The sequence below is a fragment of the Harpegnathos saltator genome, unplaced genomic scaffold (genome assembly GCF_003227715.2).
Source record: "Harpegnathos saltator strain DR-91 unplaced genomic scaffold, Hsal_v8.6 scaffold91, whole genome shotgun sequence".
NCBI lineage: Eukaryota > Metazoa > Arthropoda > Insecta > Hymenoptera > Formicidae > Harpegnathos > Harpegnathos saltator.
Window position 1 is genome coordinate 993,764 of NW_020230719.1, and position 72,089 is coordinate 1,065,852.

The 72,089-nt window shown below is 35.9% G+C and overlaps 7 protein-coding genes across 7 annotated transcripts; all 7 read left to right on the plus strand.

Annotated features, from left to right (window-relative positions):
• Positions 1-35,198: 35,198 nt before the first annotated feature.
• Positions 35,199-36,222, plus strand: LOC105184693 (uncharacterized). The gene is made up of 2 exons (XM_011143671.3): positions 35,199-35,408; positions 35,778-36,222. The coding sequence occupies exons 1-2, from the start codon at positions 35,214-35,216 to the stop codon at positions 36,186-36,188; spliced, it is 606 nt and encodes a 201-aa protein (XP_011141973.2). The 5' UTR covers positions 35,199-35,213; the 3' UTR covers positions 36,189-36,222.
• Positions 36,223-41,420: 5,198 nt separating this feature from the next.
• LOC105184760 (putative lipase ATG15) lies at positions 41,421-42,522 on the plus strand. The gene is made up of 2 exons (XM_011143802.3): positions 41,421-41,633; positions 42,010-42,522. Exons 1-2 carry the CDS (start codon positions 41,436-41,438, stop codon positions 42,472-42,474), a joined length of 663 nt encoding a protein of 220 aa, XP_011142104.2. The 5' UTR covers positions 41,421-41,435; the 3' UTR covers positions 42,475-42,522.
• A 635-nt stretch (positions 42,523-43,157) lies between these two features.
• Positions 43,158-44,498, plus strand: LOC105184826 (uncharacterized). Its single transcript, XM_011143930.2, has 2 exons — positions 43,158-43,364; positions 43,800-44,498. The coding sequence occupies exons 1-2, from the start codon at positions 43,173-43,175 to the stop codon at positions 44,028-44,030; spliced, it is 423 nt and encodes a 140-aa protein (XP_011142232.1). The 5' UTR covers positions 43,158-43,172; the 3' UTR covers positions 44,031-44,498.
• A 431-nt stretch (positions 44,499-44,929) lies between these two features.
• Positions 44,930-46,256, plus strand: LOC105186124 (uncharacterized). The gene is made up of 2 exons (XM_011146177.2): positions 44,930-45,512; positions 45,889-46,256. Exons 1-2 carry the CDS (start codon positions 45,426-45,428, stop codon positions 46,168-46,170), a joined length of 369 nt encoding a protein of 122 aa, XP_011144479.2. The 5' UTR covers positions 44,930-45,425; the 3' UTR covers positions 46,171-46,256.
• A 5,786-nt stretch (positions 46,257-52,042) lies between these two features.
• LOC105184897 (uncharacterized) lies at positions 52,043-54,618 on the plus strand. The gene is made up of 2 exons (XM_011144047.2): positions 52,043-52,249; positions 52,642-54,618. The coding sequence occupies exons 1-2, from the start codon at positions 52,052-52,054 to the stop codon at positions 52,894-52,896; spliced, it is 453 nt and encodes a 150-aa protein (XP_011142349.2). The 5' UTR covers positions 52,043-52,051; the 3' UTR covers positions 52,897-54,618.
• Positions 54,619-65,376: 10,758 nt separating this feature from the next.
• LOC105184971 (uncharacterized) lies at positions 65,377-66,300 on the plus strand. Its single transcript, XM_011144160.1, has 2 exons — positions 65,377-65,589; positions 65,970-66,300. The coding sequence occupies exons 1-2, from the start codon at positions 65,392-65,394 to the stop codon at positions 66,195-66,197; spliced, it is 426 nt and encodes a 141-aa protein (XP_011142462.1). The 5' UTR covers positions 65,377-65,391; the 3' UTR covers positions 66,198-66,300.
• A 3,971-nt stretch (positions 66,301-70,271) lies between these two features.
• On the plus strand, positions 70,272-71,235 carry LOC105185034 (uncharacterized). The gene is made up of 2 exons (XM_011144286.2): positions 70,272-70,454; positions 70,820-71,235. Exons 1-2 carry the CDS (start codon positions 70,332-70,334, stop codon positions 71,036-71,038), a joined length of 342 nt encoding a protein of 113 aa, XP_011142588.1. The 5' UTR covers positions 70,272-70,331; the 3' UTR covers positions 71,039-71,235.
• Positions 71,236-72,089: the final 854 nt, after the last annotated feature.

Below are 72,089 nucleotides of genomic sequence, written 5' to 3' on the forward strand. Positions count from 1 at the left end.
ACTTCGATTATTCACAGATCACCTTCTCCTAATAAAACTTCTGCGCGCGATTCGCTAACGACGATCGCGACGCAGGGGGCCGGATCGATAAAGAAAAGTGAACCCGGAGGCACCGGCGTTACAAACATATACAATAAGTATTGCACAAAGCATACCTAATGCTCAGAAAAATATACCCGTTAATAATAAGAAATTCACCTGTCTGTACACAACAAGCTACTAGTTTATAAAATGATAATGAGGCCAATAATAATGTGTGCATCCACGGTGTGGTGTAGTACGGCACTAATATCAAATCTCTCCAAGTTTTTCAAAACAAATGTCTTAGATAAATATTTTTACAAAGCAAATACGCAAAAATATGTGACATGCATAAAAAGACCGATCTACCAATGATATTAGACTATATAAAGAAACTAGAAGAAAAATTCTATCGTGGACAGCTAAACGACAATGTATACACCAAAAACATTACTAAAATTAGGAAACATAATGCACAGTTCCAAATTAAACATAAACTTCCCCATCAGGCACTGACAATTTTTAGAGAAACAAATTAAAAACAAAAGTACAATAATTACATAAATACAATAGGCGCAATATTGTACAATCAACAGTAAAAAATAGGTTTCTTCTTTTTCCAATTTTTTCCTATCCACAATACAACTACCAACAGAAGACACCATCTTCAACTAATGTAAAATAAAAACAAAACCGAAAATCGTAAAAATATTATTAGTATATATACATGTATTATAACATAATATTAGGTTAAGCTTATTTACTCAGTAAACAAAATGCTAGCAGAATGCGCGCAGATTGACGCCAATTTCGATTAGATCCCCACATCAAAACCATAGCCATCTGTGTCCTTATTAGGCTCGTGTTTTGTGGACAGAACCTGCGTGACAGGCCGTGCGAGCAGATTGTCGACAGAAACCGCGCAGGTTCTGCTGCCAAATTACGCGCAGAATCTGCGCGCAGAGTTTGCTCGGTTTCTACCGCCAATCTACCGTTAAATTACTGTTTTTTTGTGTTTTATATTTTCTTTATTTTCCTTGCCACCTTTTAAATTAAAAAATTTATACCGTTTAGCTATATTTTGAGACGTAGTTCTAATTGACGGCCTAAATAAGATTGATTCACATTTTTCTATGTTAACTTTTAATTTCCACGCATTATAATAATTGAATATCTTTATTAACGCTGTGTGTAATTTGTTTTGTGTGTCTGACGCTTTTTTATCTGCGTAATATATAATGAGATCATCTACATATGCAATAAGCGAACAATCAGTGTTTTGGGGTCCGAATAAGTTTATAACATCACTCGTAAAAATATTAAATAATATCGGTGAGTTGATCGTACTTTGTTGGAGACCATTCTTAATAATGTGAATTTTTGATGAAATTTCGTTTTCATGGTACGGTTGGAAGAATTTATTAACCGTCATGTTCTATATTAACTTTATTAAGAAAATCGGAAAATTTTTTTGTATTAACTTAAATATTAAGCCCTCAAACCAGACTGTGTCGAACGCTTTCTCTAAATCAACCAAGAAGGCTCCTACACATTTATCACCGTTGAGTGTCCAGTTGATATCTGAAGAAAGTTTATTAATAGTGTGTACCGTAGAATGAAATCTACGAAAACCGAATTGAGCATCTGGAATAATTTTGTTAGCGGAGAAAACACAAAAAATATCATGACCTAAATATACCTAAATATGGTTGGTGCAACAAAATAGTAATGTTATTTTTCGCTTATGCATATAAAATGGTTGTAAGAACCATAGTACTCTGGAAGTGATTTGCATGGTTGCCACAACCTTAGTGAGGAGATGATATACGGATATTACGTACGATATTAACAATACATATACAGGGTGCACGATTTATCTGAAGACATTGAAATATCTCGAGAACTATGTATTGGATAAAAAAAAGTGGTTAATGAAAGTTGTTAGCCTCGAAGGGGGACATCCAATGACACCAAACTTGACCTCCTACCCCATCCCCTGGGGATGGGGGTTGAGGGCAATTTTGAAATCTTAAATGGAAACCCCCATTTTTTATTGCAGATACGGATTCCACGCCACAAAATACGTAAATTTTGTCCGAAACTTTTTTTTTGATTCGTGATAGATTCGTGGCGCTGTAATCGCAAAAAATTATATTTTCCGCAATTCTCCAGAAATGATCATTGGATTGAGAAATAGAAAATACCTGTTCAATATTTTTAAAGAACATAATAAAAGTTATTCCCCCCCCATCCTCTCGGGGTAGAGTGGGTGATAACGTTCAAATCTCAAATGGGGACCCACATTTTTCATTGCAGAATTAGATTGTACGTGAAATTTTTATTGAAACAATTTTTTTCATTCGTGATAGATAGCGTTGAATTTTTCCGAGAAACTACTTTTAGCGTTACACAGGAACAACGACGAGGACGTAGTAGTTTTATGTTCCTTTCGGATGCTTTTTTAATGTGAGTCCCCTTGCCTCTCACAGATCAGGATGCTTTTTTAATGTGAGTCCCCTTGCCTCTCACTGTTCAATTAATTATAGAGTAAGTGTTCGAAATTTTTACCTTCAACTTCAATACACTTATTGATCCTTTTTTCAAATGGCTGTACACAGGATAGAAGCATATCTGCGGGAGTTTCAGCGCAAGCGTTTCTTATGCGTTCTACCATGTTTTCACGAGTTGTTGGCACTTGTTGATAAACCTTATCTTTTAGGTAACCCCACAGAAAGAAATCCGGCGATGTCAAATCAGGCGATAGCAGGCCAATTAATCGGGCCACCTCTGCCAATCCACCGACCATTGTAATTACCGCATTGCACTGCCTTTTATAATAAGCCGTAGTTCGTCATACACCCACAGTGGCGCGTCGAGCAGTTCCCTCTTCGATTCGGGTTCCCATTTGAGATTTGAACGTTACCACCCACCCTACCCTGAGAGGATGGGGGGGGGATAACTTTTATTATGTTCTTTAAAAATATTGAACAGGTATTTTTTATTTCTCAATCCAATGATCATTTCTGGAGAATTGCGGAAAATATAATTTTTTGCGATTACAGCGCCATCTATCACGAATCAAAAAAAAAGTTTCGGACAAAATTTACGTATTTTGTGGCGTAAAATCCGTATCTGCAATAAAAAATCGGGGTTTCTATTTAAGATTTCAAAGTTGCCCCCAACCCCATCCCCAGGGGGTGGGGTGGGAGGTCGAGTTTGGTATCATTGGATGTCCCCCTTCGAGACTAACAACTTTCATTAACCACTTTTTTTTATCCAATGCATAGTTCTCGAGATATTTCAATGTCTTCAGATAAATCGTGCACCCTGTATAGGAATTTGATAATATATCTATAAGAATTTGAACGTGCATCTGCATTAGATATTGATAAAATACATATTAATGCGAAAAAATCGACATTCTCTTCATCACTGACTTAAAAGAAAAGAGGAATAACAAAAATGTATCAAATAATTGATAAACTTTTTCTAATTAATATAAATATACATATGTAAATGTGTGTGTATGTGTGTGTGTGTGTGTGTATGTGTGTATGTGTGTCAGTGTTAAAGAAATATTTGTTGTATTCAGTTTTTTAAAAAAATAAGTTAAGATTTATTGAACATTTCATTGCGTAAATAAGTTGCAAAATACAAAAAAAATTAAGAATAATTACAATACGTGTCTTAAAGTAACATACAATTTATGTTGTTCAAGATCTTTCCCTAGAGAAGCAAGTATGGCCTATTGATTCTATTAACCCCTTGACTGTGGATGACGTGTATAGCCGCATGAAAAAGTCGTGCCACCAGTGTGGATGACGTGTATACACGCATCGAAGAAAAAAAATAGTAAAACTATTGTTTTTTGCATACAGATGGGTATCTATATGTTTTTGGAGTCGCTGAATCCGAATTTGATATCAAACTTTCGAAATTCAAAATGGCAGATCCAACATGGCGAGTCAAAATTATAAAAATAATCGGATTTTTATAAAAGTGGGTATCTATACGTTTTTGGGGTCGCTGAATCCAAATTTGATATCAAAATTTCGAAATTCAAAATGGCGGATCCAACATGGCGAGTCAAAATTATATCTTATAAATATTCTAAAACAGAAAAAAATACTTCTTTGAAATTACTTGAAAATAAATAGTTAATGATTTTTCACCATACACAGAAATGAAAATTTTATTTTGAGTTTTAAATATGTAAAAAAAGATAAAATATAGATAAATGCACGGTTCTGATTTCTAAAGTCAAAATTTCATTGCAAGTAGGTGGGAAATTATATATATAACTTTAATCTTACATTATCACTTGTATATGAATTGTACGAAGGTGAATATATATCTGTAGGAGTAGAATCTTCTTTCTGCTTTTCAATACAACTTATATATTTATCACTTGGAGAAACCAGAGAGATAATAGTTGTGTCATCAAGATCGTCAAAAGTATTTTGGTCTGCGCTAAGATCTTGAAGCTCCATAATAACAGGTAATAATTCATTACTAGTGGATGGAATAGATTAGGTAGATTCCACTTTTCTTCTTTTACAATCCAGTACTGAGCTATTCAAAACATCACTTTACAAGCAATTGTAAAATCGCTTTCTACTTCATTGTACTTGAGAATATTTATAAAGAAAGTTTCGATTATTAGACGTATCAAACTAAGAAGGAATTCACCTGTTTACTACAAAGGGAAAAATATAATTTTTCAAAATTCATTCGATCAATCGCCTTAGGCATTAGTTCTTTTAAATACTTTTCATTGTTTTCAAAGAAACATGATATGTCATTTTTTACGATACTATGTTCTAGAAATATTTTTTCAAAATATATTTAGAAACAATTTTATAAAAGAAACGTTTTTATTCAAAGGAAAATTTCGTATAGTCCCAGACAGCACAAATCTCCAAGGGACGTCCTAAAAACGTCTAGATGACGTTTTTATGTTTTCAAGGCATCCCTAGGATATTCTTAAGGTATCTCTTGGAATTTTGTGCCGCCTGGGGTTGTTAAAGTAACAAAGCTTAACATTTTAATTATAGAAAACATAACCTTAAATCACAGCCTTCTTAATCTGAAAGATCTTACTTTTGAAAATAGGAATATAATGCTCAAATTCATTGCTTTATAAAAATAACTCACAAGCTTCGTCCATATTTCACTGCGTTATCTCACATACACGTTATAAGATCACTACAAAATAGTCAGTGACCAATGCTTTGCACTGCTTATCCATACGTGCTTGCGCAAGAATTTTCATTTGTTAGTGTATCGCGCAACAAAACACTACGGATCTCTCAACCATAGTACTTGTTCTAAATACAACAATATCTCTTCGGTTGAAGCAACTATATATGAGGACATATTAACTAAACATTATGTATCATAAGAATTGTAGCTGTAAGAACTGTATAGATGAACATATAACAACAATAACTTTTAATGTCACATCTATTTAATTTGAAATCACATAAATTTTCCCTGTAACCATGGATTATGAGAATGCAACAACCATAAGAGTTTTCTCCGTGTTCTCATAACAGAATTGTATTATAATATCATTTATTATTCTTTCGTAAACTTTACCAATATTAGGCAATAAACTAATTGTAACTGTTAAGTTTTGATCTACCTTTATCTTTTTTGATATAGAAATTACCATGGCTTTTTTCCATTTATCTGGAAAATACATATGATTTAACATATTATTGAAAAGTATTGTGAAATAATATATTAATTTTTTGGGAATATTCTTAAGCGCTGTATTAGGAATATTATCGTAACCGGCAGATTTCTTATTATTTAAAGTATTACATTTATTTGCAAGTATAATTTTATTTGAGAAATATAACGGAATATTATCTACTTCTTTTGGGTTATTAGCAAGATTATTTTCATTAAAAACACAGACTGTAGACTCAACATTCTTATTTTGTAAAATATGGTTTTTTATTTTATTGCAATCGCTTTCTACAATATTATTTAATGGCCTATTCCCCAAATTTTGATTTTGAGTTGTTATTTGAAGCAAAATGCGAATCCATGATATCAAGTTTATGATTTAGGTTAGTTATTAAATAATTTTCTGCGGAATCTATGTTTTAGTCAAAATATCAATATTAATATTAGCTTCTTCAAATAAGTTTTTATTTTTTATCGGAATCTTTAAAGTGGGCAGAACAAAAGAATCTTTTTTTCTAAATAGTTTATTAATTTCTGGGAACATTTTCTTCGATTCCTTCAGGTTGATTTTATTGATTCTATTAAACCAGTATTTACTGACTGATTCTTCAATTTTACTTCTTAAGTCTATTCTGACTAACTTGATTTTTCTTTTAAGCAATTTTAAAGATTGCATGGTTTGTCTGTCTGTGTTGAATGATCTATTTAATTTGTGAACTTAAGAAAGTAACTTACATTTTTCTTTTTGTAATTGTCTCATTTCTTTATTAAGATATTTATCAGTGGAATTACTATTATTATTTTTTGGGATTGAGATTTCTAAAGCTTCAGAGATTTTGTTATTAATTTTTTCTAAGAAAATATCGATTTCAGATAACGTCAAGTTTCTATCGTTCAGAATACTAAAATCTAATTCGTCTAGTATTTTATTAAATTCTTCCCACTTTGCTTTGCTAAAATTTAATCTGCCAAAATCTGGAGAGCGTGTCAGCTAATATATCTTTGCTTTCCACATTAAAAAGCAATGCTTCGTGGCCACTTTCAAACGAGATATGTGTTCTGTGATGTATGGTATCTGTAAAATTAAATCTAGCATCCGCGAATACTAGATCTAGGTAAGATCCATTCTTAGGATATGACGGTTGTAGAGTATGATAAATATTTATACCATATTTAATTTTGTTATCCTCGAGCCAATTATTAAGTACAATTCCCCTTTCATTATTCGTTGAGTTAGACCAATTGCTATGGCGAGCATTAAAATCGCCAGCTGGGATATAATAATTCGAAGGAGAGTTGAGATTTAGCTCTTCATAGATTGCTTGAAATTCAGTTATAAATTTGTTGCTGTTTCTTTTACTCGCATATGCGGATATAATGTAAAGTTTCGCGTTATTTGTTAATTTAATTCCGATAATTGAATACTCTAATGATTCAAATGCCTTTTGTAGTTTAATTATTGTAAATTTTACATTCTTTTTAATTAGGATAGCGGTACCCCCTCCTCTTATTATTATTATCTCTATCGTTTCTGTGTTAAAATCTTTAAAATAAAGCACATGTTTTTCGTTCAATTTTGTTTCACATAAGGAAACTAAATCCGGGTTGTTATTGTCAATTAAATTGAGTAGAGCCATTCTTTTAAAGTTGCTAATCATGTAATTTACATTTACAGAAATACATCTGAAAGTTAATGTATTAATATTAATTACTTTATTATTATTATCCATTATCTGTTTGTTACTATTTTTTCTAACTGCCCCGCAATTATGTCAAGGCGAGAATATATATTTTCAATCGATTTTTCCAGGGATTCAATTCTATTTAAATTTTAAGTAATAAAGTATGAAAAGTTGGGCTCAGATCTATTACTTACGGATCCAGTAGCTATACTGAAATCCTTTATTTGTGTCTCGCTGGGAATAACCTTAAGAGATTAAAGTTGTCCGATGCTACGCTATTAGGTTTTCCTTTCTTGGTAGTCTCTGCATATGTCACGCCTGGTTTTACGTATGAAATGTTCTTGTTTGAAATCAAAACAGGACTACTCGCTTGTTTGTTTTTATTATTTAATCTAATCTTCATTTCTTTAATTTTTGAACAACCTCTATAAAATGCTGCATAACCAAAATTATTGCAGTTGGTACAGTAAACTTGTTTGACATCCAAACTCGATATTTTGCACTCTCCCGGAGAATGCTCGTTATTACATTTGTAACATCTATATTGCATGTTGCAGTTCACTGCTGCATGCTCCATTCTTTAACATCTCCTGCATTGTATGATTTCTCTCTTTTGCAACATTTCCCAGTTAATTACGTGGTGACTTAGATATTTGAATTCTTTTAGTTTTGATAGATTACTGTCTGCTGCCAGCTGAACCATAAAGATAGGTAGGATTTTGTTATTTTGATTTGAGTATTTTGTGGAGAATCCGTTAACTATAATAAATTTCAGGCCCTCAATATCGTGATCCTAAAGCTCTTTAATTACTCCATTTTCTGTGTAAGTGTATTTTAGTCTTTTTAGTAAAAATACTGGATTTTTTTCTGTTTCAGCAGTATAAGAATAAAAGTTTGTATTAGCTTTAGAAAGAAGCTCTTTTGCTCTTTTGAAATCATTCAATATGTGAAATTGTGCAACATGTTTACTGTTATTTAATCTTTTAATATGAAAATTGACAACTTCTAGTTCTTTTTCAAACAAGCATACTCTATCTTTAGGATCTTGGTATAATATGTTTATAGGTGGTTTAAACTTTATACCTTGACTAATAATATATTTCTCTTTACATGTCCTATTAGTCGGCTTGTTTTTTTCGATTGATTCCAATCTGGTTCTTGCCCCCTGAGATTCTATCTGAGCCATGAGCAAAGGGTTTTATATGTGGATTTAATTTTCTTTTTATTTTTCTTACTCAGCTGCTTAATAAAGGATTTCCCAGAATCTGAAAAATGTTCTCTTGAGTAAACGTCTCAGCTTTTCTGTCCTGATCTGAAATGTTTTATTGTTGAGAAAGCCTCTCAGTATTTTATTGTAGTGTTTCAATATTTTTTTTAGATCTGCTATATCTTCTTTTAAATCCTTGTTTTCCTTTATAATTTCGTTGTTACACGGTATTTGTTCGTATTCCATACTGTTCCTTGAAACAGATGTACTTGTTAACTCTAACCTGTTGTTTCTCTTTGTTTAACTATTTTGAGGTTTGGTATGGGCTCACTTTTCCTTTTGTGTGTATCTATTGTCCTATTTTGTTGCAAAAACGAAGCAATTTTTAAATGTGAAATAAGATTTTCAAGTAATTTCTGTAAGTTTTTACGTTGGCTATTCGTTTATTTCGAGTATTCTTGGTTCAATATTTAAGGTTAAGTCACTGTTATTAACGATTTACATAGCTGTGTCTGATCCAAAGATTGGATTTAAATCTAAATATCTATTATTGTCCTTTCCTGTCTGAGGCATTATGACTTAGACTCCTGACTACTTTACTAATACTTATAAATTAATACTTCTCAAACTTTACTAATTAGATCTATTTGCACTTTAAATCGTAGAAATACGCTGCACCCAACGGCGTTCAGTGCGACACTGGTTTGTTCAACGTGGTATGACCGTTGACACCCTCACTTCTCTTCTATTTAATGAAATATCTATTTGGAGACAACTGCACAGCAGAGAAATATTGGCCACGTGCATTCGATAAATGAAAGATTATTATACAAAAGCTATCTGAAAATTTTAAATAGGAAAAGGAAGAAAAAATTAGCAGTAATCATCTTTATCTTCTAATTACTTGATTAGTTATGTAGAAATGGATTAGAAAATTTAACTGTCACGTCGTTAAACAAGTACACGATGATTGTAAAGAACTCTCTAAGAAGGGCAAAAAAAGAAAGACAATACCAACAGTATACGATGTTCCCAAGCGGTCATTCATCCAAGTACTAACCATGCCCAATGTTGCTTGACCGCAGTGATCGGACGATAACTGGTGTTTTCAACGTGATACGACCGTTGGCACTCGTCCCCTCTCTTCAACTTACTGAAGTAGTCATTCGAAAAGAACTGAATAGCAGAGAAATATTGGCCATATGCATTAGGTAAACATAAGATGATTGTAAAATATCACTGAGACATTTTAAAGAAAAGAAAAAAGTTAGGAGTGTTAACAGTAATCCCGTTTATTATTCAATTACTTGATTAGCTATTTAAAAAATATAGGTTAAAAAATATAATGGCTATGTGCGATAAATATATGATAATTGTAAAAGACCCTTAAGTAATGACAAAAACAAAAATTATGTTAACTGTAGACAGTATTCCCAAGTGGTCATCTATCCAAATACTAATCGCGCTCAACGCTACTTAGCTTCAGTGATCAAACGAGAACTTTTAACATAATATACTAATGTTTGCCGATTCCTTTTTATTTGTAAAATATTTATTTAGAAAATATCGTATAAAAAAGAAATTTTGGTTAACAATTTTGTATCCCCTCCCCCCCCCGTTATAACACATACGATAAGCATGTTTGCGGATAGAACGAATAAAAATAAAGTGTCTTGTATTATACAGGGTGTCTCAAAACGCACGATTATCCTTTGGGGGTGTAAAAGAGAGTGAAATTCTGAGTTGAAAGTTCCTCTTCCATTTTTTCCTCCGACCATTAATAACAAAGTTATTAACGAGAAAAATCAACCAATGGCGTAGCGCGCACGACTATCGCGCAGTACCGTACACTGGCGCGGGGCTCTGCCCTGCGCTGACGTTGAAATTTGTTTTTATCTGATGATATCAAATAGCTCATTTATCATCCGTTAGATGAGCTTAAAAAATCGGAAAATACTTCACTTCTTCCTTTGTCTTCACAGTTCGTTGTTTATGTTTTGAATCTCGTTACGTTTAGGATTGAGCAACCATTACTAAAGAATATCTCGTGCAAGAAATAACAACCCTGTCAATCGTTTCCCAATCCGCGAGATATCAAAGACAAAAACGCAAACATGGGAAAAGCAAAACAAAAGGTGAAACGAAAATTTTTATAATGAATTAACACGTTACAAAAGAGTACACGGAACACACATTACGTAATTTCTACGAACAACGTTTTAAATAGGCACTCTAAAAAATTGGTCTTTTTCAAGACCACTGAAAAACTATTTATCTTTATCATTTAAAACGATATTTAATAAAATTTCTATTTTTAAACTTGTTTTTAATCGATTTTTTATGTTTTTGTAGATTAAAAATGATGATAAATCAACTACCTCATTAAATAAATGATAAATTTGATATCATCAAATAAAAATAAATTTCGATGCCAATATACGGCATTGCGCGATAGTCTTTCGACCCAGAATTTAATTATCTTTCACACCCCCAAAGGATAATCGTGAGTTTTAAGACACCCTGTATATAGGGTATCCGGGATCTTTTAGAAACGAAAAATTGTAAAGATTAATCAGATCAAACTAAGAAGAAAAATCAAGTATTATTTTACAAAAATCTCAATAGCTATTAAGTTATTAATAATTGAAATTGATCACATTTAAAGACTCTTTTAATTGATAATTTGAAAATTTGTATACTCCTTTGCAAAATAGTAAAGGAGTTTTTTGTTCAGAATAACCTATAATTATATGATGGCTATTGTGTCTAGCAATAGATATGAGTATATTGAACTTTGAACCCTGAACCTTTAACCTGTCCATCCTTTTTTCGTTTTTCATTATAAATTACTTTTGGGCAAATGGTAATAAAGCCTTCTCCTAAATTTTAACTATTTCGACAGGATGTAAATTATCCGTGAAGATATACAAAGTGCTAAATCTTTGCTTTAAGAATCAGTCCTAAACGTGCACCTTTGCCGGCTGTTTAACGGTCCGTTGGACGAGTCTATTAGTCAGGGTACACTAGGTACGAATATTAGAAATATCTGGTTAAAAGGAAGCTTCACCGGAAAAAATTACGTTGCCCTTTTTGCACTCATACGATTCTGTTCTCAATATGTTTCTCGGATAGTAGAGATTTTTTCACTGTCCTTCGGCTACTCCAACCTGGAAAATAGTGCATTATCGTTTCATTAAAAAAGAAAAAAAGTTGCAAATATTTCTTTTCCATTTTTTCTAATTCTGTTTTCTTCTGTCATCAATACGTGTATCATTTCTTTGGCATTTTCAAATTAATTTTTAATTACATTATTTTTAATTATACGAAGGCCAGTCAAATGAAAACGTTTTTAGAAATAATTTATTGAGCAAATGAGAAATATATCCGCATCATTTTTCTACATAATCTCCCTCACGCTCAATACAAGTTCTCCAACGTTTACAAAGTGCCTCTGGCAAAAATTCCTCTGGAAAAAAATTTTGTTGGTTGGCTGCGCAACCAGTCATGTACCGTTCGGTGTACCTCTTCATCCAATCGGAACTTCTTCTCCCCCAGTGCCTCTTTGAGCGATCCACTCGTATACTTGCTGCTGTGACAAGGATATACATCACTATACTGCGCGTTCATTCTACAATGAATTTCAATAGGTTTTACACCTTCACTTGTCAAAAATCTAACAGAACGCTGTTCTTCTTTATCTCTAGTGGGGCGGCCACCTTTACACTGCTACTATGACGACTTGTTCTGCACTTTTCTGCTACCTATTGGACATTTCTTACACTACTAACAATAATATTGCCAACTTACAGAACAATGGCGTCACATTTCGAAATATTATTACACATTTATGGTTTTCATTTGACTAACTCTCGTATTATGTAGGGTGTTTAGAAAAAACACAGGATATTTAGAATAAAAGGTTCATGACCTTAAGGGTAGATAGTACTCACAAAATGGAGCGCAAAAGCCCAGTAAACATGAGTCGAAAAATTAATATTATGAGCGGAGTTATGAGTAATTATTTATTTTAATTAAAGCAACTGACCTACTCACTTTTAATACTTACAAAATTCATAGAAGATTTTCTACGTGTCCTTTTCCTATTTCTACACGCGTTTTACATTTTCGCACCATAGAATTGCGAACTCTTTCAAAAATCCCGGCTTTGTTCCAACTATTTGACAGACATTCTGTATTCTCTGATGCAATTCGTCAATGTCACTTATCCTATTATAAGAATTTTTTTAGGGATTCCTTTAAAACATGTACTTTTCACCGATAAATGACATAGACAAATTACATCAAAGAATACAAAAACAGCAAAAACGAGCAGATCACTTGTTTTAATTAAAATAAATAATTGTTCATGGTAATATATTCATGGTTCATATATATTAGAACTTTTTTCCTTCATTTTGTCAATATCATCTAGAGATGTGCGAATCAAGAATTTTTATGTCGAATCGAATCGAATCTCATTTTTTAAATTCGAATTCGAATCGAATTGAATCTATGAAATTTCATTCGAATTCGAATCAAATCGAATCGAACCATTAAAAAATTTAACATGAATATTAAACGTGCAAATAATGATGGAAGATTTTAATATGAAAGGAAATATTAATATTGTAATATTATCTTAAAATAAAATATATATTTAAATATTTATAGTAATTTATAATTAAGTTATTAATTATAAGTTAGGTTAATTACGGTAATTAAACATTATTAGTTAATAATTAATTAAAAAGTTAAGGATTCAAATATACAAGCCCAGATGGCCCGTTTTATAACTGATACGCACAATATATTTTATTCGTATTCGAATGTTCGCGATTCGAAGTTTTCGAATTATTCGGATTCGAATCATAGGCATTCGGATTCGAATCGAATTGAATCGAATCTAATGTAATTCGATTCGATTCGAATTCGAATAGTTCGCACATCTCTAGTATCATCTGCCCTTAAAGTCCTGAACCCCCTTTTTTTAAACACCCTATATATGATTCTAATGTTGACCTTAGCAAGCGCGCAGTTTGTTTAGCAATCTTCAAATTAATTTTCAAACATATTATTTTCTTAATTAAATGATACGTTATATACAGGATGTCCAGAATCTTTTGGAAACGAAGAATTCTAGAGATTAATCAGATGAAACTGAGAAGAAAAGTCAAGTATCATTTTGCAAAAATCGTAGTAGTTATTAAGTTATTAATAATTGGAAATGACCACATCTAAAGGCTCTTTTAATTGATAACTTGAAAATTTGCGTGAACTTATTTGCAAAATGGTAAAGGGCTTTTTCGTTCAGAATGACCTAATCTACAATTATATGACGGTAATTGTGTCTAGCGATAGATATAAATATATTGAATCCTGAATCTTGAACCTATCGCTGGACACAATAGCCGTCATACAATTCTAATAGGTCATTCTGAACAAAAAAGTCCTTTACCATTTTATAAATAAGTACGCAAATTTTCAAGTTATTAATTAAAAGAACCTCTAGATGTAGTGATTTTCAATCATTAATAATTTAATAACTATCGTGATTTTTGCAAAATGGTACTTGACTTTTCTTCGTAGTTTGATCTTCAGAATTTTTCGTTTCCAAAAGATCCCGGACACCCTATATAATTCTAATAATAACTGTACTGCGACTAACACATGTAAGTAAACCCCAAATAATACAACGCTCCTTCATTTGGGACAAGTTACGCAGAAAGTTAGCGATCCAAAGTTGCTACAATTCTTTGTAGACTCTGTGGAAGCGATACGTAACGTTGGTGAATTCCGAGGACCAAAGACCAAACTGTGAGAGAACGCTGCTATGCCGGCGACGAAAGGTGATCATACTTTCAAATAGTACACGCAAATCGAAGACAAGAATTCTGTACATGTTGAATACGACTGAGAAACTGCTGATTTAAATTAGAAATATACGCACACACACACACACAGTTTGCATAATCAGGAAGATGAGTGCTAAGGGAATTGGATACAAGGAGCTCTGTTCGGCTGCGAGAGAGCGAACGCGCTCTTTCATTTTTCACGCTGCACGATAATCGCTCCCCTTTAGCTCCCGCCGTTACGATACGCTCACGCGTTGATATTATCGTTGCACGACGCGCGCATATGTTAAACGCGCGTCCTACTAATATGACGATACGCCCGGAGCGCGCCAATTCGAAATTACTATCTCCATGTAATACCGACATTGTAGCAACGCGAGCGAGGCATCCCGCTCGCTCTCACGTCTCCCGCGGCTGCCGCCGTAAAAACTGCGTCCATCTGCCGTACGCATGAAATTCCCTGCGCCTCCTGGGCGTGGTAGCGTCCGCGCGCGATTACACGACTCATACGCCGGGACGAATGCCTCTTTGTGTTGCTGTCGAGCACTGTCATTTGGTCGCGCGCGGCGTAATAAGCGCGGCCGCGCCGACGCCGCCACGGCGACGCGTTTCGTCCAGATTCGTAAGGAGATACCGGCTTCTTCCACTATTGCCACCTCCTCCTCTTCTTCTTCTTTCTCCGCTCTCCACTCGTCGCACCGGACGACGACGTCGGCTCTCCTCTCTCGGCCGTCGCGAGCAGCGGCGAGGGGGAAGACGAGCGGGGGCGTAATCGTTTACTCGCGAACGAGGGTTTACCTGAGGATGAGCCGTTGCGCTCGAACCGCAGTACGGACGAGCCGACGTCCCAGAAGGAGAAAGGACAAGAGGAAGGGAAAGAGAGAGAGAGAGAGAGAGAGAGAGAGAGAGAGAGAGAGAGAGAGAAAGAGAGCTTTATGGGAAATATACGGACCCGATGCTGAGTGGGCCGCGAGTCGTAAAATTACAAGGTGCACGCTGGCGTGCCGGACACCCTCGCGTAATTTCACGGCTGGCGGCTCGCGGCGATAACGCGTCCGCGAGATGCCGTTCGCATCGACGGGTGTGTCATGTCTCCTAATGAAGCACGGGATGTTGAATTTTTGCATCGACCCCACACTAAGAGACCGATCGAGGTCGCTCACACACGAGTTTCCGCTCGCGCGGCACGATGTGTCCTTCCGCGAGGTGCCTTCTGCGCAGAATAAAGTTGTCGTCGCGATAACAATAATCATTATTACTCCCCTGAACAAAAAATTGTTAGGACCATGCTCATGAAACATAAGGCCCCGATAAGGCTGAAAGCCGATAAAATATGCCTTATTATTACCACATCAGGCCCCGAGATGGATCTTCTAGGGATACCTTAGATTTTACGAAATAAGTCTTTGATAAGGAAAACTGATGAGGACCTTAGAAGGATTTATTAGGGGTGCCTTAGATTTAATAAATAAAGGCTTTGATAAGGAAAATTGATAAGGACTTTAGAAGTATCTTTTAAAGATGCCTTAGATTTTACGAAATATGTCTGATAAAAAAGCTGAGAAGGGTCTTAGAAGAATTTTTTAGGGATACTTTAGATCTAATAAATAGGGATACTTTAGATCTAATAAATAAGGCTTTGACAGAGAAAGCTGAGAAAGGCTTTAGAAGGATTTTTTAGGGATACTTTAGATCTAATAAATAAGACTTTGATAGAGAGAAAATTGATAAGGGCCTTAGAAGAATTGTTTAGGGATGCCTTAGATTTTACAAAATAACGCTTTAACATGGAAAACTGAAATGGGCTTTAAAAGGATCTTTTAAGGATGCTTTAAATATACAAAATCAAGTTTTGTTATAGAAAATTAATAAGATCCTAAGTATGTAATAAAATTGTCATAATTTAATATTGTTTTAATAGGTACGCTCTATCCAGTTCTTTTAAAGATTTTTTAATTATATCATAATTAAAAGCAAATTTTATTAGTTTTATTAGTTGCTATATTCATCAGTTTCTTCCAAGGATTTTTCTAGTATTGCTTTTGTTTTAAAATGCAGCAAACTTTAATAAAAACGGTAGCAAGATTTTTATGTGTAAAGAATACTATATTTTATCGTAAAGTATGCTATATTTTTAAAATAAAATTTCTTGTTGTATACTAACAAGGTTATAAAGAAAGAAAGAAATTATAGTCTAAATTTCTTAGAATGAAAAGAACGAATATTTTTACTCAAGCAATAATAAAAATATTTTCTTATAAAGCCCTATTAATATTGCTTTATAAGGCCCTGTTGATATTGCCTTATAAGACCTTCATAGTATTGCTTTATGAGGACCCCTTAAATCATTTGTTACATATCTTGTAACACCCTTGTCTTTCTATCCCTATTAGGGCCCGATTAATGTTAGGGAAAACTAATTAGGCCTTTACTTGTTGAGGATTAAAATGAATGTAATGACACAGAGATACATTGCACCTTTATATATATTCAATAAGATTTACAATCCAAGAAAAGAAACGATAGAACAAAACGTTATGACGGGTTTTAGAGAGCGAACATAACATGGCTCACGAAGAGGTACACACACGACAAAAAAAAAGGGAGGGCTTTAGTAGAATCTGGAACACATAGATGTCGCCATAGAACGTCTTGAATATACATTTCTTAACACCTCCTCTTATTCATGACGTCATTCTCAAAATCTCAAGATATGTTGAAATCTTTGTTCGTGTTAGATTCTTCGTAAGTAAATCAGCTACCTGCTTATCCGAAATGTAACCAATAGTTACATTTCAAGCTTCCTGTTCTTGTCTAATTCGATGAAAACGAACTCCTATATGTTTAGTTCTTCGGTGAAACTCTGGATTCTTTGACATCGCTATTGCGGCTTGGTTGCCCATTTTCAGTTCAGTCTCCCTTGTTTGTTTTAGACCAAGAGATTCCAATAGTGGTCGCAACCACAAGAGCTCCTTTAACGCTTCCGAAATTGCCATATATTTTGCTTCTGATGATGAGAGAGCAGTAACTCGTAGACTCGATGACCAGGCTATCGGTCCACCATGTAATGTAAAGATATATCTAAATGTTGATTTTCTTTCCATTAAATCACCAGGATAGTCGGAATCACAGTATCCAATCAATCTTTCATCTATCTTTCCATTGTAACATAATGATAAACCAATCGTGCTTCGAAGATATCTCATGACATGTTTAACTGCTTTCCAATGTAGTTTGGATGGATTATTTGAAAATCGAGCAAGCGTGTTCACGACATACGATATGTCCGGCCTTGATATTAATGCAATATAATTCAGACTACCCACAGCTTCTCGATAAGGAAATCTCTTTTCAATAGCCTTCTCTTCATTCTTCAGCTCCGACAATTTGACAGAGCAATCCATTGGTGATGTTGTCGTTTTACAACTTTCCATTCCAAACCGACACAACATACGAGATATGTATCCTTGTTGATTAATGCAGATTGTTTTCTTTTCTCGATTACGATTGATTTCCATACCCACATAGCATGACAGCTCATGACATGTAATTTCAAACTTTCTTCTTAGTGAAGAAATAAAAGTTTTTAATAACTTCTTATTTCTGCATGTTATAAGTCCATCATCGACGTACAGACATAGTATCATCCAGTCTTTCGTATTGGCATTTTTTATAAAAATACATGGGTCCAAATCCGATTGTGTCAAACCATGTTCCTCCATAAATTCTTGAAAATAAACATTCCAATTTCTGGATGCCTGTTTAAGACCATAAAGACCTTTCTGTAAACGACAAAAACAATCAGAGCCATCCTCATATCCTTCAGGTTGTTGCATGTAGATATTTTCCTTGAGCAGACCATTGAGAAAGGTTGTTTTTATATCAAATTGTATAATTTCCATGTCATACTTAGCTACTATTGCCAGAACAGTTCTCACGGATTCATAACGAACCATAGGCGAGAAAGTCTCAAAATAGTCTACTCCTCTGGTTTGAGTAAAACCTCGAGCGACTAATCTCGCTTTATAGCGTTCAACTTTATAGCGTCTATCAGGTTTTATTTTTGATTTAAAAACCCATCGACACGAAACTACAGATTGATCCTTTGGCAATTTTTCTAATTTCCATGTTTGATTCGTTGTTAATGACAACATTTCTTCATCCATTGCCTTTTTCCACAGATTAGCGTCTTCTCTTGACATTGCATCTTCGTAAGAAACTGGATCCATTGATGTTTCCATTGCTGCAATGGAAACATCAATGGATCCAGTTATACGCTGTTTTATTTGGTTCGCTTCTTAATTTTCTGTCTGTTGGAGGGGCTGGTTTCTGAAAATTCTTTGAGCCAATTGGTCGTCCTTTCTTCTCCTTTTTTGGTAACGATTCCTCATTTATGTCATTTATTTCCTGTATAAAAACATCATCATCGTTTAAGTTCGTTTCAGTTTTATCTGGACAGGACGTCTCAACGAGTGATTCATCAAAATCCTCCTCTGGCTCCGCAGATGATTCTTCAAGATTCTCCTCTAGATCAACAGATGGCATAGGAAATAGTACTTGACTATTTACATTCTCTGTATCCTTTATCAAAACATCAGAAACTCTTTCCATGACCTTCTTTACAAGATCAAAAACTCGGTAGATTTTATCAGTTAATCGATCGTATCCAACAAATACTGTCTTCCTGGCCTTAGGATCCATTTTTCGCCTCATTGTACCAGGAATATGTACAAAAGCCTTTGCACCGAATACTCGAAAATGAGAAACATTCGGCTTCTTTCCACACCATTCAAAATATGGCGTCGTATTCATAACTCCTCGATTTGGTACTCTATTGCGAATATATGCTGCTGTCCCAATGGCTTCAGTCCAAAGCAGGTGACAATCCGTCCTTGACAAATCTGTGTTGAATAGCAATGATCGAGCAGTATCACATAGCGTCCGGTTTTCTCGTTCTACCATTCCATTACATTGTTTTACATTAGGCGGTGATAACTCGTGAATAATATCCATAGACTTGAGAACTTTTCTTACGCTGTCATTTACGTACTCAGTTCCGTTATCTGTTCTCAAAGAGACTGCTTTCTCTTTGTTTCTTTTTCTGCATCTATGAAGAACTGTTTCAATATGCTTGATACTTCATCTTTCGTCTTCATAAAGAATACTCTGCGATAACCGGATGCTTCATCTTTCATCGTCAGAAAGTATTTGCATCTATTCCATGACATTATCCCAACATGACAGACATCCGAATGAAAACGTTGACCAGGTAGACGATCTCGTTTTCTTCGGGTAGGATGCGGGTTAATCGTTTGTTTTCCAAGATGACATGCATCACAGTCATTTCTTTCTGTGAAAATTACTTTCAGCCCACCTGCAAGATTGTTCTTTGACATTGCTCGTATTACTTTATCACTTACGTGACCAAGCCGTTGGTGCCATAATTTAGTTGATTGAGCTACTTTTACAGAGATCGATGGTGGTTTGACTCGAATAAAAGGAATATATTGATTTCCAATTCTTTTTCCACCTAATACGGTTTGTTGTCCATCCATTAGACGCATGATTCCAACTCCGTGATAAAAGCAATATCCTCTCGTCATTTCCATGAATACAGTTGAGAACAGCGATTCACTACTCATGTCCTCTGAGTAGTATACATTCTCCCAGGTACGTTTTTCCCATTGTTTGCCATTAATTGATTTCTCAATTTTAATATCACCGACATGAGTTGCGCATAAGGTTTTACCATTTGCAATATTTAACATTATCGGTGCGGTAAGCTTACGTAATGATGAAAACCATTCCAGATTTTTTATTAAATGAATGCTCGCTCCTGAATCTACAATAATTCGATTATCATTTCCTGCCTTGAAAACAGATGATGCTGACAGACCGCTTCCATTCTTTTGATTTTTGGAAATTTTCTTTTCTTCAGATACTTCCGCCTTTTCAGATTTTTCCGACTTTTTAGAGATTTTTCCCTTTTTACCACACTTGTGACACTTGCCCTGAAACTTCTTGTCAAATGTTTTCTTTATTTGATTGTTCATTGATTTTGGTCAAGCCTTAAGTACTTCATGTGACATTCCATCCGTACGTTCAACAATACTTCGTTCCGCATTTGTAAGCTTCTCTAGGAAAGATTTCAGTGACACATTCTCTGATAAAAGTGACCAACTAGTGACAAAATTATCAAACTCTTTCGGTAGACATCCAAGAATTTTTGCCATTAAAAGTTTTTCATTGAAACTTCTTCCAAAATCCTCTGACTCTAATGCTTCGATTTTACGAGCAATTACTTTGAGTCCCGCTACAAATGTACCGACTGTGCTATCTGGCTTCCATGAATAAATAAAGAACTCACGCAGCAGTTCTAGCAGAACGTTTAACGTTTTTGGCTCATAAATAGTCTTAATCCTCTTTATAATATCTGCCGACGTTTCGCAGTCACATACTTGGTCGAATGTCGTGTCGTCTAGCGTTGATCGAATGATTGAGCGAGCTTTGCTGTCTTTAACTCTCCAGTCCTCTATCTCTTTTTTTTATTTGTAACAATTCTATCATCGTTTCTTACCTCTTCCGGTTTGATTGTAATGCCACCAGCGATTTCCCATATTCGATGACTTTCAAGAGCGTCTCGAATCTCAATCTTCCAGCGACTATACATTTCCTTTGAAAGTTTCGTTACTCGAATATCTCGGATTAAGCCTTTATCAGCAGCCATGGTTTTATATTATTCAGTCGTTACTAGCGAACTACAATCACTTAGCAACGTGAGCATTAAAAAAAAAACTTTTTGGCTCGCCGTTCTCGTTCTAACCTCAAAAAAAACATGCAACTAGTCGTGTCAAAAGAAACTGAGCATACATAAGTCTCATAATCTGTTGAGGATTAAAATGAATGTAATGACACAGAGATACATCGCACCTTTATGTATATTCAATAAGATTTACAATCCAAGAAAAGAAACGATAGAACAAAACGTTATGACGGGTTTTAGAGAGCGAACATAACATGGCTCAAGAAGAGGTACACACACGACAAAAAAAAAGGGAGGGCTTTAGTAGAATCTGGAACACATAGATGTCGCCATAGAACGTCTTGAATATACATTTCTTAACATTACTAGAGCCCTGTTAATTTTCCTATTGAGCCGTGACGGAATTCGCACGACAGCGCGAAATTGGAACAGGTAGCGTGCGTTGCGATTAGCGTTTCACCTAGTCTTTGGACACGAAAAAGTGCGCTGGGGCACGTCTACCCAGAAAAGTTCGAAACGTCGATACGCCTCGTCACCGGGCGCAGCGGTCAATCGGAATCTCTCTCGGCTGAACTCCAACAGCATCGACGCGTGGATATATAAGCTCGACGAACTCGCCAAAAACACGCACACACGAATAGTCGATGCGAAAGAGAAGACGTCGCAGCAGTCGCAATGGCCGTCGCCGTCGCCGTCCTTACGAACCCATTCTGATATCAAAGGCGAGCGAGATAAAAGCCGTTCCCCGCTCGTTCGCGGAGATTGGCACTCGCGATTGGTACACGCGTGCTTGATTTTCGCTCGTTCTTTGAGCACAGCCGTGCGCCAGCCAGGCCGCCATCGCGCGCGATTCATACCCGGGGCGATCCGAGAGAGGAAATCGTCCGAGTCCCTTGGAAATTTTCGGACAGGAGCGATACGTCGAGCGTGAGATCTCATCGCGACGAGAAAGAGCGGCGACGGCGGCGACGAAGAGCGAAGGGGAGGACAAGCGCGTCGGACAAGAGCGACGAAAACCTCGGGCATTTTCCGTTCGAAGTCCCGGGGCGGCTGTCGTATATAATTCACGAAAATACTTGGCGTACCGGCGCTACGCCGCCGATAAAATTGTTTTGTCTCCACAGGAAACGCGCTCGGCCGAAGGCTGGACGTATCGAAAAGACTGAAGAGAGAGAGAGAGAGAGAGAGAGAGAGAGAGAGAGAGAGAGAGAGAGAGAGAGAGAGAGAGAGAGGGGGGAGAGGGAGAGGGAGAGAGAGAGAGAGAGAGAGAGAGAGAGAGAGAGAGAGAGAGAGAGAGAGAGAGAGAGAGAGAGAGAGAGAGAGAGAGCGAGGCGGGACTGGGTAGGAAGAAAGGAGGGAGGAAGGGAGGAAGAGTGGTCTCGACCACACATTCACGGATCGGGTTCGCGGCTACGTCCGATCCATTATCCGATGGTACTCCGCATCCGCGGTCCCGATGATCGATCCTTACTATCGTATCTCGGTAAGCAAACAAGGCTCTCTCTCTCCTATCTCGGCCGCGCGGCCCGGGACGAAACGGCGCGAGTTACGCGAAATAATGAAATAAAGCCGATAGGTCGCTTTAATCCGACCGGTTCCGTTTACGCAGCTCAGCAAATATTCGACGGCGGCCGCTTGTTCGACTACGCTTCATAAGGACAAACCGATCCGATGATATCGCGAGATATTCGCGTCCCTCGGATTACTTTCGGCCGATGTATCGATAGGAAGATGTACGCTCGCGTAATTTGCCTCCCGTAATTGACACGAATTGACGTTTCCGTCGCCCCGTATAACGCGATAATAGCTCGTCGTGAAATTACAACAGTCGCTTTATCGAGGATTGTGGTTATCGAGGCAGCGGCGATATAGATATCGTTATAAAACTTGCATCACCGCGATAAGATGACTGCCGGTGAAAATACTTGACGTAGGGTCGGTGTTTAATAAATATTTGCGCGGGTGTATTGTATGTCGAGAGATTTCTCAGCGTTTCATCTCGAGAAAAGAGGGTGAGAGAGAGGGACGGGGAGAGGAGGAGCTCCTGCTCCTCTATGCTTTTCCGAGCTTTTAAGTAAGATACTTCGAGAAATATTGGTTTTCCGTGAAAATTAAACAACCATCACCCACACGCATATATATGACGTACTCGGGCGCGTTCTCACCGGGAACATTGTACCTGTGTACGTTTCCGTATATACGGCTATGTACGCGGCTATATAGTCTGAACGGTTAGAACTATTATCGAAGAGCAGGTTTGGACAAGGGGCGTGCGGTCACGTGGACCAGATAGCGGTTCACGAATCATTGAACATGGAACCACTGAGCGAGAAACGCTGATGCATAATCTATGATATTACTCGAACTCACATGTGTCGATTGCCAAAGGGCGGCGATGGCCGCCGCCTCCGAGGAAGAAGCTGAACGAAAATGCGCCCGCAGTGATCGAATCTCTTAATGCAAACATTCCGACGGAATCGGCGAAATATGTAATTCGATTTATACACGTCAGCCGACTCGCTTCTCGAATTCACGGTTATACATTTTCATCGCGTTCCTCCAGCGATTCTCCAACGCGTATCGTCCGTATCAAGTCGTGTATCTTGCGAGTTATTAACGAGGCAGCCCAATAAACGGGTACAATAGTGTATTTCTTTAGACGAGCGAACAGCTCGATTTGATATTCTGTGAAAAAGAATAGTTAATCTTGCGTAAACCATAATCACTTTCGCTATCCATCATATCTTTTATTGTTGTAGTAGAAAAATGATGATATACATCGAGAAAAGTACAGGGTAAAGTGGGAACTAAGCCTCAGGGTTATGTAGATTTGGTTGCAACTATAATAAATACAATCGAGTGAAATGGAATAGAAATTTAGAAAAAATTTAGCAAAAATTTACTTTTGTTAAATTATGAAACATGGTTGTGTGTTTGACATAGATATACTCCTTCGTCAATCGTCAAAAGTTGATTTAAAAATTAATCTGACTGCGTAATATTTACTTGCATTATGCAATAATTATAATTTAAAAACGTTACCCAGATAGATACCCTAATAGAGATTTTCATGATCTCCATAACGTGAAATAAAAAATGGCAACTTTATAATGATTTTAGTAATGTTTTTATGAGCGCCTAGTAATGTTTTAATATATAGCACTAAATTAATCATTAAATTTTTATCGTACAACAGTGTAAATTTTTTTATTATATTGATGCAGCAGCAAATTTACTAATAAGTTATATTAAAATTTTTACATTATATTTTACATCACATATTATTTCACTGGATTGACATAATTATTTTTATATTTCTTTTATTATTGTATTTTATTATTCTATGTAATAAATATAAATGTCATTTATATAAGCTACATATAAAAGATACAAATATTATTCAACGATTAGTAATGTTGCTATCAAATATACGTACGCTTATGTATGTGTGTTTAGATAATCTGGATAAATACTATGACTATAAATTATATTTGATGCTTTGGTTCTTTGAAACTTGGAAGCTCCAAATGAAGCTTCGAGATATTATATATCCAAATAACGAAATTTCAAAGTGTGAATGTTCGAACATTCGAATATATATAAATGTTTCAATATACATATTCAGAACTTTGAGAACTTGAGAATACTGAATAAATATAAAATTGATTCTATCAAAAATCTTAATACCTCGAATTTTATTTGAAAATTCGAAGGTTTGAAGCTTGAGAGTCAAGCTTTTCAAATTTTCAAACTTGCACAGTAGCTTCGAGGCTTTAAATATATCAATAATTATAATAGTACTACAAATGGTAACTATACAAATTAAATACAAGACAATATAAATACCATAGCTGAGGAGAAATTAAATAAATCAGACAATAAATACGGCTAATAATACGTTGGATTGCTTCACTAACAATATTGTAGAACTTGCTATAAGAATGAGACTTTTCTAGCTATAATCATTTCACTACGCAATTATAGTCGCAAGTATCAGATATTTTTCCTCGGTGTATTTCTTAAATTCATTACTTATTGTTTGCTGGGAAAGATGGGAAAGGACAAAGAAAGAGGAGGAAAAGAATAGTGTTGAGACGTGTTGTCTTTGTTAAATTTGTGTAATTGCATATGACGCGCGGTTCTTGTCGCAAACTTTTCGCGGAATCGCAATGCACTTCACCTCGCGCTGTTCATCGAAACCTCACTGCGCATCGAGCAACGCGATTGCATTTTTGCGCGCGGCAAAGCGCGATGTTTACGATGATCATTTTATTTTCGTGGGAATCGGGTCGCATGATCCTTCATCATAAGTCGGAAAGTTTTAATTACTGTACAGATAATGATGACAAACGATGTGCACGATACGTGTTCGATATCAGTATCACGCCACTAGGTGGGAACATGCCCGCCAGTCGGCCATTCGCAGTGACCCGATCAAGACAAGACGTGTTGATGTTGATTGATGCCGGCTGGTTTTCAATATTTTGTAAAATTAATGTCTCGATCGACATCGAGCTTTTTTCACTGCTGGATAAAAGTTTTTGCCCCTTTCATTTTTTTTTCTTTGCGTATATTACACGAATTGATAACAAATATAAAGCAACTATTACTTACTGATTTGATCTGTTTGTTCTAATTAATATCTGACTAATTTTTGATCAAGAAATAAATACTATCTGCTAACGAACTAATAATATACGTTGATGTTGATTGATGCTGCCTGGTTTTCAATATTTTCTAAAATTAATGTCTCGATCGACATCGAGCTTTTTTCGCTGCTGGATAAAAGTTTTCTGCCCTTATCATTTTTTTTCTTTGCATATACTACATGAATTGATAACAAATATATAACAGAAATTACTTACTGATTTTACCTGTTTGTTCTGATTAATGCGTGACTAATTTTTTATCAAGAAATAAAAGCTAGCTAACAAACTAATAATGTGTCTGGTCAGTTTTACGATTGCCTCACTAATATTACTGTGGTACTCACTATAAGAGTGATTTTTTACCTGCATTATTTTATTATGCAATTATAGTTACAAGTATCAAATTCTTTTCCTCGGTGTATTTCTTGACTTCGTTACTTATTATCTGTTAAAAAAGGAGAAATCCAAGAGGGAAAGAAGAGAAAGAAAGAAAGAGAGAGATATGTATCGTCTTCTTTAATTTGTGTAATATATTGTGCACAAAGAAATAAAATAACTGGATATTGTGAGTTGACTGGGAGCATAATTTAAATCCACCAATTATTAGCCGATTCAATTAGCTGGCTTGCTTTTGGCTAATGTTGATCCGGAAGATGCATTTTTAACAACGCCGTTTGTTAAGATTTGTTAATTACCTGTGTACTAGTAAAAAATTAACCAGTTTTCTCTCTCATCTCAACATGATTTTCTTACTTAGCTGTTTAACGGTTACTGCCTAATAAAGCCCAAGTAGTAAAAACTAGCAAAGTGTCTCCAAGACATGTGACTCTACCCGAGAATGTCTCTCCTCGGCGAAGAGAGAACCGAGCTAACGGGAAATGGCGGAACGTTTAAGATTTGATTCGCTACTTCACGTATTATCCGATTATAATTTACGGTTAATACATGCCCGTTATGCAGCGCATAATCGAGAGATAACGAGGCTCCAATTCGCCGCTTGTGAGCGTGCCGACGGCGAGGCGGAAAAAAGAAATAACAAGTTAATCCGATAGAACGCGAGAAACTGCGCACGGTCGTGATTCAGGTCCGACGGGAATTGTGGAGCAGCACAAGCATACGCGCACGTGTAAATGGGCTAGCGGGCTGAGGGGAGAAGGGTAGCTTCTTTTCACGGTGTTCGTGATCGCCCGTACTCGCGGGCAGTGATTAGGAGCGATGCGTGAAACGTTCGTAACGTTAATGAAAGAAGAGATCGCCGGTACGTGACGTGCCATTTCCACTCGCGGTCAGATCAAGCGGAGAATTTTATCCTCTGTAGCGATTGTTCTCGCCCCGATCCGACGTGACGGCGTTTATTGGATCGATACGCAGCTCCTCTCTCTCTCTCTCTCTCTCTTTCTCTCTCTCCCCCTCCCCCTCACTCCCTATCTCGCTCTTCTTCCCGGTGCTAATAAAAAGCATGACCGATATTATCCACTGTATGGCGGTCTGCGCGTTCGTGCTGGCACCTCTTGATGGTATAAAAAATGGCATCCGTGGCCAGCAACGCGCGGCTACGTGACGTGAGTAATTACCAGCAGCCGCGCACGAACACATACACACACACACACACACACACGCAAAGCGCCCGGGATGCAACGGGTGGTGCAGCGGGCGGGCGGGAGCGTGAACGCGTCCGCATATTGGTAATACGTTTCGAAGACGATCGTTAACCACCCACCCCCGGAGGCGCAGCCGGTGAGCAAAAATGCGACTGACGTCGTGCGTAATAACTGTATCCGGCAGTAATTTGAACAGCAAGACGCAAAGCGCATGCCGTCTCAGGCAAACGTGAACTTTGTTTCGCATTTTCGCATGTGTGTATATAAGGCGGATTTTGTCTCCGGAGACTATTACTATTAATTGTTGAAAACTTGGGCGAAATAAGATCCTACAATGTGCAAAAGGCGAATTGTCCTTTATTTAAGTGTACTTTTACACGATTTTGTTATATACAGGGTATACAAAAAATACCGGCGAAATATCTCGAGAACTAAGCATTTTAGAAAAAAATGTTTCGGACAAAAGCTGTGTGGTTTCAATGGGAACATAAGACAGCGATACCATTTTGTTTTGTTAATTTAATGGTTTTGAAATTTGCAAGGATCGAGAAGTTAACAAAAGTTAGAACACTATTGTAACAATATATTCTTGAGATCAAATAGAATAAAAAAATCCAATACTATCTTTTCTTCTGACAAATAGCGAGATATCGTAAGTTAAATATTGAAAAAGTTTTCCAAGTTTTCCTTAAATATCTCAAAAAATATTAGGCAAATAAAAAAATGTTTCAAACAAAAATTATTCAAATTAATTAGGTAGAAAAAGATAATATAATACAAAATTTGGATTTCCACTTAAGAAAAATAATGATCGGTGCATATCTCGAAAGTGGCGTGATATGTAAACAAAATGATATAGTTTTTTTATGCCCCCTTTGAAACCATATAACTTTTATCTAAAATATTTTTTTCTAAAATGTTTAATTTTCGAGATATTTCGCCGTCCCGCTACTTTTTATACATATATGTATGAATAATAATATAATAAATTATATGATGTATTCTCTCGTTTCGATATCGAAATATTTTTCCACATTATTACAAACTATTGTCAATTTTCTTTGGTAAAAATGTCGAAATCAAAATTGTTTTTTATTTAGAAATCTGAGAGACTTGGTAAATCAAACTTCTGTTACACAAGGAGCTCACAATAAGATTATTCTTCGCTTAAATTGTCCATTTCTTTCTGTAAAACGATCTTTACATTATTGAAATTTTAACATAAAATATGTAATAATGTGGGAAATATTTACGAAATTGCATGTTACAAAGTTTCAGGCACTGCGCGTCGAATGATTAATTCTCATGCAGAGGAGATCAACTCCAACTTGACGTGAGAATTTACAGAAGAAAGAAAAAAGCCGCAACATATTTATCTGTCCACAATGAAAGCATTAATTGATACTTTTTTCAGCAATGAAACAGCCATTATTACCGAAGAATATCCATTTTTGCATACATCCACGCTCTCATTTCTCGAAACATTTATACGGAATCCTTTGAAAGCAGCTTGCGCAATAAGAGAGTACAGATATCCTACGTAACATGCCAAGTAACCGAGTACGCTCGCTGCGAGAAAATATTTACAATTTGCGACTTGATTACAATTTGCACACGGCAAACATTCCGAATGAAATACAGAGAACGTACGTACACACTCCGCGATGGATGTTCGTATGTGTGTATGTGTGTATGTGTGTGTATGTACGGTCGTCGATAACACGCGGTGTATCACGATCATCTTACGCGCGTGAGTTCTGACTCACTCGCCGGTTAATTTTAGGTTGCCAGTCAAACACAATAGCGAGAGCATTGTAACATTCGTGATCCTGTGTGATAAAATCTTATCTATTCCGTGTAGCTCACGTTTGTCGTCCCCCTCGGAGAGATTCCATGAAACATGTTTCCCCTGTGGAAATTTTGGATTAATAGTATTAAGCAACGATTGATAAAGTTACAGTCGTTAGATAAATCGATGGAAGGCTTAAACGTATATCGTATCGCATCGACAAATTACACGTTTGTTATATGGATTTTTTGTGCACAATGCGACGAAAAGATCATTATTTATCGATTTCTTCATTAGACGGCAATTTCTAACGAGAGGCATGTGTGTGCGCGTACGTGTTCGGACATTTGCTAAATTCTTTTTGCAAACAATTCGACTATATCTCAAAGTATTTAAATTATAGAGATACAATGTGTACCTTCTTTGAAGCAAGATCATGTGTGTATTCCAATAATCACGGGGTGCAAAGAGAGGGGAATTTACAATCGGAAATTAACAAAATTAATGTTTACCTGTAGCACGCAAATTCGGATTATCCGCTCTCCGAATGAGGATTACTTCGTTAACAAACTCCACCCAGTCAAATATAAAGCCATCGTTGTAATTTTATGGCGCGTCGCATTATTGACAAACGTCTGCTTCCCGATTACTGATTGCACGTTATTTGGCGCGCGCTTTAAGGAGCCACATATATTCTGAAGTCTCAAAAAAATCGATTTTCCAATTTTTACATTTTTTGAATCTTTGACGTTTCTAGAATATTTCCTTAAAATTTCAGTTAAAGATATATTGGAATGACAGAGATATAGCCGCTTTTGCGCGTTCGTACACTTTCCTGCGGCAGCCAACGCGTTGAAACACGCTCATTTATTCCGTCGCTCATTTATTTTATAGAACGAGGCATTCCTTTAGTGATAGGCCAAGTGTCGGAGTATTCAAATAAAGCGATAATTCACTTCATATCCTGTTTTAATTTTCGGGCATGAGAAGATTACGATTACAATATCTTTGCATGATTTACAATCAATCACTATGTCAGAGACGTTAACATTTCTGAACTTAAATTCTACAGTATTCCACATTGTTCCGCATTTTACATATTGCGAAATTGAGATAAAAACAGTCGGAAAATTAGGAATTCTGTATTCTATATTTTTATCTTCAACATCGTGATACGATTTTAACCGTTTTGCGTATGAGCTCGTACTCTCACTTTCTAATTGTGCTATATATCTGTTTTTAACACATTTTCTTTAGCTTTCCTATTGATATTCACCGAATATTGTTTCCTTGAACATTTTACATGTCGCGCAAAATGGAAAGAAGTAATCGCTTGAAATTAGAACACAATATTTTTGTAGTAATAAAATTGTGTTTTTTAGTAGTAGTAAATACTCCGACACTTGACTTATCACTAAAAGAACGTCTCGTTCCGCGATAAAATAAATGAGTGTGTTGCAACGTGCAATGCGCTAACTGTCGCAGAAAAATGTACGAACGCGGAAAAACGGCTGTATCTCTGTCATTTCAATATATTTTTAACTGAAACTTTAGGGAAATATTCTAGAAACATCAAAGATTCAAAAAATGTAAAAATTGAGAAATAAATTTTTTGAGCCCCCAGAATGTACGTAGTCCTTTAAAACTTTAAACACGTTTTTCTTGAAACAATATTTCCGATACCAAGGATTTCTCAAAAACTACTAAACTGACCTTGAGATTTAACATATTTATTCAGCATATTAAAACGTAGATAGCGTCGTAAGGATTTCTCCGTTTATGCTTTTGTTCTATGATTCTAATATTAATATTATAAAAAGTATGCCTTAAAATTCAAACATGTGCCATTTTGTTGAGAAGCAAAATTTTTGAAAACAATTATGATGCTACCTGCGTTTTTTAATGTGCTTTAAGAAAATATATGCATCCTTTTTTTGCATTCCAATACGTTTTATAACTGTTTTTCTGGTACCGATTTCCAGATCGGCGCTTAACGCCTACAATTTTTACTCTTATATTGTAGCTGTTTTGAAAGATTATACAGCATAAAAATTTTTAAATCTAAAATGTTGATATTTTTTAATAAAAAACAGCAAGATAAAGAACTTCACATTTGCGAGAAAAAAATTGTAAAAAATAGTTTTTTTTTAGGGCCAGAGTGTGTGTAGCCCTTTAACAAATTCTTTGCCTCGTATGTTACGTGCGTTACAAGGTGAGTGAGATTAGATCTCACGCGACGCCAAGACTCCGAGACGGATTAACTATTACTCCCGGTTTATCGGCAGAGAGAAGAATCCATCCTTAAATTACGTCAACGTTATAAAGATCAACGATCTTCCGCCGAATCCCAAACACTTTCCGGCGAGTCTAACGCCGTGAATACCAATTTCAAGTTCGACATTAGGAACTGAATTTTAAGAAGGATTCGGTTCTCTCCCTCTCTCTCTCTCTCTCTCTCTCTCTATCTCTATCTCTATCTCTATCTCTATCTCTATCTCTATCTCTATCTCTATCTCTATCTATCTCTCTCTCTCTCTCTCTCTCTCTCTCTCTCTCTCTCTCGCTCTCTCTTTCTCTTTTACATTCGGATAGCTCTCGGAAATGGCCGGTAGACGAGGGAGGAGCAGACCGGAAGCGCTTTTCGGCGCCGACCAAAGCGGCTATTAGGAAGCAAACGTCGTTGTCCACGTAGGAAAACATTTGTACGTTGCGCTACTCGATGGGGGATAAGAGATGCTTGTCGATTTCGTATGATCGATTTGTCCGACTACGCCCGCATCCTGGCCGCGTTTGCATTTGTAAACGTCTACTACCGCCGCAGCTACCGCTACCGTCCCGTCGCGCGCGAGCTACTCACTTAGTTAATTCTTACGGTCTCACGTACCATAAGCTGACGCGGCTGAAAATGATGAGTCCGAGATCTGAGATTACACACGTACCGAGGAACACGTTTCAAGTTATAGCACGGAATATGAAACTCTCCCCCTCTCTCCTTCTCTCTCTCTCTCTCTCTCTCTCTCTCTCTCTCTCTCTTTTTCCCTTCCCTCTCCCTGCCACTTGCCTCCGCACTCGTGGAATATATGAAAAAGGAATTAACTTGCGCGTAATATTACGCAAAATCAGGAAAGTAGCGAAAAGCGGCTCGACTAATCGTTATCGGTCCAAGTGAGCACTCGATTGTGCACTTGTTAACGCGATGATACGCCAAGATTAAACTGCCCTCCTAAGCGATGCTTGCCGAAGAGTATAATCGTGTCAGCTTAAGCTACGTGCGGGATAGCCAGACGCAAAAAATCTCGATACCCCGTCCGATCGGTCCGGGGAGTGGCAACTGGCCGTGATATCTATTTCACTTGTATCTGAGTAGAGTATAATATAATTTGCGATACGTGTGTGAAGTGGGACGTACCTGGTAAAACCTTGAAAATATTCCGCTGTTCGGCACAAGTCGCACACGACATAGCCAGTACATTGTTTTGCCAGGTGGCTCGTCGCTTAATGCAATTAAGTGGGTACGTGACAAAAAGCGCGAGTAACGCGCCGATACTGCTTAATTAGTCAGCTGCATGCTTATCTATTTTATCGGACCCCCAACGTGGTCAACAAGGCAAGCGAGGGCTGTATGACGCAGCTACCGGGAAGATGAAGATATCAAACAGATACCACATGAAGGAGAAACGACGTTCATGAGAATTACGGTGTGTACAGATAAAATGCAGAAAAAACGTGAAATCGCGCCTTATCGATGAATAAAGTAACAGGGATATCTCGATATGCCGATACAAGTATTAATTTCAGTTAAGCCAGTTTGCATTTAAATGTTTCATCGATCAAAATGGATTCTTTGATCTTTCCTTTAATTATACGGAATAGTGCGGATCATAAATACTCAAAGGCAAGTTTCATTTATCATTATGAAAAATTAATCGTTCTCTTCTCATCACATCGAAGAAGAACTCGATATTCGTCGGCAAAATTCAGATATTTTGTGCGTGTATATGTGTATGCAAAACTGATATAATAATATATCATTTTTATAGAATCATTGAATTATTATCAAATATATTTTAAGGATAGGTTGTATTATTCATAAAATTGTCACAAATATATATGTATATGTGTACTTCGTTTATATCTGCCACATATTTCTTGTGATGCTGATATTTTCCTCAACAATATGCATTTTTACTCATTTATAACATCACCATTAGAAAATCCATTGAAAATATCACGATAATATTTGCAAACTCATAGAAAGAATAGCTTTCTATAATATCGAATGTTATCTTTGGACTTTCTTAGAATTTTATTGTTCACTAGTATAACAAATGTAATGATGAACAAGTATAATGATTTAAATGAAATTATTTAAATGATAACATAAAATTATATTACATAATAATGATTATAGTATAACAAATAATGAATATAGTAGATAATGTTTTCATTACCATCAAATGACCCGAAAAATTAATTTATATAGTAGATTATATAATTTTCATCCAAGAAAACAAATAAAAGCTTTTGTAAACAATTTGTTCGGAAAGAATTAGAAGAAGCGACAAAATCCTTCGAAAGCGACTATAGAAATTTTCCGAAGTTACATTTGTTTAGCTTTTAATACATAATACATATACAATATGTATATAGAAATATAGTCTTCATCACATCATGACTACATTTTTTAAATATTTATTTTAACATTCAAATATGTAAAAGTTTTTGTAACATCTTATAACATTAACGTCTAACTCATTCCTTATCATTAAATAAACATGGAAGACATTAAATATGTTGTAATCTTGACGTAAACAATTTACTCACTTTGTACATATACATGTGTGTATATATGAATTTAATAAAAATAAAACCGATATAATCTTAATTTGATTCATATCTGATCATTAAGTCTATTAATTTTTAATATGCACATACAGGAAAATGTTTAGTTGAATGAAACAATTTTCTCTATGTGTACATTAAAAATTAATAGTGAAATATAAGTAGAAATATGAACAGAAATATGAATCGAAATTTTGATTGGAGTTATCAGAATTTAATCTAAATTGTCAAGACTTTTAATTAAATTAAATAAAATTCTGGTAATTTCAACCAGGATTTCTGAACTGTGCTTTATTAGAAGACAGGTTTATCCCAGCATTTTTTTTTCATGCAGAGGTTGAGATTCGAGATATCTGATTATAACGGTTGCAAAGTTGACAAGTTGTGAAAATATTGTAAATCTCTTATACATCTGATAAATCGAATGTTTGAGCTACTTTATATCGCCCGATATATTCCATCTCATCTTGAGAAGATGCGACGGATGAGAAGATACTTAGTTTCCAATCCCGTTTCAATACTTTTTATGTGCAATAATTTTGCACGAAGATCTATATTAATTATGTTAAACGGACATTTCGATATACCTTATGTAATGGATGATAAAATAATAGGACAAAAGAAATGACGCGTTTCATGTGTAAATACAATAATTAGTTCGCCACATTGTCATTGCCGCAAAGAATAAGATAAAGATGTGTGTGTATACAGAGAAGAAGCGCAAAACAAATAATTAACCCTTTAACTGCTACGGTCGAAATAACTTGAGTGTGGAAGAAAATGGCGGTCTTGCTACGATCGAGTTTACTGGATCTTGGACTTTCAATGTGTATGGTATTGCGTGTGGTATTTTTTTAAATTTAAAAATGTGAATTTGTGAAAATCTGGATCATCAGCATATTATAAAATATTTTATAATTGTAAAAATAACTCAGCAAAGAGGATCATACTGGTCATTTAATATCTCAGCAGTTAAAGGGTTAAAGACGAAGATAAATAATGTTATGTAAGTTGTTATCGTCAAGTGACAGAAATCTTTGAGCTAATATGATCTAAGATACCTCATAGAAATAAGCTCAGAACATTGATAACGACAATATATAAAGTTTATAAATGCTGCCGGCGATCATCGGTCGGGCAGTGAGAGATTTGACAGGCGAATCCACGACAAATCAAGAATTCAAGATGCGCTCTTTGCTCACCGCGGTTTTGTGCCTTTCCATGGCCGTCTGCACACTAGCAAACGACTTCGAACGCGGCGAACGCCAAATGGACGACCACCTCGTCACCGAAAGAATCATCTTTAAGGTAAATGCTCGTTTCTATAATATGACTAAGGAATGCAGATTTCTCACGTCAGCAATTTTCCCGAATTGCTCTGTGATCTTTATTTCGCAGAAGCAAACTGCCCATTCGATTTTGAACGAATGCGAGGGGAAGAAATGTATTTCTCGTGTTAATTCATGCATGTCAGGCGTAGCAAAATCGAAATGCGCCTTTAAGGCTTGTGTATCGTGATTCACAGCGAGCGTTTGATAACTTTTATGAAAAAGAACGGTCGTATTAATTTATTAGTTGTTTACCTATTTATTTATTTGAAGTCGTCCCTTTAGTACAATATGTTAATGATCAACATAAGAATGGATATATAAGAATAATGTTGCATATTTATTGCAGCCTGCGATCCCTTGGAAGTCTATGAAAGCTACAATCGGCATACACTGCTCATCGCTCAACGAAATCATTACCTACATTAAGATTAGCAATATAAATAACAAAGAGTCAGAGATTATCTTTCAACTGTTAGGTGATGTCGGCAGGACATCCTTAATAGTGATAGCAACAGGAAGATTAGGCAAAGGATTATGGTTAAAAGCAGAAGGTTACTGTATAGATCCAAGCGCATTAACTTCACCGGCACCGATAACAACAACAACAACAACAACAACTGAACCAACAACAACTGAACCAACAACAACTGAACCAACAACAACTGAACCAACAACAACTGAACCAACAACTGGATCAACATACTGGACGACGTACTGGACGACGAGCTACGACGTCAACTACATTCGATCAAAATGAGCGGTGAAGAAAGAATAAGCGACGCATTCAATAACAACGACACACAGTGGTTCGAAACACAAAATTTGTGAAAAAAATATTTATTTGATAAATATTGTAAATCTATTAATACTTTATCATTTATTACTATAAAAATAGGGAACTTAAATGCATTAACTTGAAAAATTATAATTCTTTTTAAAAATAATACCGCATATTTAACTGAACTATAACATGTAAGATATATTACTATTACTATTATCATAATAATTAGATTATTTTTATCTTTTTAGCGCTATCTCGTGCGAATGAGATAGCGCTCCCCGCGAAAGAGACGGTGAAATTTCGCGCGAGACGTCGAGGGCGTGAATGAGACGGCGCGAAGCCGAAAGAAACACCGCGATATTAGCGCGCGTCGGTATCGAAAAATTGTTATTACTTGAAAAGTTGCAAGTAACAGCAGCCAAATTAAAATTACCTATTTTCTTTGAACATTATATTAAATATTTATAATAACTTTTTTCGTTCTTAAGCTTTCCTTTATTTCGTACGAAAAATTGAATTCGAAAATTGTTCAAGCTTTAAGTACTCTTATTGTGTATAATGTTGTAATGCATTTAATAATAATTGATGTGTTTCAAACATGTAATTTTATACATTGAGGTATACTTATAAACATTTATAAACCGCGTTACTACATTTCAATAATAAAAAAAGATATCAAATTAAAAGGTTCGAATTTCAGTAGTAAAATTGAGCACTTAACTTAGTCATAAAATGTTAAATACTTTATGTCTAATAAAACTTTTTAAATAAGTTCTTGGAAAAGGGCGTGTAGTTCAGTTGAACTACAGCTTATTAGTGGAAGAACATAACATAAAAATTTCGAAGCTTTAGAACAAAGTCGAAAATTTGATTATTTTTCGCGTTTTTCGCCGTTCGAACCATTGTGCGACAGCACTGCCGATAACGATGACGAAATCTGGCCTGTCGATGACAATAACGGAGTAGCATTTCTTTAGAAAAAAATAATTTTTTAGAAAAAATAAGTAGCACTTCTTTAGAAGAGAGAAGCACTTCTTTAGAAAAATAATTAATTTGGACAAAAGACTGCCGTACATACGTTTAATTTAAGTTCTAAATGTGTAACGATTGCTATGTATACGTGATGTATACTAAATATATAGAAAAATAAAGTAAAACGCATCATACAAAACAACGTGTTACTCGATTGTACAATTATCATGGTGGGAATGCAAATAAAAAAATTGCCAAAAAAAACTGGTCCCTACCGAGGACAACTAGCCAGGTTTTATTAGCTCGGATTTAGTGGACAGTAATTGCTCGAAGACTGGCCAGGGAAATCTAATTGGTATTTCTTGGCAGAAAGATAATGGCCAGAAAGTGGGAAAGTAAAATTGGTAAATATATGTTGAAAAAATCAAGGAAACAAAACTAGTCGGGAGCTGGCAAATAGCTAGAATTTCTGGCCGGTTGTCAGTTAAGCACTTATATCACCTTAATCAGCCACAAACGTCAGTCTAAAAGTTCGTCCGTCAAGGTGTATCAAAATAGGGAAATTCGAACGACATAACACGATGTCGCAAACAATACCAACATTCTTCGGTTCATCCGAAAGGAACGGCTCGGTATCATCTCACGTATCTGCTTGTGCAGACAGAAGCTTGTTGTTTGTATGTTGTCTCCTTTGCTCGAGAGCAAAGGGGACTCATGCTGCTTTTACCTCTCCTCCCTCTCTTCATCTTCCCTGTTGTGTTCGTACGTAAATACGAGAACCGCACGACAATGTTCGACGCGGCACTAAAGGAATGAAATTATCATCGCGCAACATATGTATTTCAGGAATCATCGACTTCGTGACGTGAAATATACCGAGCTTGAAAATTCTAACAACTAGTTAATTCTTACGGTCTCACGTACCACAAGCTGACGCGGCTAAAAATGACAAGTCCAAGATCTGAGACTACACACCTACCGAAAAACATGTTTCAAATTATAGCGCGGAATATGAAACTCTCTCCCTCTCTTTCTCTCTCTCTCTCTCTTTCTTTCCCGCCCCTTCCCTACCACTAGTCCACGCGTTCGTGAAATTTATGAAAAAGAAATTAACTCGAGCGCGATATTGCGCAAAATCAGGTAAGCAGCGAAGAGCGACTCGTTATCGATCCAAGTGAGCAATCGATTGTACACTTATCGACACTTATGATACGCCAAGATTAAGTTGCGCTCCCAAGCGATACTTGACGAAGAGTACAGGGTGCTAAATTTCAAACACAAGTAAAAAATCTCGAAAACTATGAAAGATATTAAAAAAAGCTAAAACACCTGTTCCATAATTTCGAAGGGGAAAGAGAATGGCATTATCAGTTTAATTTGGAGAGCATTTTCAAGGTTTCAAGCAGTTGAAGGTCAACTTAATTTTTTAAATAGGAAGCCCAATCTTTTATTATATCTTCTTTTTCTACCAATTAATTTTAACAGCTTTTGTCTGAAACATTTTTTTATTTGTCTAATATTTTTGAAATATTTAAGGAAAAGTTGGTAACTTTTTCAACATTTAACTTACGATATCTTGCTAACTATTCGTCGAAAGAAAAAATAGTATTAGATTTTTTTACTTTATTACTTTATTTACTTTATTACTTTTTTACTTTATTTATTATCAAGAATATATTATTATAATAGTGTCCTAACTTTTTTGTTAACTTATCAACCTTTGGAAATTTCAAAATTATTAAATTAACAAAAGTTAGGGCACTATTATAGTAATATATTCTTGATAGTAAATAAAGTAAAAAAGTCTAATACTATTTTTTCTTTCGACGAATACTTAGCGAGATATCGTAAGTTCAATGTTGAAAAAGTTACCAACTTTCCCTTAAATATTTCAAAAAATATTAGGCAAATAAAAAAATGTTTCAGACAAAAGTTGTTAAAATTAATTTGTAGAAAAAAAATATAATAAAAAATTGGGCTTTCTATTTAAAAAAATTAAGTTGACCTTCAACTGACCTTAAAAATGCCTTCCAAACAAAAAACTGATAATGTCATTCTCTTTCCCCTTCGAAATCATGGAACACATGTTTCAGCTTTTTTTAATATCTTTCATAGTTTTCGAGATTTTTTACCTGTTACGTTTGAAACTTGCATCCTGTATAACCGCGTCGGCGTAAGCTACGCGCAGGATAGCCAGATGCAAAACATTTTGATACAGTTTGATCGGTCTGGGGTGACAATAGACCGTGATATCTATTTCACTTCATTTTCTAAATAGATTGTAATGTAATTTGCGATAGATGTGTGAGGTAAGACGTGCCCAGTGAAGCCTTGAAAATATTCCGCTGTTCGGCATGAGACACAGACGGTACGTTGTTTGCCAAATGACTCGTCGCTTAATGCAATTAAGTGGGTACGTGTGACAAAAAGTGCGAGTGACGCACCAATACTATTTAAATAGTCAGCTGCATACTTATCTATTTTATCGGACCCCTTACATAGTCAACAATGACGGTAATGAGAGCTATATGCCGCAGCTACCGAGAAGATGAAGATATCAAGCAGATATCACGAAGGAAAAACGACGTTTTCGCTGAATGGCAGTTTATTCTGTCTATAAAAACTACGGACTGTGTACAGAAATGCAGATAATATAGAAAAAACGTGAAATCGCGCATTACCGATGAATAAAGTAGCTTAGGGATATCTCGACACGCCAATACAAAAGTATTAATTCCAGTTAAGCCGATTTATACTTTAATGTTTCATCGATCAAAATGGATTCTTTGATTATTTAAATAAAATTGTCACAAATATATATACGTCTACTTCGTTTATATCTGCCACATATTTCTTGTGATATCGATATTTACCTCAACAATATATACAGTTTTATTCATTCATAATATCCCCGTTGGAAAACTCATGAAGAATATTATGATAATATTTGCAAGATCGTAGAAACAACAGTTTTCCATAATATCAAAATTTATCTTCGACCATTTTTAAAATTTTATTGTTCTAGTATAACTAGTATAACAAATAATGATTTAGTAAATAATGTTTTCATTATCATTAAATAACACTAAAAATTGATTTATAACGTAAATTATATAATTTTCATCGAGGAAAACAAATGAAAGCGTTTGTAAATAATGAAAACGATTATAGAAATTTTCCGAAATTGCAAGTAAATTTCTTTAGTTTCTAATACACAATGTGTATATAGAAATATAATCTTCAACACATTATGACAACATTTTTAAACTATATTTTTTAATATTAAAACATGTATAAGTTTTTGTAACACTTTATAACGTGAACGTCTAACTCATTCCTTATTATTAAATAAACATTGAATACATTAAACATATTGTAATTTAATGTAATCAATTTATTCACTTACTACATATGCGTGCGTGTATATGTGAATTTAATAAAAATAAAACCGATATAAACTTAATTTGATTCACATCTGATCATTACGTCTATTAATTTTTAATATGTATAAGGAAAAAAATGTTTGATTAAATGAAACAATTTTTTCCACATGTATATTGAAAATTAATAGCAAAATATAAATAGAAATATGAACAGAAATTTTGATCGGAGTTATTCAATCTAAATTAGACTTCAATCTAAATTAGACTTTTGGTTACATTAAACAAAATTCTGGTAATTTCAATCAGGATTTCGGAACCGTTCATGCTTCATTATAGAATTGATTTCATTTCGACATTTTACTTCGTGCAGAAGTTGAAATTTTAGATATTATAATTGATGATAACGGTTATAAAGTTGACAAATTATAGAAACATCGTAAATCTCTTATATATCTGATACATCGAAATGTCTAAACTATTTCGCATGAATTTTTCGCTATATCTTAACAAGATATTTGGTCTTCAATCCCGTTTCAATCCTCTTCATATGCAATAATTTTGTACTAAGATCCATATTAATCATGTTAAACGGTCATTTCGATATGCTTTATGTAATGGATGAGAAAATAATAGGACTAAAAAATAACGTGGTTCGTGCGTAAATACAATAATTAGAGCGCCCCATTGTCATTGTCGAAAGGGATAAGATAAAGGTATGTACAAGGAAGAAGCGCGAGACAAATAATCAGAGACAAATAATCTTACGTAAGTTGTTGTCGCAGCGTCAGGTGACAGAAATCTTTGAGTTGACGTGATCTACGATACCTCATAGAAACAAGTCCAGGACATTGATAACGACAGTATATAAATGCAGACGGCGATCATCGGTCGAGCAGTGAGATTTCAGTTGACAAGTGAATCCACGACAAATCAAGAATCCAAAATGCGCTCTTTGCTCGTCGCGGTTTTGTGCCTTTCCATGGCCGTCTGCATACTAGCAAACGATTTTATACTCGGCGAACGCCAGGCAGGCGACTACTCCGTCACCAACAAAACCATCTTTAAGGTAAATGGTCGTTTGTATACTATGATTGAATAACGCAGATTTCTCACGTCACCAATTTCCCCGAATTGCTCTGTAATCTTTATTTCGCAAACTGCTCATCGGTTTTGAACGAATACAAAGAAAAGAAATGTGTTCCTCGTGTGAATTTACGCGTGTTATACGTGTCGAAATCGCCTTTAATGCTCGTGTATCGTGATTCACAGCAAGCGTTTGGTAACTTTTATGAGAAAGAACGGAAAGAATTAATATTTATTTATTTACTTATTTATTTATTTACACTATTTATCTTTTTATCTGGAATTGTTCCTTTAGTACAATACGTTAATAATCAACACAGAACAGGACATATAAGAATAATATTGCATATTTATTGCAGCCTCCAATCCCAATTATACCCATGAGAGCCAGAATCGGTATAAAGTGCTTGCTCAACGAAACCATCACCTACGTTCAGATTAGCAGTATAGATGGCAATGACATTAAGTTTTATCAGATCTCAGGCGATGTCGGCATGACATCCTTAATGGTGATGGCAATGGGGAATCCGGGCGAGGGATTATGGTTAAAGGTAGAAGGTTACTGCATAGATCCAAACTCAGTTACCACAGAGGCACCGACAACGACAACAACAGCGGTACCGACAACGACAACAGCGGTACCGACAACAACAACAGCGGTACCGACAACAACATCAGCGGTACCGACAACAACAACAACATTGAGACCGACAACAACAGCAGTACCAACAACAACGGAAGGAACGACGCAGGAGTGGACAACGACACGGCGAGCTACGACATGGCAAAGTACAACTACTACACCCGGTGAAAATGAGCAGTAAAGAAAGAATGAGCATTACATTCACTGGCAACAATAGCACTGCCGATAACGACGACGAAATCTGACTTGACAATGACAATGACAGAATAGAGAGAGAAGCGCTTCTTTAGAGAAATTATTAATTTCGACTTAAGACTGCCGTACATACGTTTTAATTTAAGTTCTGAGTATGTAACGATTGCTATGTATACATGATTAAATATATATTAAAAAAATAAATAAGACGCATCATACGAAACAATGTGTTGGATGTACTCGATTGTATTACAATTATCATGGTGGGAATGTGAGTAGAAATATTGCCAAAAAAACTGGTCGCTATCATGAGAAACTGGTCAGTTTTTACTAGCTAAAATTTAGTAGACAATAATTGCTCGGAGACTTTGCATTAAGATCCACATTAATTATGTTAAATGGCTATTTCGATATGCCTTATGTAATGGATGACAGAATAATGGAATTAAGAACAATGTTGCGTCTCTTGCGTAAATACAATAATTAATGTGCCCCATTGTTATTGTCGTCAAGGATAAGATAAAGGTATGCGTGTACAAGGAAGAAGCGGGTCAGAGACGGACACAAATAATCTTACGTAAGTTGTTGTCTCAGCGTCAGATGACAGAAACATTTGAGCTAATATGACACGATACTTCATAGAAACAAGCCCAATACATTGATAACGACAGTATATAAACGCTAATGGCGATCATTGCTCGTGTAGTGAGGTTTCCATTGACAAGTGACACCAGGACAAACCAAGAATTCAAAATGCGCTCTTTGCTCATCACGGTTTTGTGCCTTTCCATGGCCGTCTGCATACTAGCCAACGATTATATACTTGGCGAACGCAAAACGGGCGACTACTCCGTCAGGGACAATCTCATCATTAAGGTAAATGCTCGTTTCTACATCATGACTGAGGAACGCAGACTCCTCACGTCGTCGATTTTCCCGAATTGCTCTGTGATCTTTATTTCGCAGAAGCAAACTGCCCGTTCGATTTTAAACGAATGCAAGAGAAAGAAATATATTACTCATATTAATTCATGCATGTCATGCGTGGCGAAATCGAGATTCGCCTTTAAAACTCGTGATTTACAGCGAGCTAATTTTTATAAGAATGAGCTGTCGTATTAATATTTATTTATTTATCTATTTATTTATTTTCTATTATTATCTATTATTATCTTATCTATTTTTCTATTATTATCTATCTATTTATTTATTTATTTGGAATCGTTCCATTACAAATACGTTAATGTTCCAGTAAATTAATGATCAACACAAGAATGGATTTTTAAGAATAATGTCGCATATTTATTGCAGCCTCCGCTCGATTGGATGGCCTTTAAAGCCACAATCGGAATCACGTGCCCGACTAACGAAATCATCACCTACGTTAAGATTACCAATAGAAGTGACAAGAAAGTTAACTTCCAACGGCTCTCAGGTGATATTGGCATAAGAACCTTAGTAGTGATGGCAAAGGCAAACAAGGGCGAGGGATTATCATTAAGAGTAGAAGGTTATTGCATAAATCCAAACACAATACCTTAGAGGCACCAACAACAACGGAATGAACAACGTGGAAGTAGACAACGGCACGGTGAGCTATGACATGGCAGAGTACGATGTCAATTACACCCAATGAAAAAGAGCAGTAAAGAAAGAATAAACAACGCATTCAGTGGTAACAACAACACTGGTGATAAGGACGACAAAATCTGGCTTGACAAGGACAATGGCAGAGCAGAGAAAGGAGCACTTCTTTAGAGAGATTATTAATTTTTTATTAATTTGGACTTAAGACTGCTGTACACATATTTTAATTTAAATTCTAAATATGTAACGATTGCCATGTATACGTGACTAAATATATAGAAAAAAAATAAGACGCATCATACGAAACGTCTTGTTAATCAATTGTACAATTATCACGGTAGGAATGTGAGTAGAAAAATTTCCAAAAAAACTAGTCGCTACCGCTAGAAACTGGCCAGTTTTTACTAATTAGGATTTAGTACACAATAATTGCTCGTAGATTTTGCACTAAAATCCACATTAATTATGTTAAACTGTCATTTCGATATGCCTTATGTAGTGGATGATAAAATAATGGAACTAAAATAATGGGAATAAAAGAAATGACGCGTCTCGTGCGTAAATACAATAAATAATGTATCCCATTGTCATTGTCGTCAAGGATAAGATAAAGATGTGCGTCTGCATTCGTATGCAAAGAAGAAGCATCACAGACGGAGACAAATAATCTTACAAGCCTTCTACAATAAGCTGTTAATCGTAAGACGGAAACAAATTGACTAATCATAGTCGATTGTTGCGGAAAATTATCGACTGCAGTAGGTCAATTTATGTCTTATGATTAACGACTTATTGTAGAAGGCCTGTTAAGATCATTCTACAATACGTATCGTAAGTTGCAAGCCGTAAGAACTGACCAATTATAGCCGATTATTTTTGTAATAATCGACTGTGATTCGCCAATTCTTACGGCTTACAACTTATGACATGTATTGTAGAATGACCAGTAGACCTCGTCTGCAATCAGTCGGTAGACGTTGTCGTGTGTTGTACGCATGCGCACAACTTCGGTTTTTGCCTTGCATTCAATCTTTTTCTGTCATTTACGGCAGCCGACACATAAAACTCAAAGTTTTGCGCATGCGTATGACACACAACAACGTCGCCTGACTGATTGTAGACGAGGTCTTTTTACGTAAATTGTTGTCGCAGCGTCAGGTGACAGAAATCTTTGAGTTGACGTGATCTACGATACCTCATAGAAACAAGTCCAGGACATTGATAACGACAGTATATAGATGCAGACGGCGATCATCGGTCGAGCAGTGAGATCTCAGTTGACAAGTGAATCCACGACAAATCAAGAATCCAAAATGCGCTCTTTGCTCATCGCGGTTTTGTTGCCTTTCCATGACCGTCTGCATACTAGCAAACGATTTTATACTCGGCGAACGCCAGGCAGGTGACTACTGCGTCACCAACAGAACCATCTTTAGGGTAAATGGTCGTTTATATGCTATGACTGAAGAACGCAGATTTCTCACGTCACCAATTTCCCCGAATTGCTCTGTAATCTTTATTTCGCAAACTGCTCATCGGTTTTGAACGAATACAAAGGAAAGAAATGTATTCCTCGTGTGAATTTACGCGTGTTATACGTGGCGAAATCGCCTTTAACGCTCATGTATCGTGATTCACAGCAAGCGTTTGGTAACTTTTATGAGAAAGAACGGAAAGAATTAATATTTATTTCTTTACTTATTTATTTATTTACACTATTTATCTTTTTATCTGGAATTGTTCCTTTAATATAATACGTTAATAATCAACACAGAACAGGACATATAAGAATAATATTGCATATTTATTGCAGCCTCCAATCCCAATGATAGCCATAAGAGCCAGAATCGGTATAAAGTGCTCGTTCAACGAAACCATCACCTACGTTCAGATTAGCAGTATAAATGGCAAAGACGTTCGGTTTTATCAGATCTTAGGTGATGTCGGCATGACATCCTTAATGGTGATGGCAATGGGGAATCCGGGCGAGGGATTATGGTTAACGGTAGAAGGTTACTGCATAGATCTAAACTCAGTTACCACAGAGGCACCGACAACGACAACAACAGCGGTACCGACAACAACAACATTGTGACCAACAACAACAGTAGTACTAACAACAACGGAAGGAACGACGCAGGAGTGGACAACGACACAGCAAGCTACGACATGGCAAAGTACGACGTCAATTATACCTGATGAAAATGAGCAGTAAAAAAAGAATAAGCGATACATTCAATGGCAACGACACCACTCTCGATAACGATAACGAAATCTGGCCTGACAATGACAATGACGGAGTAGAAGAAGAAGTGCTTCTTTATTAAGAAGCTTATTAGAAGAAGAAGTTATTAATTTTGACTTAACACTGCTGTACACACGTTTTAATTTAAGTTCTGAGTGTGTAACGATTGCTATGTACACGTGACTAAATATAGAAAAATTAAATAAGACGCAAATACGAAATGACGTGTTACTTGATTATACAATTATCATTATATAAATACACTGAGAGAAAAGTATATGATATTTGGAACTATAATGATATAGTAACTAAATTATAGTCCGAAATATCATATTTATAATAAGCATTACCATAATATCGGTAATAATTACGATATAGGCATAGTATAACCAACCATATAATATTTTTACTAAGAATTATAGTAAGTTAAACTAAAATTATTATATGGATACAAATATAAAATGGTAGGTAAAGTAACTCTTTTATATAGTTAATATTACCCGAATATTTGCTAAATGATGACAGATGTAACTATATGAATATTAAATCTCACTATATTTGTGAATGAGAAATTACCATATATGTGGTAAAAGTAACTCAACAATTATTTAAGACAATCATTGACTATATATTTGTGTTTATTTTACTACATTTTGCAGGTTCCACGAACTATAAAAATATGGTTGACGCCAAAATGAACTATAAAATATAATGAGATTATAGTTAATTCAACTATATTTTTCTATCAGTGTAGTGACGGCGATCATCGGTCGAGCAGTGAAATTTCAGTTGACAAGAGAGTTCACGATAAATCGAGAATCCAAAATGCGCTCTTTGCTCATCGCTTTTCCATGGCCGTTTGCATGCAACTATCAAACGATTTCGACCTCGAACTCGGCAAACGCCAAACGAGAGAACACATCTACAGCAAGACCATCATTAAGGTCAACTGCTCGTTTCTACACTATGACTGAAGAGAGAGAACGGAGATTTCTCACGCTAGCAATTTTCCCAATTTGTTCTATGATCTTTATTTTGCAGAAGCAACCTGCCCATTCGATTTTGAATGCAAAGTGAAGAAATGTATTTCTTGTGTTAATTCATATGTGTCATATGTGGCGAAATCGAGATTTGCCTTTAACGCTGGTGTATCGTGATTCACAGCGAGCGTTTGGTAATTTATAAGAAAGGACGGTCGTATTAATATTAATTTATTTATCTATTTATTTATTCGGTATCGTTCCTTTACAATACGTGAATGATCAACACAGAATGGATATATAAGAATAATGTCGCATATTTATTGCAGCCTGTGCAGCTTTTCCGAACCTCGGAAGGCATATTGGAGGTGACGTGCCCGCCCAATGAAACCATCACCTACGTTAAGATTAGCAATAAACTTCAAAGAGACGTTACCATTCAATTGCTAGAAGGAGATGTCGGCACGCCATCCTTATTGGTGCTGGCAACAGGACAAAAGGGTGCGGGATTAATAGTATATGTAGAAGCTTACTGCGCATAGATCCAAACATAACTACCTCGAAGGCAACGACGGAAGAAACACTGCAGAAGTAGACAACGACACGGAAAGCTAAGACATGACAAAATACAACGTCAATTACAGCCGGTGAAAATGAATAGTAAAAAAAGAATAAGCGACACATTCAATGGCAACGATAACGCTGCCAATAACGACGACGAAATTTGGCCTGATATTGACAATGACGGAGAAGAGAGAGAAGTGCTTCTTTAAAGAAATTATTAATTTGGAGTTAAGATTGCCATACAAACGTTTTAATTTATATTCTAAGTGTGTAACGATTGCTATGTGACTAAATATACAGAGAAAAATTAATAAAACACAGTATATAAAACAGCGTGTTACTCGATTGTACAATTATCATGGTGGGAATGCAAATAGAAAAACTGGCGACTACCGCGAGAAACTGACCAGTTTTTACTAGCTACACGCAAAAAAATGATTTAGTGATATTAGTTAAATGTCGGTAGCTAGTTCGAACTTAGCTGAAAGACTAACTGTTTTTCTGTCATTGCTAAAAACTGGGTAACAGAGGTAAAATGTATTCATTACAAAGTTTATTATTTGAAATTAAAAGCGCACCTTAGTGTGAGTAGCTAAGGCCGTTTTCCAGTTCAAACAATTAAATTATACTAATTACTTAATTATATTATATAATTATATATTATTTAATTATACAATTAAATTATACTAATAAATTACACTATACTACGCCGTGTAAAGTACTTGTTGGAATGCAGGTTATTTTCTTGTGTAACACCAAAGTGCATTACGGTTTGCTATTCTTATTTTTACGAGTATCTTACGGATCTATGTAATAAACATGATTCTAAAATATTTAAAGGAATAAATATTTTCCAAAGAATCAATTATTGCAATGTTTACATACAAATAATTCTGAAAGGAAATAGAAAGAGGATGGTGTATCAAGAAATTTATTTTAACAAGATATATAAATAATAAGTCTTAATTATTTTTTTATATTTATCTTCAACTTTCGTTGCAGTTCCATTATATTTCCATTATATTTCTTTGCATAAGTCAGTATAATATAAGAATACTTATAACAATATATTTATGTATTGTAGATTACGTTTACACTAATCAAATATATTTATTATTAGTGTTACAGTGTCCTCTGTGATCCTTGCTGGAAAACGATCTAAGAAAGTTGCAACTATTGGTAAATATAATGCGTGAGTGAATCCCGAGGTTCGGACTGCAATGTGCCTTGTTTCTAGGACATTGCTATATACAGGGTGTTCTAAAAAGATATGTCCAAAATTTAAGGAGATATTCCTCACACCTGAACGATGAAAAAATGTTATATGGACATAAATGCGGAAATGCTTATTTCAAAAGTTATGTTGAAAATATTATTAGCTGTATTACTTGCACAAGGAAAAATTTAGGATTAATTATTGTTGACGACAATCGTTTAATTAGGCTTATTTACATTTGGTTTTAATGTGACCTTGAGTTAGTTACAATAAATGTTGAAAATATTCGCCATTCGCCTGAATACAAGCAGTGACACGTCGACGCATTGATTTACGGACACGTTCAAAAATGCCTGGCGTACAGCGGATTATCTCTCAACCTGCAATCATACAGTCATGAAAATCTTGAATATCACGCACTGTTGTAGCATCTACGATTGCCTTTAAATGTTCCCACAAATAAAAGTCTATCGGATTGAGATCCGGGGAACGTGGAGGCCACAAAGTAGTCTTCCTATCCATCGATCGCCGTAAGTTTGATTGAGAAAATCACGACTATTGTCTAGGTGTAAACAAGTAACCATAACATTAAAGGTCAATATTATTCTGATTGGTGTTTACAAATAAGGCACAGTTTACCAGAGATGGGCATTTTTGAAAGTGTCCGTGAATCAATGCGTCGACGTGTCACTGCTTGTATTCAGGTGAATGGTGAACATTTTCAACATTTATTGTAACTAACTCAAGATCACATTAAAACAAAATGTAAATAAGCCTAATTAAACGATTGTCGTCTACAATAATTAATCCTAAATTTTTCCTTGTGTAAGTAATACAGCTAACAGTATTTTCAACATAACTCCTGAAATAAGCATTTCCGCACCTACGTCCATATAACATTTTTTCATCCTTCAGGTGTGAGGAATATCTCCTTAAATTTTTGACATATCTTTTTAAAACACCCTATACTCATACACCATATGGTTTCGGCGCGCATAGCTTTCACGGTTAGTCTTTTGTTGGCGTCCGAAGCCGTTAATTATGTTTTTTGTCTTTACGAAACTACGCGTAATTTTTTACTATTGGGACTGCGAACGGGTAGTCCCTATTTTTATTACACTTCACTTTTGCTGTGCTTTAACATTTAATATCTGATTACCTTAATTTATCGTACAATGATATTTGGGAATTCGCCTTAATAGGCGCCTGAAGTCAATATTGAGGGAGGAGAAGGAAAGAGAGAGAGAGAGAAAGAGAGAGAGAGAAAGAGAGAGAGCTTTCACGGTTTTCCAGGTGATTTCCGTGTTGTGAAAACATTATAACTATTGCGAGTATTGAAAAATACACTGCTCAAAAGAATTATGGCATAAATAATTTATTGCCGAAAATTGGCCAACTTTGACTGGTTATTACTGTTGGCGATTACTTCGCGAAAAATTATTGTAGACTAATGATTTTTTTTTTTTAATGAAGCTTGAAGTCTCTACTTTAAGAATGTATCTCCATTTTTTGCATGCGATGCACCCCTACCCCTGTAACCCTGACATCTGAGAGCATGTTTGGTATACTGAAAACTGCAAAGTTTGACGGAATGCACAGACGAGGACAATTTTTTTTCGGGGACGCCTTTTGCATCGCGCATAAAGTTCAAATCTTCCCCTTCAATTTGAAAAAAATGGAGTCGCCACAATTTTTTTTCGGGCCAAGTGTGCACGCATGTGTATGTGTGTCTGTGACAGAAGAGATAAGGACCCTGTGGTTCATCACTTCCACAGTCAATAATTATTGTGGAAGTGACGAACCACGGGGTCCTTATCTCTTCTGTCACGGACACACACACATATGCATGCACACTTGGCCCGAAGGCCAAAAACAACTATATTTTCGAAGGGTTGTAACTTTGCGAAAAAAAATTGTAGCGACTCCATTTTTTTTTTCAAATTGAAGGGGAAAATTTGAACTTTATGACGATGCACAATCCCCGAAAAAAATTGTCCACGTCTGTGCATTCCGTCAAACTTTACAATTTTCAGTATACCAAACATGCCCTCAGATGTCAGGAGTTACAGGGGTAGAGGTACATCGCATGCAAAAAATGGAGATACATTCTTAAAGTAGAGTCATCAAGCTTCATCTTGAAAAACAAATCATTAGTCTACAATAATTTTTCGCGAAGTAATCGCCAGTCAGGTCAATTTTCGGCAATAAATTATCTATGCCATAATTCTTTTGAGCAGTATATATGACTATTTTCTTTATTTTAACCCGCCCTTTCTTGTAAGTCTATAAGTTACCAAATATTTTGTATGGCATTGCTTCCATGACAAAATTGATGATTAAAGCAGCTAAAACTACTTAGCATGAATAACGAAGAATATATAATTTTGTAAGATTAGCCTTACTGCAAATATTATTTCGTTCTATTGCGAAGAATATGGTAGCACGGTGGATTCAGCTACATGTCATTTATTTCTGGCAGCTAATACTTTTTACTGCAACGAATAAGTTCGAAGAGTTAATATATTTAGATTTGATAGCAACGACATTAGTTGTCCTTATTTCAAAGACACATCTTAGCTACCACAGCTATATTTTAGATGCTTCTTTGGGCTAATCCCTTTTCTGCGTGTAGAATTTAATAAACAGTAATTGCTCGGAGACCTTGCACTATGATCCACATTAATTATGTTAAACGGTCATTTCGATATGCCTTATGTAATGTATGATAAAATAAGAGCACCAGAAGAAATGACGCATCGTGCGTAAATACGATGATTAATGTGCGCCATTGTCATTGTCGTTAAGAAAGATAAAGATGTGCATGTGATGCAAGGAAGAAGAGCATCAGACATAGAGACAATTAATTTTACGTAATTCGTTGTCTCAGCGTCAAGCGACAGAAACATTTGAGCTAACATGATATGATACCTCATAGAAACAAGCCCAAGACATTGATAACGACAGTATATAAATGGTGACGACGATCATTGGTCGTGCAGTGAGGTCTCCGTTGACAAGTGAGTCCACGATAAACCAAGAATCCAAGATGCACTCTTTGCTCACCGCGGTTTTGTGCCTTTCCATGGCCGTCTGTATACTGGCAAACGACTTCGAACTCGGCGAACGCAAGATGGGTGACCACTCCATTATCGACAGGACCATCAATATAGTAAATGCCCATTTCTATACCATGACTGAAGAACGCACATTTCTTCAGTCACCGATTTTCCTGAATTGCTCTGTGATCTTTATTTCGCAGAAACAAACTGTCCATTTGATTTTGAACGAATGCAAGGGGAAGAAATGTATTTTCCGTGTTAATTCATGCGTGTTGTTCTACGTGACGAAATCGAGATTCGCTTTTAACGTTCGTGATACACAGCCAGCATTTAGTAACTTTTATTTATAAAGAGAGATAGCGGTCGTATTAATATTTACTTATTTATCTATTTATTTATTTGAAATCGTTCCTCTACAAATACGTAAATATGTTTCAATATAATAGGGTAATGATCAACATAAGAATGGATATTTAAGAATAATGTCGTATATTTATTGCAGCCTCCGAACCGATGGAATCCGATGCCCACGATAGCCACAGTCGGCATGACGTGTCCATCTGATAACGAAATCATCACCTATGTTAAGATTCACAACATAAATGGCAATGAAGTTGACTATTATCTGTACGGTGATGTCGGTACGAAATCCTTAGCGGTGAGGATAACGGGAAAAAGAAACGAGAGATTATCGTTAAAAGTGGAAGGTTATTGCATAGATCCAAACACCTCAGAGGTACCAATAACAACGGAATGAACAACGCGGGACTAGACAACGATACGAGCGAGTTACGACATGGCAAAGTACGACGTCAACTACACCTAGTGAAAATGAGCACTAAAGAAAGAATGAACGATACATGCAATGGCAACGACAGCACTGCCGAGAACAACGACGAAATCTGGCCCGACAATGACAATGACGGAGGAGTAGAGAGAGAAGTCATTCTTTAGAAGAATTATTAATTTGGACTTAAGATTGCCGTATACACTTAAATTTTCATTTAAGTGTTCTGAATGTGTAACGATTGCTATGTATACGTGACTAAATATATAGAAAAAAAATATAAGATGCATCATACGAAACGACGTGTTACTCGATTGTATAATAGATTACGATTGTCACGGCACGGCGGGAGTGTGAGTAAAAAATTGCCAAGAGAAAGTGCTCGCTGCCATGAAAAACTAGCCAGTTTTTATCAGCTAGGACTTAGTAGACAGTAATTGCTCGGAGATTTGCACTAAGACCACATTAATTATGTTAAACGGTCATCTCGATATGCGCTATATAAGCGATAAAATAGTGGGACTAAAAGAAATGACGTGTTATGTGCGTAAATACAATAACGCAGTCAGAACTATATCGTTGATTCGACGTTAATTTGACGTTGAAATGGTCGATAAAACGTTGAATCAACATTAATTCAACCTTTATCGACGTCGAATCAACGTTGCAGTTCTGATTGGGAATTAATGCGTCCCATTGTCATTGTTGTCCAAGATACGATAAAGGTGTGCATGTACATTCATGTGCAAAGAAGAAGCGCGTCATAGACAGAGACAAATGATCTTACGTAAGTTGTTGTCTCAGCGTCGGACGACAGAAACATTTGAGCTGACATGATACGATACCACATAGAAATAAGCGCAGGACATTGATAACGACAGGATATAAATGCTGATAGCAATCATTGGTCGTGCAGTGAGGATCGCCAGTGAGGCGATTATCAGCCGAGCAGTGAGATTTCAGTTGATAAATGAATCCACGACAAACCAAGAATTCAAGATGCGCTCTTTGCTCACCATGGTTTTGTGCCTTTCCATGGCCGTCTGCATATTAGTAAACGATTATGTGCTTGGTGAACGAAAACAGGCGACCACTCCGTCACCGATTTTCCGGAATTGCTCTGTGATCTTTTCTTCGCAGAGGCAAGCAGCCTATTCGATTTTGATCGAATACAGGAGGAAGAAATGTATTCCTCGTGTTAATGCATATGTATCGTGCGTGGCGAAACCGAAATTCATCTTTAACGCTTGTATACCGTGATTGAGCGGGCGTTTAGTAACTTTTATGAGAAAGAATGGTCGCATTAATATTTATTTATCTATGTATTTAAAAATAATGAAAGTTTGGCAGCTACAGTTCGCAATTTTCGTACAAATTATGGTCGGAATAATGATTTAACTTCATCAACTGTGAAGAGATTAATTAAAAAATTTAGGGAGACTGGATCAATTAGTGATCTTAAACACTCTGGCCGTCCTTCAACAAGTCGTTCAACACAAAACATCGAAGCAGTTCGTGAGAGTATTGTTGAGAGTCCAAGAACATCAATTCGGCACCGTGGTCAAGAATTGGACATTTCGAGAAGCTCTCTACAGCGTATTTTCACGAAAGATTTGCATCTTCATGCTTACAAAGTTCAATTGACTCAAGAACTGAAGCCTACTGACCACGCACAGCGAAGAGAGTTGAATGGATTATGGAACAACAAGTGGATGCTGATTTTCCGAACAAAATCATCTTCAGCGATGAGGCTCATTTCCATCTTGATGGCTTAGTTAATCGACAAAATTGTCGCATTTAGGGTTCAGAAAATCCACGAGTGATTGTTGAGAAACAAATGCATCCACAACGTGTCACTGTTTGGTGTGGATTTTGAACTGGAGACATCATCGGACCATTCTTCTTCGAAAATGCGGCTGGTCAGGCAATAAGTTAATGATGCTCGCTATCGCGACATGATAATCCAGTTTCTCGTGTCTAAATTGCAAAATATGAATGTGGACGACATATGGTTTCAACAAGACGGTGTCATACAGCTCGAGAAACAATTCAATTACTGCATGAGTCATTTCCTGGTCGTGTAATTTCCCGTTTTGGTGATCAGATTTGGCCGTCCAGATCATACGATTTAACGACGTTGGACTTTTTTCTTTGGGGTTTTTTGAAGTCTAAGGTTTATGCCAACAAGCCTACGACCACCCACGCCTTGAAAGAGGAAATTGAGCGCTGTATCAACGAAATTCAGCCACATTTATGCAAAACGGTTATGGAAAATTTCAACAAAAGAGTGCATATGAGCTAGTAAAGCCGTGGAGGCCATTTACCCGATATGCTATTCCATACATAACCCAATACTGTATACTTTATGAATCAATAAAAAATTTACAATTTTTAATTATAAACATGTGTTTTCTATCAAAATTACTTCTTGCGTGAATTTTGGACACCCTTTATAATATTGTTGTTTTATTAAAATCAGTAAAATGAATAAAAGAGATGGGTATAATGTAATGGGGGTAAATATTGTATAATAAACTGCAAAAGTGCAAATTTAAATTTGCAAAGTGTTAAATTTTGTTTTAATCAAAATGAATCCCCTTCGAAGCAATACAAGGTAAAATAAGCGGACTTCAATATCATTTAATTTTCGAGATCTTTTTACCTGTTACGTTTGAAGCACCCTGTATATATATACAGCTTTCTATATAGATATAGCTTTCTAGATATAACATCTTTCTATATTATAATCAGTAATATGCTATATATTATTAATTATACTATTGGGTTGGCAAATAAGTTCGTTCGGTTTTTTAGAGTAGAATAAAACACAATTTTTTGATACTAGTACACAAGATAAATTTTAATCAATTATATATTGGCCATCTTTATTGGTGATTTCTAGCCATCTTTCCACCAACTTCATTATGCCGCGTTCGTAAAACGTCTGGGGTTTATCGGCGGAAAACCAATCCAGGTGGTTTTTAACGGCCTCTTCATCCTTGAAGGTTTCCCCGTTTATAGAGTTCTGCAACGACCGGAATAAATGATAATCGGAAGTGGCAAGATCCGGTGAATACGGAAGATGAGGCAAAACATCCCAGCCAAGCTAAAGCAATTTGTTCCGAGTGGTCAATGACGTATGAGGTCTAGCGTTGTGGTGGAAGACGACACCCTTGTGATTTGCCAATTCTGGACGTTTTGTGCGGATTGCTTGGTTCAATTTCGTCAATTACGAACAGTATACAGTTGAATCAATCGTTTTGCCTGACGGTAACAGTTCGTAATAGATGACACCCTTGAAATCCCACCATACGGAAAGCATTATTTTCTTCGGATGCAATTGCCCGCCTTCGAGGTTGTTTGCAGTGGCTCACTGCTGTGCCCCGATAATCTTTTACACGTTACATTATAGTAGACGACCCATTTTTGTCACCCGTCACCATTCGTTTCAAAAATGGGTCGTTTTCTTGGCGTTTCCGTAGCGAATCGCAGATGGATATACGTGTGGTCAAGTTAGCCTCGGTTAATTGATGCGGCACCCAAACATTAAGCCGAGAAACGTATCCCAGCTGGCGCAAATGCTTTTCTACGCTTATGTGAGATATATTCAATATCGTAGCAATCTCTCGTATTGATTGGGATGGATTTACTTCAATTATAGCCTTAATGTCATTTGAAATAATCTCGGTCGGGTGACCGGAGCGGGGCGCATCATTGACGTCGAAATCTCCAGAACGAAAATTGGCATACTACTTTTGGCATACGCGTTTTGTTAAGGCATCATCTCCATACACACGGCATATCTTTTTATGAGCATCCGCAGCTCGTTTGCCTTTTTTAAAATAATAGAGCAAAGTGTGACGATAATACACGTTTATTTCCATGTTCATAGCTACGCAGCACACACAATACTGATGTTAGCCAAACCAAACACAGAACAACATAAACAGTGAAACATAACCTTTCAAATGTGTATTCGATTTGCACGATAGCGCTGAGAAAAGAAAAGCGAATCCGCATGAAACTTACACTGAAACAAAAACCGAACGAACTTATTTGCCAACCCAATATTATTAACATATTATATTAATAATAGTTCATATTTTTATATTATTTTATAATGTATATTATATATTTGACAGTAAATATTGAAAAACAGCAATAAATCTGTTTTAGCTACTATTCATTGTTATTCAAATTATAACCCGCGCACAACCAATAACATGGCGGTCTTGTAGCACCTAAGATCAAGAGCACTGCCACCGAGTGAATCTGCTGTTCTTTCTTATACTGTGGTTTGGTAATATCAGCGCAAGATTTTTAGTGGTGTTAATAATAGGGAAAAGGGGCGATGAATTATCGTTAAAAGTAGAAAGTTACTGCATAGTACCAAACACATCCACTTCGGAAGCACTAATAACAACGGAAAAAACAACGCGGGAATAGACAACGACACAGCGAGTTACGATATGACATAGTACGAGGATAGTCCCAGAAGTACCCGACCTGACAATAGATGACGGTTGTTGTTTGAAAAGAATGACTATGGTAGAAAGTACCAACCTTATAAAGTTTAAGTTTGAAGTTTGACGACGTTACATTGTTTAGTATTTGTTTGGCAGCCATCAATTGTGAACGCTCTCAGTGAATTTATAAACATGGAAAAAATTGCTCATCGTTACGTGATACAATACTTTCATTTGAAAGGCCTCAGTCCAACCAATATCAAAGCAAAGGTAGATTCTACTCTGGGGGAGTCTGCTCCTTTGTTTACAACAGTAAAATATTGGGTGGCAGAGTTTAAACGAGGCCGTACGTGCTGCCAAGACGAACATCGCAGTGGTCGACCAAATGAGGTGACCACGCCAGAAATGGTGAAGAAAATCCATAAAATGGTATTGGATGACCGTCGACTGAAAGTGCGCGAGTTAGCAGACATGGTAGGCATTCCAAAAAGTGCTGTACATCGCATATTGACTGAAAATTTGGACATGAGAAAGCTGTGCGCAAGATAGGTACTGCGATTACTCACAATGGAACAAAAACAGCGTCGTGAAGATGTTTCAATCGAGTGTTTGGCGAAGTTTCACAGCCGAGTTTTTGCGTCGATTTATAACCATGAATGAAACATGGGTCCATCACTTCACACCTGAGACGAAGGAACAAAACAATAGACTGAAAGGGGAGAATCGGCTCCAAAGAAGGCGAAAACAGTTCCATCTGCAGGCAAGGTCATGGCATCAGTTTTTGGGATGCGCGTGGGACAATTTTCATTGATTATCTTCAGAAAGGAAAGACAATCAACGGCGAGTATTATGCAAACTTACTGCAGCATTTGAGTGATGAAATCAAGAAAAAACGGCCGCATTTGGCGAAAAAGAAAGTTTTATTTCATCAAGACAATGCACTAGTTCACACATCCGTTAACGCGATGACCAAAATCAATGAGTTAAAGTTCGAATTGCTTCCTCACGCACCCTATTCGCCAGATTTAGCCTCCTCGGATTATTTCCTGTTTCCAAACTTGAAAAAATGGCTCGGTGATAAAAGATTTGCCAACAATGAAGAAGTGAAGTCTGCGGTTGATGGCTATTTTGAGGAGCTCGACGATTCCCACTATAAACAGGGTATCGAAGCTATTGAACATCGCTGGGAAAAGTGTATTGAGCTAAAAGGAGACTATGTAGAGAAATAAAGATATTTTTTCTCAAATTTTTTGTTTTCTTTGTTAGGGTACTTCTGGGACTACCCTCGTATGACATCAACTACTACCGTCAAAAGATCTGATTCCAATTGTCACCTTTCTACCATGTTTATTGGTCTGCCCATGAGCTGAAGCGGGTGTCACACATGTAATATAATTGTTTATCCATATTATATAACAAATTGGGTGGAGAACAAAATTGTCCGATACATGAATTCTATGTCATTTTTTCCGTAGAATCGAATGGCGCTACCAGTTTTCCCGTAACTCGCATTTGCAAATAAATTGCCTAAACAATAGGTTTTTAAACGATTGAAAAATCTAATTGTTTTCATGGAAAATCATCTTTTGGTTAAAAGATCTCATCCAAATGTTCGCCTTTCTGCTATATCTATTGGTGTGTCCATGGGCATTAATAGGTTAATTACAATTTTATATTTGAAGAGTTGAAACAACGAAATTATCCATTTTTTGATATTTTGTCTCAGGAAATATTTGTTCACTGATCCAAAAACTACAATATATTTCAAATGCAGCCATTTTCGCCAAAGCACATTTTCACCCGGATTAGTGCGGGGTCCTTTGGCCTGACAATGACAATAACGGATTAAAGAGAGAAGCACTTCTTTAGAAAAATTATTAATTTGGACTTAAGACTGCTGTACAAACGTTTTAACTTAAGTTCTGAGTGTATAACGATTGCTATATATACGTGATAAAATATGAAGAAAAAAAATTAGACGCATCATACGAAGCGATATGTTACTCAATTGAACAAATATCATGATGGGAATGTGACTAGAAAAATTGCCGAAAAGACTGGCGGCTACCACGAGAAACTGGCCAGTTTTTAGGATTTAGTAGCTAGTAATTGCTCCAAGACTTTGCACTAAGATCCATTAATTATATTAAATAGTCATTTCGATATGCCGCATGTATGAATGACAAAATAATGGGATTAAAAAAATGACGCGACTCGGACGTAAATACAATAATTAATGTAGCCCATTGTTGTTGTCGCCAAGAATAAGATAAAGGTGTGCGAGTGCAAGGGAGAAGCACGTCAGAAACGAAGACAAATAATGTTATGTAAGTTGTTGCCTCAGTGTCAGGCGACAGAAACATTTGAGCTAACATGATACAATACCTCATAGAAACAAGCCCAAGACATTGATAACCATAGCACATAAATGGTGACAGCGATCATCGGTCAAGCAGTGAAATTCACTTCCAGTTGATAAGCGAGTTCACAATAAATCAAGAATCCAAGATGCGCTTTTTGCTCACCACTGTTTTGTGCCTTTCCATGGCCGTTTGCATACTAGCAACGACTTCAAACTTGGCGTATGTAAGACCAGCGACCATTTCATCACTGACAGCACCATCTATAAAGTAAATGCTCGTTTCTACATTATGACTGAGGAACACAGATTTCACACCTCACCGATTTTTCCGAATTGCTGTATAATCTTTATAGAAGCATACTGCCCATTCGATTTTGAACAAATGCGAAAGAAATGTATTATATCAATAAATATGAAATGTCCGATTTCCTTAAGTACTAAGTTCGACAGTCGATATCTCTGACATTTCACCTTTACAGTTTTTGGTCTTTTTTTGTTGTGAAGGTACATCATCACTATTTCAAATGCATGTTTTCGTTTGTGATTATCTTTCGAATTGTCTTCGTTACAATAATTTTTGTGTAACCATGGATAAGTTAAAAATTCATGTTATTTTCGAATATGAGTTCCGTCGTGGAACCAATGCAGCACAGACAACTCGAAATATTAACGAAGTGTTTGGTGAAGATGTGGCTAATGAACGTACAATACGTCGATGGTTTGAGAAGTTTCGTTCTGGCGGTTTTAATCTTGAAAATGAACCACGTTGGTGATCCGAAACTAAGGATAATGATGAGCTGAAAGCTGTAGTGGAAGCGGATACATTTCAAACTACGCGTGAATTAGCAGCAAGGTTTAACGTTACTATTCCAATAATATTGGATCACTTGAAACAAATCGGCAAGATAAAGAAGCTGGATAAATAGGTCCTGCATGAATTAAACAAGCGTCAGAAGGGAAGTCGTTTCGAAGCTTGTCTTTCTTCGCTATCACGATGTAAAAGCGAACCATTTTTACATTGTATTGTTACGTGTGATTAACAGCGGATTCTTTTTGACAATTGCAAGTGTTCGGCACAATGATTGGATATGGATGAAGCGCCGAAAAACAGTCCGAAATCGAATATTCACAGAAGAAAGCTAATAGTGTCTGTTTGGTCGTTCAGCGCTGATATTATCTACTACAGCTTCATGAAACCTGGTCAATCGATTACAGCGAATGTCTACTGTAATCAACTAGGCGAAATGATGAAAATGCGATCAAGCAGTCGAGATTGATCAATAGACGCAGGTAATCTTCTTGCAAGACAATGTTCGACCACATGTCACACAAACAACGTTGCTCAAACTACAGGAGCTGAACCTGGAAACTCTTTGTCACCCACCGCGTTCACCAGATCTTGTACCAACTGACTATCACTTCTTCCAGGCACTGGACTATTTCTTGCAAGGAAAAATATTCAATTCTCAACAAGCTGTGGAAAACGTCTTCCGCGATTTCATTGTCTTCAGACTTCTTTGCTGCTGGCATTAATAAACTAAGTTAAGATGGCAGAACTGTGCCGATAATTTAGGCACATACTTGGGTTAATTGTACTCTATTTCTAGTTTGAGATATAATAAACCAAACTTTTGATTCGAAATCGGACATTTCATACTTAACCCATTAACGCCCAAAAGTCCTAAAATATTAGCCTTACTTTGCAATTGTATTTTATGTAGATTTATGTATTGGAATAGCATTTCCTTATGTTTTCGGGGTCATTCTATAAGATTCCGGCATCAGAATTCGTTTAGATTCACAATAAAATCCAATATGGCGGAATTTTTGGAAAAAAGTCGTGAAAAATCGATAATTTTATTTTTTATAAGCTTGATTTCGTATCAAAAACGTTATTTTGATACAGATACAAGTGTCACATCTTGTCTAAAAAATATTGAACTTTCAAGGTATGCATTGGTAAAAATGTAAATTCAATATGGCTGTCTGAAAATGACGGTTTGAGCGAAAAAAACTTAAAAAATAATGTATTTCTAAAATAACTTCGCAAAATCCTAGTATTTAGCATCAATTTAGTATCCAGGGTACTGATTTTAGGATATTTGCTAACAACTAATCCATATTAGAGAATTTCAAAATGGCGAATCCAAGATGGCAATTAAAAGGCACGAATAATCGTGAAAATTTCCAGATTTTCATGAATTTTCTTCTATTATTTTCATATTCATGAATTATTTTCGAGACGTACACACGTACATATATAGGGTGGGTAATTATATACTTACAAACTTTATAAAAAACATAAAAAAACATCGAGATAAGCACAACGGACGGGAAAAAATAGAAATCGACTACGTAAAGTTTTGAGAAAAATTGCTAAATAAATGAGCAAATAAACGCTCAGTGGGCATGCGTTGTGGGCATCACAGGCATGGTACTCCGCACGGCTGGGCCGGATTGACAGGCAACAACAGCAGACCGGCGCGCGCAGTTGTTGCCTATCAATCCGGTCCAAGCTGTGTGGAGTAGCAGGTCCGCGATGTCCGACCAATGCGCATTTATTCGCTCACTTATTTAATAATTTTTCTCAAAACTTTACGTAGTCGATTCCAATTTTTTCCCGTCCGTTGTACTTATCGCGATGTTTTTTATATTTTTTATAAAGTTTTTAAGTTTATAATTACCCATCCTATATACGTGCGTGTGTACGTCTCGAAAATAATTCATGAATATGAAAATAATAGAAGAAAATTCATGAAAATCTGGAAATTTTCATGATTATTCGTGCCTTTTAGTCGCCATCTTGGATCCGCCATTTTGAAATTCTCTAATATGAATTAGTTGTCAGCAAATGTCCTAAAATCAGTACCCTGAATACTAAATTGATGCTAAATACTAGGATTTTGCGAAGTTATTCTAAAAATACATTATTTTTTAAGTTTTTCTCGCTCAAACCGTCATTTTCAGACAGCCATATTGAATTCACATTTTTACCAATGCATACCTTGAAAGTTCAACATTTGTGAGACAAGATGTGACACTTGTATCTGTATTAAAGTAATGTTTTTGATGCGAAATCAAGCTTATAAAAAATAAAATTGTCGATTTTTCACGACTTCTTTCTAAAAATTCCGCCATATTGGATTTTATTGTGAATCTAAACGAATTCTGATGCCGGAATCTTGTAGAATGACCCCGAAAACATAAGGAAATGCTATTCCAACCTTATATAATATGTTTCTCTACATAAAATACAGTCTCTACATAAAATACAGAGTAAGGCTAATATTTTAGGATTTTTGGGCGTTAATGGGTTAACGACCTAACATTTCTCGTTAATTCATGCATGTCATACGTGGCAAAACCGATATTCGCCGTTAACGTGCGTAATTCATAGTGAGCACTTAGTAGCTTTTATAAAAAAGAATGCTCGTATTAATATTTATTTATTTATCTATTTATTTATTTGGAATCATTCCTTTACGAATAATGTTAATATTCCAGAACGATAAGTTAATGATCAATATAAGAATGAACATATTAGAATAATGTTACATATTTATTGCAGCCTGGACTCCCTTGGATAGGCGTGGAAGTTATAATCGATTTAACGTGTCCACACAACGAAACCAACGTTTACGTTAAGATTAGCAATATAAGTTGCAAAAACGTTACATACCGACTATTCGTAGAAGATGTCGGCACGTCATCCTTAGTAGTGATGGCAACAGGAAAAATAGGCGAGAGATTATCATTAAGAGCAGAAGGTTATTGCATAGATCTAAACACAATTATCTCAGATGCACCGGAATAAAGAACACGCAAACAGATAACGACCACGACAACGTCGAATTACGACATGGCAAAGTATGACGTCAACTACATTTGGTGAAAATGAGTCGTAAAAAAAGAATAAACGACACATTCAATAGCAACGACAGCACTGCCGATAACGACGACGAAATCTGTCTTGACAATGACAATGAGGGAGTAGAGAGAGAAGCCCTTCTTTAGAAAAATTATTAATTTGGACTTGAGACTGCCATACATACGTTTTAATTTATGTACTGATAAGGAGACTTACGGAAGTGTCAGTCACTGATTTTAATGAAACTTTACACACTTGTAGGACATCAAAAAATAATCTACACTTATTTTTTTATTTCTGCAATGGTACGGGTTTAAGGGTAGAAACCACCGCTTGGACGTTAGACATAGTCTCCAAGTATAAACAGAAAACAATCATATAATTTAGAAGTAAAAATGCTTTCAGGAAATTTTTGATGCAGCTGATTCCGAATCTGACGTCAAAATTATAAAATTCAAAATGGCAGATCCAATATGGCGACTACATCTGAAAGGGGTGGTTTCCAAATACAAATCAGAAACAATTGTATAAATTAACAGAAAAAATGCTTTGAAAATAGCTGTAAAATTCGTTCTTAAATAATAACATATGAAAATTACTAGTGGATAATTAAATATTTAATAATTTTTCTTTTTTACGTGCATTTATATAAATGTAAATTAAATCGATCGTTTTGATAACAGATTTGATAGTTGGCAGCATAGTTATTAGGTCTTTAGATTCTTGTGCATTGAGTTTGAGTTTGATTGCCAGCGGCAGCGGCAAAATTCTTTCAATTAATGATATATTTTTCCTGATATTTTTGGCATGTTTTTTCATAGGCGTTTATATACATACATTATAAAAATAATTTTCCTTCTCTTCACCTGTTGATAAGTTCGCTATACTTGAGCTATATTTATGTGAAACAGGAATTCTACACTCTACATAATAAATACTTATGCCATACTTTATTATACGGCACGTAATTTTGAATAGATTCATCTAATGATCCAAATAAAGTGCAGGTTGTTAGACAATACCGCACATTAAAAATAATTGAATACAGTAAGTAACTTATGCCATACTTTATAAAGAATTTTACAGTTATGAGAACTTTCAAAGCATTTTTTCTATTAATTTATACAATTGTTTCTGATTCGTACTTTGAAAACCACCCTTTGTCATGAGATGTAGTCGGCATATTAGACTCGCCATTTTGAATTTTATAATTTTGACGTCACATTCGGAATCAGCTGCATCAAAAACTCCCTGAAAGCATTTTTTTCTTCTAAATTATATGATTGTTTTCTGTCTATGCTTGGACACCATATCTAACATTCAAGCGGTGGTTTTTACCCTTTAACTTACAAAACCATTGCAAAACTAAAAAAATACGTGTCGATTATTTTTCGATGCTTTGCAAATGTGCAAAGTTTCATTAAAATCAGTGAGTAACACTTCCGTAAATATCCTTGTCCATAAATCCATAAGATCCATATTAATTATGTTAAGCGGTCATTTCGATATGCCTTACGTAAAGGATGATAAAATAATGGGACTAAAAAAAATGACGCCTCTCGTGCATAAATACATTAATTAATGTGCCCCGTTATCATAATCGTCAAAAAAGATGGAAATGTATGTGTGCAAGGAAGAAGCGTCAGAGACGGAGAAAAATGATCTTACGTAAGTTGTTGTCTCAGCATCAAGCGACAGAAACATTTGAGCTAACATGATACGATACTTCAGAGAAACAAGCCCCGGATATTGATAACGACAGTATATAAATGATAACGGCGATCATCGGTCGTACAGTGAGATTTCCGTTGACAAGTGAATCCACAACAGACCAAGAATCCGAAATGCGCTCTTTGCTCACCACGGTTTTGTGCCTTTCTATGACTGTCTGCATACTAGCAAACGACTTTGAACTTGGCGAACGCCAGACGGGCGATCACTCCGTCAGGGACGCTTTCATCACTAAGGTAAATACTGGTTTCTACATCATAACTGAAGAACATAGATTTTTCACGTCATCAATTTTCTCGAATTATTTTGTGATCTTTACTTCACAGAAGCAAACTGCCCATTCAGTTTTGAACAAATGCAAAAGTAAGAAATGTATTTCTCGCGTTAATTCATGCGTGTCATGCGTGGTGAATTGAGATTCACTTTTAACGATCGTGATTTTCATAGTGAGCCTTTAATAACTTTTACGAGAAAGACGTATTAATATTTATTTATTTATCTATTTATTTATTTGGAATCGTTCCTTTACAAATACGTTAATGTTTCAATACAATATGTTGATGATCAATATAAGAATGTACGGATATTTAAGAATAATATCGCATATTTATTGCAGCCTCCGAACTATTGGAATCCGAAGGGCACGATAGTCACAGTCGGAGTGACGTGTCCAGTTAATGAAATCACCACCTACGTTAAGATTCACAACATAAATGACAGTCAGGTTAACTATAATCCGTACCGTGGTGTCGGTACGAAATCCGTAGCGGTAAAGGTAACAGGAAAAAGGGACGAGGGATTATGGTTAAAAGTAGATGGTTACTGCATTGAAAAGAGCCAATAGATCCAAACACAATTACTTCAGAGGCACCGACAACAACGGAATGAACAACGCGGGAGTAGACGACGATACGGCGAGCTACAACATTGCAGAGTACGACGTCAACTATACCCGGGGAAAATAAGTAGTAAAGAAAGAATAAACGACACATTAAATGCCAACGACAGAACTACTGATAACGACGACGAAATCTGGCCTAACAATGACAATAACGAAATGGCGAAAGAAGCGCTTCTTTAGAAAAATTATTAATTTGGACTTAAGACTGCCGTGTACACGTTTGCATTTAAATTCTAAGTATGTAACGGTTGCTATGTATACCTGACTAAATATATAGGAAAAAATAAATAAGACACATTACACGAAATGACATGTTACTCGATTGTACAATCGATTATCATTATCATGGTGGGAATGCGAGTAGAAAATTTGCCAAAAAAAATTGATAGCTACCGCGTGAAACTGGCCAGTTTTTACTAGCTAGTAACTTTAGTGGACTTACTTTAGTACTTGCTCAAACTTTAGTAATTGCTCAGAGACTTTGCAATAAGTTCCATATTAATTGTGTTAAACATTTCGATAAGCCTTATGTAGTGGATATTAAAATAATTGAAATAAAAGAAATGATGCGTTTCGTGAGTAAATGCAATAATTAATGCGCCCCCATTGTCATTGCCGTCAACGATAAGATAAAGGTGTACGTGTGCAAGGAAGAAGCGCGTCAAAGACGGAGACAAATGATCTTAAATAACACCCGTATTCATAGTCAGGCCTTATATTTAAGACTTCCTTAAGTTTATCTTCAAATGGTCTGTAGCCAATAAAATAATCCGTGCAGCATCTAAAGATGGATATAAGGAGGCCTCAAATATAAGGCCCGACTATGAATACAGGTACAAGTAAGTTGTTGTTTCAGCGTCAGACAATAGAAACATTTGAGCTAACATAAGACGATACTTCATAGAAACAAGCCCAAGGCATATTTACTAGATACTCTTTAAATCTTTTGTTCGCCTTCACGGCGGTTGGATGTGGTTCTCGTAACTGCACATATTTTTGATCTTGGAGACTGCGTACGCGTTGTCCCTGTTTCTCTTTTATTTCTAAAATCGTTGTGATTGGCGTAGGAGAAGGAGTATAACAACTCTGCTCAGAGCCATATATTGAATGAATGAATGAATGAATAGATACTCTTTATGTTTCCGTTTATGTGTTTTCAAATCAAACTACGCGCGCTCCGTTTAGAATTGTGATCGAGAGGCTTTGTCTGTGATTGGTCAGGCGATAATAGGCAGAGAGACAAAGAATGACGATGTGAGAGCGAGAACAGCGTAGCAGCAACACAATAAACGCAAAGTCGCAATATTGTGCAAATTCGTATTAAATCATTATGAACCGACACAACTATATACAGTCCACTCTATCATACAACACGCAACAGCATTGATAACGAAAGTATATAAATAGTGACTGCGATCACTGGTCGTGCAGTGAAATTTCAGTAGACAGACGAATCTACAACAAACGAAGAATCCAAGATGCGCTCTTTACTCACCGCAGTTTTGTCTTTCCATGGCCTTCGACATATTAACAAACGACTTCGAACTCGGCGAACGCTAAACGGGCGACCACTACGCCACCAACGGGGTCAACTCTAAGATAAATGCGCGTTTCTACAACATAATTTAGAAGAGAATGCAAATTTCTCACGTCACCAATTTTCCCGAATTGCTCTATGATTTTTAATTCGCAAAAGCAAATTACCCATTCGATTTTGAACGAATGCAGGAGGAAGAAATGTGTTTCTCATGTTAATTTATGCGCGTTAAATGTGGCGAAATCGAAATTCGCCTTTAACGCTCGTGATTCACAGCATGTGTTTAGTAACCTTTATGAGAAAAAACAATCATATTAATATTTATTTATTCATCCGTTTATTTATTTGCACTTTTTATTTATTTATTTGGAATTTCTTTTAGTACAATACATTAATGATCAATGCAGAATGGATATATAAGAATAATATTGTACATATATTTATTGCGGATTCTGTACCTTTGGGAGCCCATAACAGTCATCAACGTGACGTGCCTGATTAACGAAATCATCTCTTACATTAAGATTAGCAGTACTGATGGCAAAGAGGTTTCTCGCTCTTAGATGATGTCAACACGACATCCTTAAAAATAATGGCAACAGCAAAAATAGGGAAGGATTATGATTACAAATAGAAGGTTATTATATATATTGATCCAAACACAATTTCCTCAGAACCGCCGACAACAACAACATCGAGACTAACAACAACAATGCAAGCAATAACACAGGAGTAAACAACGACGTAGCGAGCTACGACATAGCAAAGTACGTCAACAACATGCGGTGAAAATGAGCAGTGAAGAAAGAATAAGCGATGCATTCAATGGCAACGACAGCATTATCGATAACGACGACGAAATCTGGGCTAACAATGATAACGACGGAGTAGAGAGAGAAGCGCTTCTTTAGAAAAATGATTAATTTGGACTTAAGATTGATGTACACATGTTTTAATTTAAATTCTAAATGTGTAACGGTTACTATGTATATGTAACTAAATATATAGAAAAAAGAAATAAATAAAACGCATCATATGAAACGACGTGTTACTCGATTGTACAATTATCATGGTGGGAATGCGAGTAGAAATATTGCCAAGAAAAACTGGTGGCTACCGCGAGAAACTGGCCAGTTTTTACTAGAATTTAATAAACAGTAATTGTTCGGAGACTGTACTAAGATGCACATTAATTATGTTAACCAGGCATTTTGATATGCCTTATGTCAGTGCTGGGAATTAAGTGAGCAGCGCGAGCCGATTTCAAAGGCAACGCCCGCGCTTGCCCCACTACTTTTCGAAGCGCAGCGGCCGAGCCGCCGATCGCGCGTGAGACGCTTTGCCTCAGGAATGGTCTCATATACGATATAAGATGAGATCGCACCCTCCGTCAAATCAAAATTAAAATATTTATTTATCCTTAAAAAATAATTCTTACTCTCATTAATGATGAAATATTACGCTTTTATTTCTAATATATTAAATTCTCTTTAATAATAATATAGTGATGATAATAATTAAGAATATAATTATTAAAGTTTTGCCAATAGATTTCCACATCACCCATGAGGTACTATTGTTGGTGCGTTTTTTTTTTAAGAAAATCCAATTAATGTTTTTATAAAAATTGGTCATTTTGCGCTATACTTATTCTTCCTCTTTCGTTTTTATATTTCTCACGATTTAGCATTTCGCTTTCCTGTTGAGCCATATATTTCATTTTCATTAATTTTTAGTGGAGTAGGCCTACTGGAGAAACCATTAAAAAAACGCATCAACAATACTACCTCATGGGTGATGTGGAAATCTATTGGAAAACTTTAATAATTATATTCTTAATTATTATCATCACTATATTATTATTAAAGAGAATTTAATATATTAGAAATAAAAGCGTAATATTTCATCATTAATGAGAGTAAGAATTATTTTTTAAGGATAAATAAATATTTTAATTTTGGTTTGATGGAGGGTGCGATCTCATCTTATATCGTATGAGACCATTCCTGAGGCAAAGCGTCTCACGCGCGATCGGCGGCTCGGCCGCTGCGCTTCGAAAAGTAGTGGGGCAAGCGCGGGCGTTGCCTTTGAAATCGGCTCATGCTGCTCACTTAATTTCCAGCACTGCCTTATTTAATAGATGGTAAAATAATGGGACTAAAAAAATGACGCGTTTCGTCCGGGACGAAATATACAATAATTAAAGACAATAATTATAAAAATACAATAATTAAATTGTTAAATTAAAATAAATATAATGATTAATGTGGCCCATTGTTATTGTCGTTAAGGATAAGATAAAGGTGTGCGTGTGCGTTCGTGTGCAAAAAAAAGCGTGGTAGAAACGGAGACAAATGATCTTACGTAAGTTGTTGTCTTAGCGACAGGCGACAGAAACATTTGAGCTAACATGATACGATACTTCATAGAAACAAGCCCAGGACATTGATAACGATAATATATAAATGCTGACAGCGATCATCGGTCGAGCAGTGAGGTTTCCGTGGACAAGTGAATTCACGACAAACCAAGAGTCCAAAATGCGCTTTTTGCTCACCGCGGGTTTGTGCCTCTCCATGGCCGTCTGCATACTAGCAAACGACTTCAACCTCGGCGAGCGACAGGAGGGTGATCACTCCGTCATCGACAAGACCATTTTTAAGGTAAATGCTTGTTTCCATACCATGATAAAGGAATGCAGATTTCTGACGTCATGATTTTCCCGATTTTTCCGAATTGCTCTGTAATCTGTACAGCGCAGAATCAAACTGCCCATTCGATTTTGAACGAATGCAAGGGGAAGAAATGTGTTTTTTGTGTTAATTCGTGCGTGTCCTGTATGGCAAAATCGAGATTCGCCTTTAACGCTCGTAATTCACAGCAAGTTTAGAAACTTTTATGAGAAAGAACGGTCATATTAATATTTATTTATTTATCTATTAATTTATTTTAAATCGTTGCTTTATAAATACGTTAATGATCAACATAAGAAAGGATATATAAAAATAACGTCTCATATTTATTGCAGCCTGCTCTCTCTTTGGTATCCAGGAGAGTCACAATCCCCGTAACGTGTCCGTTGCTTCACGAAATCATCACCTACGTTAAGATTAGCAGTCTAAATGACAATGAGGTTGACTTTCAACTGTTTGATGATGTCGGCATGAGATCCTTAATGGTGATAGCAAGAGGAAAAGAGGGTGAGGAATTATCGTTAAAAGTAGATGGTTACTGCATAGGTGCATAGGTCCAAACACAATTACCAGAGATACCGACAAGAACGGAATGAACAACTCGGGAATAGACAACGACACGGCGAGCTACGACGTGGCAAAATACGACACCAACTACACCCTAAAAATAAACAATAAGGAAAGAATAAACAACACATTCAATGGCAATGATAACACTGCCGATAACGACGACGAAATCTGACGAAAATGACAGTGACAAAGTAAAGAAAGAAGCACTTCTTTAGAAAAATTATTAATATGAACTTAAGACTACTGTACATATGTTTTAATTTAAGTTCTGAATGTGTAACGGTTATTATATATACTAAATATATAGAAAAAAATACATAAGACGCTTCATACAAAACGACGTATTACTCGATTGTATAATTATCATGGTGGGAATGCGAGCAGAAGAACTGCCAAGAAAAACTGGTCACTTCCGCGAGAAACTGGCCAATTTTTACTATGTTGGATTTAGTAGATATAGTAATTGCTCGGAGACTTTGCATTAACAAAGAACATACGCGATGTATATGTCTCCGATTTCAACGAAACTTGGCATATTTGTAAATTAGCCAAAAATAAAAGATATTTTTTTATCCGCAATAACTTAGGTTTAAAAAATGAAACTATCCTTCTAAGTTTAATTTTCTTTATGCTATCTCGATAATTATTGTAGATAGGAAAAAACTTTTTAAACAAAAATTATTCGGTCTTTTATGAAAAATAAAATAGGTTTGATTAAGATAAAAAATATTTTCAACAGTTAACAAAATAACCATGTCAGGTTCAACTATTAATTTATCAAATTCTTTATATGGAGAGAAAAGTTAGCATTTCTCATTCCGACTTTATATATATATATATATATATTGTAGGAATTCCTCCCTACAGAGATAAATGCTCTCTCCAAATAATAATAAATGCACTCTCAATGCTCTGAGGAGCTTTTCTTTATTTCTTCCTTCTCGCGGTCTTGACAAAAGCCGACTCTCCTCTTCGGGCCTCTTCCCGATCTCTCTAAAACAAACGACACGCGCCTCCGACCAGCGAGCCGGAGAG

Excerpts from the sequence above, each read along its gene's own strand:
- LOC105184693 (XM_011143671.3), top strand. The coding sequence starts at position 35,214 with ATGCTGCCGGCGATCATCGGTCGGGCAGTGAGAGATTTGACAGGCGAA. Across the intron at positions 35,409-35,777 it reads CCGAAAGAATCATCTTTAAG|CCTGCGATCCCTTGGAAGTC; the intron begins GTAAATGCTCGT and ends TATTTATTGCAG.
- LOC105184760 (XM_011143802.3), top strand. The coding sequence starts at position 41,436 with ATGCAGACGGCGATCATCGGTCGAGCAGTGAGATTTCAGTTGACAAGT. Across the intron at positions 41,634-42,009 it reads CCAACAAAACCATCTTTAAG|CCTCCAATCCCAATTATACC; the intron begins GTAAATGGTCGT and ends TATTTATTGCAG.
- LOC105184826 (XM_011143930.2), top strand. The coding sequence starts at position 43,173 with ATGGCGATCATTGCTCGTGTAGTGAGGTTTCCATTGACAAGTGACACC. Across the intron at positions 43,365-43,799 it reads GGGACAATCTCATCATTAAG|CCTCCGCTCGATTGGATGGC; the intron begins GTAAATGCTCGT and ends TATTTATTGCAG.
- LOC105186124 (XM_011146177.2), top strand. The coding sequence starts at position 45,426 with ATGACCGTCTGCATACTAGCAAACGATTTTATACTCGGCGAACGCCAG. Across the intron at positions 45,513-45,888 it reads CCAACAGAACCATCTTTAGG|CCTCCAATCCCAATGATAGC; the intron begins GTAAATGGTCGT and ends TATTTATTGCAG.
- LOC105184897 (XM_011144047.2), top strand. The coding sequence starts at position 52,052 with ATGGTGACGACGATCATTGGTCGTGCAGTGAGGTCTCCGTTGACAAGT. Across the intron at positions 52,250-52,641 it reads TCGACAGGACCATCAATATA|CCTCCGAACCGATGGAATCC; the intron begins GTAAATGCCCAT and ends TATTTATTGCAG.
- LOC105184971 (XM_011144160.1), top strand. The coding sequence starts at position 65,392 with ATGATAACGGCGATCATCGGTCGTACAGTGAGATTTCCGTTGACAAGT. Across the intron at positions 65,590-65,969 it reads GGGACGCTTTCATCACTAAG|CCTCCGAACTATTGGAATCC; the intron begins GTAAATACTGGT and ends TATTTATTGCAG.
- LOC105185034 (XM_011144286.2), top strand. The coding sequence starts at position 70,332 with ATGCGCTTTTTGCTCACCGCGGGTTTGTGCCTCTCCATGGCCGTCTGC. Across the intron at positions 70,455-70,819 it reads TCGACAAGACCATTTTTAAG|CCTGCTCTCTCTTTGGTATC; the intron begins GTAAATGCTTGT and ends TATTTATTGCAG.